This window comes from Gigantopelta aegis, chromosome 14 (genome assembly GCF_016097555.1).
Source record: "Gigantopelta aegis isolate Gae_Host chromosome 14, Gae_host_genome, whole genome shotgun sequence".
Lineage (NCBI taxonomy): Eukaryota > Metazoa > Mollusca > Gastropoda > Neomphalida > Peltospiridae > Gigantopelta > Gigantopelta aegis.
The window spans coordinates 22,104,661-22,176,749 of record NC_054712.1 but is presented as its reverse complement, the minus strand read 5'-3'; the positions used below and the strand labels follow the sequence as shown (position 1 = coordinate 22,176,749).

Below are 72,089 nucleotides of genomic sequence, written 5' to 3'. Positions count from 1 at the left end.
GTGCATGTTGAGAAAGCAAGGGACAGTGATTCGGATAATGACAAGTATTGCGGAAAAGAAGGCGACGTTATTGTAAGAATAGGGGAAGCTCAATCGGGAGTAACGGAAAAAGGAGGGGGTGCTGCTTCGTTCAAAAAAGCACGAATGGTAGCCGATGAGTTTGCGAAAGGCAAGAACATTTTGGATATATCACGTGATGATGATATGTGGGCTGCCTTTTGTCGCCATTCACGTGCGATAAAAGAATTGGCTGATGTTAAAATCCAGAACAATCTCAAGGAGAAGGCAAGGAAGAAATTAAATGACATTCGATTCAAACGTTGGCAAGCAGATCTTGTGAAATATCTAAAGGAAGAACCGGACGAACGTGAAGTGAAATGGTTTTGCGACCCGTTGGGAAGTACAGGAAAAAAATTCCTCAGTAAATATCTAACATTGCATATGGGAGCCATACGCTTCGAAAATGGGAAGAGTAGCGATATCAAATTCGCCTACAATGGAGAGAAAGTGGTTATCTTTGACTTGTGCAGATCCCAAAGTGATCATTTCAATTATGAAGCTTTGGAAAGCTTAAAGAACGGGATGATCTTCAGTCCAAAGTATGAAAGCAAGACGAAGATGTTTGACATTCCTCATGTAGTTGTATTTAGCAATTGGGAACCCGATAAAGGCAAGCTTTCTTTTGACAGGTGGAATATCTACACAATAAACCAGGTGGAAGACATGGAATGGGTCGATTATGTCCCAGGGGGGGGATCCAGTCCCCAGACTCAGCAAATGTAGTTAATGACTCAGGCCATGTAGAGGGTAATCCAAGGGCAAATAACCAGCTCCCAGGGGAGGATAACCCAGACTCAGTCTTTGTAGTTAATGAGGACTCAGGCTGTCGGGAGGGTAATCCAAGGGCAGATAATATTAATTCAGGGGGAGTTAATTTATACCCATCCTGTGTAGTCTTAGACTCAGTCTTAGGTGAGCATTACCCCATGGGACGTAACCCACTCCCAGGGGAGGATAACCCGCTCCCAGGGGAGGATAACTTAGTAGCTAACCCTAACCCTAATCTAAGTCAGGAAAGCATACATTTCACTGCAGATTATGATCATTTCCAGAGCTCAGCGGAAATGTGGGCAGCGATCGGAGATCTATTGGATTTAGACGAAGACTTTTAAATTTTAATAAACTTTATTCAATTAAAAACATTGGGGGCAAAGCACCCCAAACCCCCGCTCATGTGCGGTGTTTGATTGTTTAATAAATGTTCAATTGTTCATTGGTTCGTCCTTTGTACTTGTAACTTCTGGTTTAAATTCAGGGAAGACAGTATCCCATTTGCCTGAATGTGTCGCTGTGGGGGTCTCATCGTTGTTCGGGGTTTTATTCCAACATCTCCATGTAGTAGATATCTTCACATTACAAACAACATATATGTTGTAAGCACGCTTCTCATGTGTTTTATTCTCAAGGTAGGCAGTAGGAAGTTGGGGTTCCACATAATAGATTATTTTAGGGGACCAGTATACCTCCAAAGGAAGAAGCTGACCAGTCTTCCTATTACGTACCCAATCAACTTTATATGGACGTGCTCCTTGTAGACGTAGGATTTCATGGAGTTTAAATTCATGCATGTTCTTACTGATGAATAATTCAGTCAAGGGCTGGGGTTGGGTGGTTCTAAAAGCCGGATCACTAGCTGTATGATAGACACGACCTTTCAACTGTGGTTGAACCTCTTCTCCAATCCAGCCTTGATTTCCGGTATATTTAGGGCGATAAGATAGGTTCAATCCTCTTCGGGAGCCTACATTAGCTGTGTAAAAGGTTTTCTCCATAAAAACTTTAGGGGTACCATCAGTGAATACAGCCGGCAGGGCGGGTTCGTCACTATATATAGAAGACTTGGTTATATCATATTTATGTATGAAATCCCAGCGAATTCTTAAAGAATTCATTTTCATAATATCGGAATCAAATTCATCATATTCGACTCGTTTCTCATCATCATTTTCGGGTTTCCTCTAAAAAAACAGTGTCAGAATGACCATATGTTTGACGTCCAATAGCCGATGATAAGATAAAAAAATCAATGTGCTCTAGTGGCGTCGTTAAATAAAACAAACAAACTTTACTGTTAGTTGATAACATCTTAAAAATTGAAGCAAACTCAGGAATGTCCCTTTAAGAAAACTGCTATTTAAAATGTGTCAAAGTGCTTGAAATGCAGCGTCTAATTTCAAACTCATAACCACCTAATAGGCGTTATTACATGTCCTCAACATGTATAAGTCTGTGGTATGCGCTGTTGTCCTGTATTGTAAAGTACATATAAAAGTCCCTTACTGCTAATGAAACAAAAATGTAGCAGGATGCCTCAAAAATAGATGTTCTCCTGTCCCATTGAGTGTCCCACGACTGGTATATTAACGGCCGCGAAATATCCCGTTCTGTCTGTAGAAAAGTGCATATGAAAGGTTTCCTACTGCTAATGGGGGGAGTGTAGCAGGTTTCCTCTAGATTAGCTGTGGAATTACGTTGTAGAATGCGTCGCAAATTGTACCACTGCCCATGATCGTTTTGGGGGAGGGATGCGTGTGCAGCCTTGTGGTTTAGGCTGGACTTCAGGATAGATAATATCTGATCGTGCCGTCATTAGAACGGGCGTCGTTGACTGGTGTGAAATAAAGGAATGAACTAATTATACCGATAGTTGACCCTCTAGCCCAACAACATGGAGCAGAATTCATTTTCATGGACAATAACGAGTAATTTTCAGCAAACAGATAAAAAAGTATGTACAAGATCAAAATATTTTTTGTGTCTATGCTTCTACAGAAAAATTGATACATAATGAAAACAACGTTTGCATTTTTTACATTTTGGATGTATTTTCTCAGAATGAATTTCTCTTCTTCAGATCTTCATGTGTGGGATCTGCAAAGAAAAAAACGGACAAAAAACACTAAACAAAACAAACAATAATAATGGTTGAGGCAAACGTTATTATAAGTTTTATGATATACATTGGATACGATTGATTCCAATCTAAAGACTAATATGACGTTAGACCTCGCCGTGAAAAAAATGAGGGGAGTGATTAATTGCTCCCCTAACTTAGATTATGTGGAGCCATTTACAATATTGCCATGCGATACCATGTAAAATTCACATGCTAATGGGAGCAATTAAGTACACTCCTTAAATTTGTCTCAGCGAAATGATGAGGAGCATGAATGATGACTACCCTTAAAACGTGAACTCTCGTTCAGTGCGAGATCTGTCACGGTAAAATAGTAGTGCTCTTACAATACCACATACCAGAGGTTTCACCCTCATTGGTGGATGCATTGGGTCATTTACCATTAGTTATTACCATTAGTAATATAACGATTTGCGATACACTGTGGCAATTTGCTTAAACACATCAGTTTGTTGCTAACAGGAATACTAGTAGTCTTATAAGGGTAAGATATATCTAATTTGTTATGTTCTGGCTAGTGTCACAAGCGCCTTATGTTTGACACAATGATTAAACAATATGTTACGTTTTAACTAAAACCAACAATAACTCTAGCTGATGTGTATTTTTGTGCTGGGGGTGTTGTTAAACATTCATTCGTTATATTATTAGGGGTGCAACGATACGGTCAAAACCGTATTGCGATATATTGCGATATAAGAAACCGTATTGCGATATGTATTGCAATATAGTTGATATTATTTAAATTTAATGTTTATGGGTGGGGTTTTTTAAATGAAAGCAGAATGCATAAACTTATTAATGATCTTTATTAGTTTCAGCTGTCAGGCTAAACCCATCATTACAAACATCAAACACGTCGACGTATCTTTGATGGTCAGTTGCTTAATAATTGTTGCACGCGTTTTTTGTGAATAAAACTTGACATAGCTAGTTCGAGTTAAATAAGTAATACTAAGTATATAAATCGAAATATTTGTAATATTCATTCCATCACAGACCTAAATGATTATATAAACCACGACATTTATTAGTAGCATAATGTTCTTCTTGGTCATTTTTATTTTTTAACAAAATACTAGTCTACTAGAACACCGGTGTGACGGTGTCAAACTGTTTTTAAATTGTCACATTTGGAAATCCTTGCTATCGGGTTTTCCCGTTGCTGCTCGCTTGACACGGGAATGTGCGTATTGAATCGCAATATTTCGGCAGATCGACCGAACCAGAGGTTATTGGCCGAGGTGTTTTGAACGATCGGCCGAAGTATTCCGAGTTCAGGGAAAAACAGCTAAGTGCGATTCTCACTTATTGGTTTATTTCTTTGAATATGATAGCCGTAGCCGTATTTAATTGTGAATGAACAATGAATAATAATGTGTATTTAACAAAACATTTATTTGTAATTATCGTTAACTGGTTATTTTTATTGGACCTTTAACACGTCTTGTTTAGAAGTTAGGAACAAGTATAACCGACCTATCACTTCGTATGCTAACAAGTAAGCCGACGACGCTTGACGTGCTTGTTATATTTCCTGTCATCACTAATTAATAAAATCATGTGGTTTTTGTTTGTTTGTTTGCCTATTTCAAGTCAAATAAGATACGAGGAAAAAAATAGCGTATAAAAATCGCGATACGCAAAACTGTACCGCGGTTCGTATCGAGCTGATCAATTATCGCGGTATACCGGTATACCGGTTTATCGTTGCAGCACTATATATTATATCCCCAGCCCCCCCCCCCCCCCCCCCCCCCCCCCCCCCCCCCCCCCCCCCCCCCCCCAGCTCCTTACTGTGGTTTCACATAATTTTACAAATAATATATTCATATACTTACCCTTTGTTACACCCAATAGCCTATGTGTAGTTTTGAATGAATAAATGAACGTTTAACGACACCCCAGCACGAAAAATACATCGGCTATTACTATGGTAATGGAAAAACAAAGTGATGATCAACATCAATATAAAAATTCAACAGGTAAATAAAAACACAGTGTAAAGGACTGTGTAAAAAATACAAATATCACAGATAGATATAATTAAAATTTAGAATAAAATTCAGTATCACGTAAAAATTGTAAAATAATTTGTGGATGGAATCGAAATGATTCCATCACATTTCTTTGTTCAAATAAATCTTTTCGAATTGCTAACAACTGCTTACACTCGACCAAAATGTGTCGCACAGTCAGAAGACACTGACAGTGCTCACAAAGATAAATGAATGGGTCAAGTAAGTATGACCGATGCGGGCACGACACAAGAGTATTTCATCCTTCCTGCACTGTCTATAGGAGGATTGCCACTCTCCCAAGACTGGCTTGATAGCATGAAGCTTGTTCGCAACCTCACCGTCCCAATCACGTTGCCAAGTCGAAAAGATAACTTAGTTGATATTAAGTTTAAAATCAGTATACGATATACCAACCCTGGCATGAGGCAAATCCAAAGCAGACTTGGCAGCAGAATCTGCCTCTTTATTACCCCTGATGCCAACATGGCTGGGCACCCAACAAAATACAACATCTTTATTGGCAATAGATAAAAAGACACACTTTCGTATCACCATCCCAATTAAGGGATGGTCCAGCTTCATATTGCGCAAAGCTTGGAGACACAAAAGTGAGTCGGTAAAAACAATAAATTTGGATGCACTAGAATCCTTGATTTCTTCTAAGGCTTTAATGACTGCCCAAACTTCAGCACTAAAGATCGATGCCGAGTCAGGCAGTCGCATGGAAATGATACTGTCTGATGGAAAGACTAGCACAAGCCACAGAATTCCCATCCCGTGATCCATCTGTATACACAGGAATGTAATCACGGTACTTGTCTTGAATTTCCATGAAAAACTGTTTATACACAACAGCATCTGTGCGATCTTTCTTCAGATGCGCCAGATTAAACACAATTTTAGATGGTGTAATACACCAGGGTGGTAAAACAAACTATGAAAGAGTTTCCAAAGTGTCAGTTAAATCAATGTTGGAAAGCGACAAAAAGCGCTTAATGCAAAGACCAAATGTACGAACAGCATTTAGCCTTGCATCAAACAACTTCATATATTTATCAAACACCGCATGATGTGTTGGATGTTTTGGTAAAGATTTAATCTTGGCAGCATACAGCAGAGAAAGCTTGGCACGTCTAGCACCCAAACAAGGTTCGTGTGCATCAACGTACAAGCTCTCTACAGGAGATGTTCTAAATGCACCAACCCAAAGCCTAAGTCCCTGATTGTGTATAGGATCTAGCATCTGCAAGTACGACTTGCGTGCCGATCCATACACAATGCATCCATAATCAAGTTTTGACCTCACAAGAGATCGATATGTGTACTTTGTTGATAGGGTTTCGTTAAACATTCATTCAATTCAACAATATAACATAGGAGGCGCAGCATTATGCGGTTTCAAGGCAGCACGATACCAGATACTATTAATTTACCCACCTATTTCCGACCAGCAGCACCATAAAAACTTTGTTGATTATTGTTCTGCATGGAATGCATGGTGGAGATCACCGAGTTGATCATCATCTGGTAAAACATCTGCATCTCGCCCTTTCGTTGCTCACAGGTACAGTTCTGAGACTGCACGACGACGGCCACCAAGCCTAGGACGACTGCGAATAGAAACACCTTGGACAACATCTCTAGCGTCAAGTGATCGGAGTTCTCTCTAGCTTCTAAAACGTGTCCAAGCTGTCTTCAGTTTTTATCAATAGGATGGACATCTGTTCATTTATTATATTATTGACTCGTGGCCACAGCACAGGTGACTGACCATCTGTTAAACGTGATTTCGCGGTAAAAGCACAACATTGTGTGGACATAGCCTCTGTAGGTGGAGCCATGAAAACGTCCATCAATATTCGACGGCAGTATAATGACTTTATGACGAAAATATATCGACTTATTTACTTATTCATGTTTTGGACAACATGTGATCATAGGCAGTTAAATCATTGGTATAGTCTTTATCCTTGTTTACACAGACGGATCACGGAATGGGAATTGTGTGGCTTCTGCTACATTGTTTTTCTATCAGACAATAATTTCTATTGCCCGATTCAGCATCGTTTTTTCACTGCTGAAATTTGGGTAACCATTAAAGCCCTGGAACTGTTTACGGATTCATGTGCATGTACATACATTATTTTTACACTCATTTTCATGCCTTGGAAGAAATTAAGGTTTCACATGCATCCAAATACATAATTTTTAACATTTTCGTGTCTCTAGGCATAACACACTTTGATATATAACCGGTTGCTGTTTTAAGATATCGTCTGTATCCTGCGAAGGTTAGAATGGTTAATGCAGCTTGGCAGAGCATCGCTGCATTCGCCATTTGTCCTGAGCAGGATAAAGCCGATATCTTAGACAGTAACCAGGTTTTTTTTTTTATCCTGCAATCCTACAGGAATATTCGGAAAATCTTTATTTATTCCAGTTTTATGTACGCAAAAATCGCGGACCGCTCTATAGTCCGAAGGTTCATTGATCCGAAACACTATACTTCGTTTATTGAAATCCAACAGTTAAACCTGCTATATACGGTTACCAGGTTATATCATCGATTACTAAATCAAAATGCAGGAATATCTGTAGTTTTACGTCTTGCTAATTGAATAGTAGGTATTCGACGATATCCCTTGATAGCGAAGACCGACAAGTGTATTAACATTTTCATTCTGGCTGATGAATTTTTCAATTTCGTTACATTGTTTGATTTGTTTTCATCACAGAAGTCATCTTTCATTAATTCACGGTAAACATTATCTGGAATGTTCAAGTCTGTTTCATTTGTATTTGACACAGTCTCTTGTATTACCTGACATCTAGATCTGGCCACCTGCATCATTCCACGGGCAGCTGTGTGCATATTAAACATATTATAGGTCTCAAGAGGTTTGACAATCAACATGACTCGTCCTGTTACGATTCCATCGATTTTGACCAAATCATTACTATAATATTTGCGGTAGTGTCGACGTCGCCATATTCAGTTTTGTAGCAGACGTTAATGTGTGTAGGACTGTATCCTAAAATATTGTGACAAAATCCCCTAGTCGTTGTTACGCGACTGTAGTGATACACCTGGTGTTGTGTCGAGCGGTGGCCACTGTAACTTGTACCCCGTACCAACCCCTTATTTGGGCAAAAAGGACCAATAAAAATAGGAATATCCCATATAAGGTAATACAGGTCACAATAAAAATAACGATCCCTCCAATATGGCAAATAATGTCAAGTTAAAAATAGCACTAAGTCGTAAATGCTGGAAATTAAGAATTAATAAATACAATAAACTAGTATTTAAAGTGCTGTTCTAGATGTATGATGTATTGAGCTATATCAATCAAGATATTATTTAATATGATTAGAAAATTATTTTTAAAAATTTTAAAAAATTATATACCGGTATATTTTCCATTTAAAAATATTCCCCTGAAAAACAGAACCAGCTGAATTTGTTTCGGTAATTTCCGTAAGATTTGATCCGTGACGTCATGAAGGGAACTCCTTTCGATAGTTAGCGCCATTGTTCATTGCTTCTTTTGTGTTTATTATGGTTAAACGGCGTGTTGGTGGCGGCTGTAGCAATACAAAAGCCGATAAATTTAGTCTTCACGCATTTCCTAGTAATGTTGCTGTGAGAAAGCTGTGTGTGAATTTGATTAAAACAACGTGGAAATACTGGACAGGAAGAAAATGCCGGAGACCGTTGCAACAGCAGACACTTTAGTTTCGATTCATCCGAACTGGCTTGTCGGCTTAAGCGAGATATGGGAATACCATGTGTTATGGCTTTTAAAAAAAGATGCCGTACCAACAATTTTTCTGCGACACAAAACAAATGACAACAAGCCGACGCCATCCACGCCGAAACGACCTTGGGGTGCATATCGTCAATGTCCCAAATTGCGTTATGCTTTCAACTCCGGTCAGTTTGTTTTCTCATGCACGGTTCGTGCAATCATCGAGATCCGATTTCTTGTCGTTTGTATCTCGTTCGTTTGTGAGATTTTTCTTTACAGTTCGAGAACATTAAAACAATAAAGTACAGACAAGTAAGTATCTATAGCCTAGTCCGTCCCATCCTACAAAAATGTAGGGTTTTTTTTGTAAAAAAGAAAAGAAAATACATTAAATTAATTTTACTATACCTTCCCACAGAGAAAACCTTTTTTCATACTGTGGAATGTGCTATAAGTTATTTATTTCTGAGCAGACTGTTTTCACAACTGCACACAAAAAATAGTATTGTTTTGTTATTTCCAAAACACTTACTTTTTTTTTTACGTCAAACTAAACTGAAATTATTCACACAAAAAAACATCTTCATAGACATCTTCATAGATGGATGGGACGGACTAAAAGTCGTTTTTGTTTATTTTTTTAAATTAAAATAAGTTATTTATTTCTGAGCAGACTGTTTTCACAACTGCACACAAAAAATAGTATTGTTTTGTTATTTCCAAAACACTTTTACTTTTTTTTTTTACGTCAAACTAAACATAAATTATTCACAAAAAACCTCATCTTCATAGATGCATATCGTCAATGTCCCAAATTGCGTTATGCTTTCAACTCCGGTCAGTTTGTTTTCTCATGCACGGTTCGTGCAATCATCGAGATCCGATTTGTTGTCGTTTGCATCTCGTTAATTTGTGAGATTTTTCTTTACAGTTCGAGAACATTAAAACAATAAAGTACAGTCAAGTAAGTATCTATAACCTAGTCCGTCCCATCCTACAAAAATGTAGTTTTTTTTGGTAAAACAAGGCGGAAAAAAAGAAGCTAATTTTGTATGCATCTTAGAAAATAATCGGCTCAGAAATAAATGACTTGTAAATTCCATAGTATGAAAAAAGGCGTTCCCTGTAAAACAGACTATAAATACATTAAATTAATTTTACTATACCTCCCATAGAGAAAACCTTTTTTCATACTATGGAATGTGCTGTAAGTTATTTATTTCTGAGCAGACTCTTTTCACAACTGCACACAAAAAAAATAGTATTGTTTTGTTATTTCCAAAACACTTTTACTTCTTTTTTTTACGTCAAACTAAACTGAAATTATTCACAAAAAACCCATCTTCATAGAGGGATAGGACGGACTAAAAGTCGTTTTTGTTTATTTCTTAAAATTACCGATATCGGGTCCACTTGACTCGTAGAATTCAAGAGTTATTTATAGTCTTTTCTACTACATCAGAAGTATTAGAATATACAGTGTAGCAAAATAATTCGCACGAAAATCTAAAGAACAAAACAAGAATAAAAGTTGTAAATTAGTGGTAAGCTAACGGCTATTTACAGGCAAATGTTTTTACCGAGAATTTTACTCGGTCGTTTCCGGCAGTGTTCTACGGGAGTGATGTTTTAATACTTTTATGGGGCATTTTCGTAATTATTGATTTACATATCGGTGTAAAATATTATTGCAATGAATTAAGAAAGCATTTAATTATGGAATTTGAAATTTTAGTGTATGGTCTGGCACAGCACTTTAAGGAAACCACTATTTTTCTAAAAACTACTATACACTAGCATATTTAAATAATATCCTAAATTATCTAAACAATAGTCTATTTACAACCTAATTAATATAGCAACAGGCTGAAAATCGTTCATATGTAAAATTCAAACATGGCGGCTTCCATGCAAATAAAATTGTGCTATTTTCACAGCTTCAACTGGCTAGAAATGGTAAAAACGCTAACGACAGATAGTGACTGATACATCATTCGATTACTTAACAATGCTGTACTATTTCTTAAATAGTAAGAGTAATAATGACAGAGAATATTTTAATATATATTTTCCTTGAAAAACGATCTCTGAGCCACAAGTCTGCGGTCCGTCAAATAACCGTGAAGGCCGGTAATGGAGACTTCGTCATCAAACAACAACATTAATAATTACTAAACGTCCATATTTTGTTACATTGCCACCTCCCTTGAAAAATTATTCGTCCCAAACAACAAATATACTGAACCGCAGAACAAATGTCATTTTCTCCAATGCTAATAAAAATAAAGAAATAATTACTCTTTCATTAGGTTTATTTAAGAAACGCATCGTTTAGGTCTACCATATTTCCGTCTTTTAGTACGACTACCTCCTGCATTACTAGATTTCCGCTTCCTATTATAACGCGCCATCCGGTTTAAACGACGTCACAGTAGATATGACGTCGCGCTCTATATGTTCCAGCACTTATAGCACTAAATAGGGGTTATGACGTCACATGTGCCAGAGGTCGAGGTAATACTAGGCTCGACCTCCTCCGGCACACTTGTTTTACGTTGTATTTACAAGATGGCTAAGAATAACGCGGCAAAAAGATGGGTATTTACGTTGAACAATTACACGGAGAAGGATGTTGATAACATAAAGGAAAGAGTTACTGAGAGTAGTTGTACATTCGCCATTGTGGGAAAGGAGAAAGGAAAGGAAGGAACGATGCACCTACAGGGATACATTAATCTGAAAAGAAAAATTCGCATGAACCAGATTAAGCAGATGATATCGAATAGAGCGCACGTTGAACCTGCAAGAGGCAGTGATTGTGACAATGATAAGTACTGCGGCAAGGAAGGGGATGTAATTGTTCGGATTGGAAAGGCACAAGAAGGAGTGACAGAAAAAGGAGGGGGTGCGGCGAGCTGCAAAAAGGCGCGAATGGTAGCGGAAGAGTTTGCTAATGGCAAAAACATTTTAGACATATCCCGTGACGATGAAATGTGGGCAGCTTTCTGTTATAAAGGAATTAGCCGATGTACAGGTACAGTCCAATTTGAAAGACAGAGCAAGAGAGAAGTTGAATGATATAAGATTCAAGAGATGGCAGGCGGAATTAGTGAAGTATCTACAAGAGGAACCCCACGAAAGGGAGGTAAAATGGTACTGTGATCCCCTCGGTTCTACGGGGAAGACTTTCCTTAGCAAGTTTCTAACGCTGAAGATGGGAGCAATTCGCTTCGAAAACGGAAAGAGTTCAGACATAAAATTCGCATATAACGGCGAAAAGGTGGTTATATTTGACTTGTGTCGGTCACAAAGCGACCATTTCAACTACGAAGCGCTAGAAAGTCTCAAAAACGGGATGATTTTCTCGCCTAAGTACGAAAGTAAAACCAAAATGTTTGACATTCCACACGTGGTAGTTTTTAGCAATTGGGAACCGGACAAAGGCAAGTTGGCATTTGATCGTTGGAACATATATACAATTAACCAGGTTGAGGACATGGAATGGGTTGATTATGCCCCAGGGGAAGACAATCAGCTCCCAGGGAAGGATAATTTGGGCTCAGGCGCTATAGCGCAGGACTCAGTCTGTACAGAGCATGAGTCAAGGGAAGATAATGTTGAAGTAAGGGCAGATAATTTATACCCAGTCTGTGTAGTCGTGGACTCAGTCTGTGGGGAGCATTATCCAAGGGGAAAGAATTCTCTGCAAGGGGAAGACAATCAGCTCCCAGGGGAGGATAATTTAGAAGGGGTAGCTAACCCTAGCCCTAACCTTAGTCAGGTTAGTGGAGAGAGTGTAAAATGTACAGCAGACTACGATCATTTCCAGAGTTCTGCAGAAATGTGGGCGGCCATAGGGGACCTGCTAGATTTAGACGATGAAGAGTTTTAATGTTTCAAATAATTTTAATTCAGTTCAAAATTTTTACATTTATTTAGATCTGGGGGCGGCTGCCCCCAAACCCCCGCTCATGTGCGGTGTTTGTTTGTTCAATAAATATTTCAATTTGTCATTGGTTCGTCTTTTGTACTTGTTACTTTGGCATTCGGTAGTTTAAATTCAGGGAAGAATTTCCTCTGACACGTATTAAATCATGGTTGAAACGTCAAGAGACCTATACCATGACACATCAAGTGAGGCAAAAGTTTCCACGTAATACCTATGTTGTGGAAGGGTTAGACAGTCACTGGCAATCCGATCTAATGGCTAAATACAATGACGGGGTGAGATACCTCATGATGATCATTGATCTGTTCTCCAGGTACTTGTGGGTGTTACCACTCAAGTCGAAAACGGGGAACGACGTGGTAGATGGATGCTTTGACAGAATTCTGGAAATTAGAGTCCAGAAAACCCAAACTGTTTCAGTCCGATTCAGGGTCAGAATACAAGAACCATAAGGTCAAAGCATTGTTGAAGTCGCATGACATAACGCAGCTGTTTGCTCTAAATGAAACCAAAGCAAGTTGTGCCGAACCGGTCATTGAAACCATCAAAATGCGTCTCTATCGCTACATGTTAAAAAACTTTACTTACAAGTACATGGATGTTCTAGAGAAAGTCGTCTATAGCTATAACCACACCAAGCATCAAATGTTAGGTCAAACACCAGCCAGTGTCAACCAAACGAACGAAGGAGAGGTCCGTCTGTCTCAGTACCTGATCAAACCTAAAAAGGCAATCCACAAAAAGAAGTTTACATTTAACATAGGTGATAAAGTACGAGACAGTCATCTTCGGGGCACCTTTGATCGGGAATACCAAGAGAAATGGTCTGGCGAAATATTTACCGTTGAGAAGAGGTACTTGTCTCAAGGTAAAGACTTGTACAAATTAAAGGACTGGGGCGGTGATGCCATTGAAGGGACATTCTATGCAGCTGAACTTCAAAAGGTGACTGAGAATCCTGATCAACTGTACCGTATCCAAGACATTGTGAAAAGGAGAACTCGTAACAAACAGAAAGACGTGTTGGTCAAATGGCTTCACTGGCCTAAGAAGTACAATTCGTGGATTCAAGAAGCAGACGTTGTTCGATATCAGACAGTATAAAAGACCTCAGCACATGTTTGACTTTTCATTATCATGGAAGAAATTGTAGAGACACAACCTCTGTCAAGAAGTCATTCAGGTGATACCTGGACATTTTTTGGAAAACATGTGGCCAAATCGGAAACGGTATTTTTCTCTCAAATCATCATCATATAGGTGGTGGTGATTACGTGTATCATCAACTTATCTCTTCATCAAGGTAATTCTAACTTGTGGACAGCACTACTCAGCAGTAGCTTGGGTTATTTGCTGCCAAATCCCAAGATCAAAACGAATAAGCACCATGGATAAGTACATTACCATTCGAAGTACAGACAACACGTCTTACTTTCCCGACAACACACACTGGTCTTTTAGAGTCAATCTATATGACAGACTACATCTCGGAAAAAAGTGGGTGGTAGCAGCCACCGAAATCACCATTCAGAACTGGGAAGTTTCGAGAAAATCAGACAGCCATGACATTTACGTGTGTTTCAACATCTGCTACAGCTCACACGTTGGAGAAAGAAAGGAGCCCTTGCTGAGACGCATCTGTTTGATGGGGAATAAAAAGGAAAGATCTTTTGTGTTTCCAAACTATCATTACGTACCCATGAGACTGGAAGATGTGCAGATCGTGGACATCTATATACAGGACGCAGATGGCAATCCAGCCTCATTTATCACGGGACCAGTGACGGTGACACTAGACGTAAGGCCGCAGCCCTTTTGGTTTTGAAACATGTCTGAATACGTCCTAAAACATTACAATTATTTAAAACTGATGACGAATATTCACGATTACCATATGACTTTGAGTTTACTGAATGATATGAATGAAGAACAAATGTTGGCCTTGGTGGAGATCGTTCAAGGGTTGCTGGACGGACGTATTCACGTCGGAGCAGGACAGAAACGTAGATTTTTACAGTCTAACAATGAATATCTGAACATGATCGTATCACCTGCCGTGATGAATAGAACTAGAAAACGTATATTGAAACAAAACACCCCTTTGTTAGCCTTCGTTTTGGACGACAGTCACCTGGATCAGATGAAAGCAAAAACCGTATGGTCAGTGGTCACGGATAGCTGGAGATATGCAGGATCTCTATAAATAGGATGTCTGTCAAAAACCATCATCATTTGAGATAGAACCTTCGGGGGGGGGGGGGGGGGGGGGGGGGCAATGGACATTTTCGTTTCACTCGGGAAATAAAAATCAGCCTGACCCCACTCCACCCCACCCCTACTCCCAAAAAGGGAGCCTGAATGCCTTTTGTGACCAAAACTGTCAGGTGTAAAAGTGTCTTGAATAGTTAGTGTGTGCATATTATTCACAGTATGATAATTGTTCAGGGGTTACTGTTTTGTCTTAGTCGGTGTAGTGGCCCATTGAGCTGCTAAAACCCACTATTTCTATTAATTGATAAACCTTAATGATAACCATTTAACATAATTTGTTACCGATGGTATGGTTGGTTGGGACTAAGATATCATAGAGCCCAGAGTCTGATATGTCATATGTTAGACCAAATTAATTTTTGAAAATGAGCAAAGCAGGCACATGGTCAGTAACTTATGCAGGGGGGAGGACTAGACTGTGGCAAGTAGAAATTTGTTTTGAAGAGGGGTGTTTAGACCACGCCACCCCACCCCACACCCTACGTACACGCGCCTGCAACATTATTGACAAAAAAGCACAAACTTAAAAATTATATAAGATAATTTATATAACGCAAATATCACATTTTTATAGTTGAGTTATTATTATTATTATTATTATCAAATACCAGTATATAATGTCTTGTGTTGGTATATCAGATGGGCAAGTTATACTTACCTGCGAGTACTAATACATGCTTCGAATTATGGAAAATCTTTTCGAGTTACTTTTAAATGTTTAAACAATGGGCAACGAATAAAGACCTTGATTTTGCTCATGTAATAAGGTCAACAAAATGTGTACATACTCTTGCAAATGATATAAATGGAAAATATTGGAATAAATAGAAAATATTTAAATAAGGAGAGGCGCCTGTATCCCAAGTTAATTAAATAAACCAGAAAGGAAACTGCTTTTCATTTTGTTTACATTTATAATTGATTTTTTATATGTACCACCGGACTTAAATTTTGATTGTCCAGGAATGCAAGTCCGACCCGGACTTAATATCCTGGCAATCAGACCAGTATTCCTAAGGAACATAAGTCCTAGGACTTGCATTCTTAGGTATAGTAGACCTAGGACCTGCATTCCTAGGAGACTAAGTCCGGCCAGACAACTATTCCTACGGACTTGCATTCCGTTTACACCGGACAGAGTGCGCAGATCGTTGCAAATGCATATAACGTCAACGGCAGGCCTATCTACCGTCTGCAACATCGGTATAACACCACCAACGACCGCCCGCGCAGTGGTCGTCCCCGAGTCACCACACCAATGGCCTTTATGAACCGCCTTATTCACTCCATGTACAGGAGATGTGTGTCTGTGGTCAACGCTCGTGGGGGCCACACCAGGTATTGGCTTGCAACGCCTCAATTGACGCCTGCGATGTTAAATGCCCTTCTGAGAATATGAGGAAACATTCCTCAGCCTCTGTTGCAGAAGTGTGCTGTTTCCACTCATGTATTCGTACATTTGAAAAATAAACATACTGATACTTAAAATCCAACTGACGTTTCTTTTGCGTTTCAGTATATATCTCAAATACACAAAATGTGACCATCACTAAACAAATTTAAAATAAATAAATTAGCCACTTAGACTATTGCCAGTTAATTAATAAATACAATAAAGTACAATTACAATTTTAACATGGACTTAAATATTTCCGATCAGTTATATCAAGGTCACCAGAGAAACATGTCGAAAAACAATGAATAACTGTAATCATGCCTGAAATATGTTTAACTATTATTTCAGTAACCTACAACAACAGAAATCTATCATTATAAATTGCTAGAATACATATAATATGTATGCTTATTGGCGTATAGAGGTACTTTCCCAATTAAGTTATGTTTAATGTAAATATCTCTTATACTTAATGTATTTGCACCTATACCTACCACATAATAATATACTGATCTATCCATACAAACCTATGTTTAATGTAAATATCTCTTATACTTAATGTATTTGCACCTATACCTACCACATAATAATATACTGATCTATCCATACAAACCTATGTTTAATGTAAATATCTCTTATACTAATGTATACCTATACCTACCACATAATAATATACTGATCTATCCATACAAACGTATAATATCTATCACAATAATAACACAGTCCAAGAATATCACTAAAAGATTATATATGCATAATTGCAGCAGCACCACACGAGAAGTCCACAGCCCACAAATGTCCACAGTTCATGCTCGTCACATGTAGAATATCCCGAATGTTTACAAGTCACTAAGCCAAGGAATGTTACAGGCATTTAAATAAACTTTCAGTAAGAATGTTCACAACTGGCACAAATGTCCATTACTATAGTAAGAAATGTCCATCACTGGCAGTGAATATCCAACTGATAAGTGATATCCATAACTGTCAAGGAATGTTAATCACTCGAAAGGAATGTTATTGATTTATCAGACACTTTGGAAACTCCTTCATATTTTGTGTTAACACCCTGGTGTATTAAACCACCTAAAATTGTGTTTGATTTGGCGCATCTGAAGAAAGATCGTACAGATGCTGTAGTTTATAAACAATTGTTCATGGAAATTCAAGACGGGTACCGTGATTACATTCCTGTGTATACAGACGGATCACGGGATGGAAATTCTGTGACTTGTGCTACAATTTTTTCATCAGACACAATACTTTCCATGAGACTGCCTGACTCGGCATCAATCTTTAGTGCTGAAGTCTGGGCAATCATTAAAGCCTTAGAAGAAATCAAAGATTCAATAGCATCCAAATTTATTATTTTTACTGACTCACTTTCGTCTCTCAAAGCTTTACGCAATATGAAGCTGGACCATCCCTTAATTGGGATGGTGATACGAAAGTGTGTCTTTTTATCTATTGCCAATAAAGATATTGTATTTTGTTGGGTGCCCAGCCATGTTGGTATCAGGGGTACTGAAAAGGCAGATTTTGCTGTCAAGTCTGCTTTGGATTTGCCTCATGCTAGGGTTGGTGTACCTTATACTGATTTTAAACTTAATATCAACCAATTTATCTTTTCGACTTGGCAACGTGATTGGGACGGTGAGGTTGCGAGCAAGCTTCATGCTATCAAGCCAGTCTTTGGAGAGTGGCAGTCCTCCTATAGACAGTGCAGGAAGGATGAAATAGTCTTGTGTCGTGCCCGCATTGGTCATACTCACTTGACCCATTCATTTATCTTAAAGAAAGATCCTCCACCTCAGTGTGAGCACTGTCAGTGTACTCTGACTGTGCGTCACATTTTGGTGGAGTGTCAGTTTTTGAAAGAAATTCGAAAAGATATCTTTGGTCAGAGAAATGTGATGGAATCCTTTCGATTCCATCCAGAACTTTTATTACAATTTCTTCGAGATACTGACTTTTATTGTAAATTTTAATTTGATCTATCTGTGATATTTGTATTTTTGCACAGTTCTTTATACTGTGTTTTAATTATCAAATTTGTTTTGCTTTTACCATAGTTTGACACCCAATAGCCGATGTATTTTTCGTGCTGGGGTGTCGTTAAACATTCATTCATTCATTCATTCTGTATCTACCGTTCTTCTTTTAGACTGTTCGGAAATGTTGTAAACTGGTCCTCTTTCATCATCGTATCTAAAGGTAGGGCTCAGTAATAGTTTCGAGAAATCAGTTTTATCTGTTTGATCTTTTTTGTGTGTTTTAATATGCTGCTCTAAAATGTTTACATCCCTGTGTCTGTAGTCACAGTGGGGCCCCCACAACATATTCTGTTATGTGTCGTCTTTTTATGTATAGGGCAACGACCCCCAGTATTCGACCACTTAAGAAAGAAATAGTCGTAACATTTTCGTTTTACTGACATTTGCCAATTTTTTTTTTTTTTAATTTTGGTACATACTCACTGTTAATGTTATTCCGGAAATGATCCAAACCCGTATTTATGGATGCCACACCTACTGGATGCATGTTAAGTGCCGCAATGAACAGGACCCAGTATTCGACCAGAGGACCCAGTATTCGACCACTTCGTATTAAAAAAAAAAAAATGTCTCTGATACAACAGATAATTGAAAATTTACATATGCATTTTAATTATTAAATAAATAGTCAGCATTTTCTGCCATTTGAACATTATTGGATACATGAAATAAAAGTTCTAGTCAATTATTCTAAAGTGACAATGTAACTGCATGGCAACTTATTGGACTGTAAGTGTAATGAATGAATTAACAATTTAGTTATTTAAGTCTTTAATTATTGCTATTATTAAGTTAAGTACAATTCAGTGAAGGTTTACATATGCATTATACACCAATGAACAATATCCAATTGCATGGGCAGATCCAGCATCTTGGGGGAACACTGGGGGTCGGGATCTAACGGTAAAAAAAGCACTAATCAAGTGGGCATAACAATGTAAAAAGTAATAATAAAAAATATGGTGGAAAAGGCACTTGAATATATTTTCCCCCCAATTCTTATGTAAATATTAATAAATAATTTTATTATTATTAAAAAAAATGTATTACTATTTTGTGTTGGGGTGGGGTGGGGTGGGGGTATAATCTACACAGGTTCCGCATTTGCATTTGGATAAATGGGGAAAAAAGTAGTTCATTAAAGGTGCAATCTCGTAGCTTCACAATGGTGGTTTTCCGTCAAAGGATTTTCACTTCTGCTTTGAAATGTAAACATTATAAACCTTCAAGTATGTAACCATAATCATTACGACCCACTCCCATCCCCTTTACAAAAATGGGAGCCCGTACGCCTATGGCCCTCGCAATTTAATAATAATATTGTGGTAGTTGTACTACAATTAACATCAGCTTATTTTACGCCAAAAGCCGAATCCATTTGACACTTTTTGACAAAGTAAAACAATAGATGCATTTGGTATTTCAAACAAATGCGTTGCCATGACATTTGTAAAAGCAGCATTTACAAATGCAGACAGGTAATGGTTTTTTTGTGTATTGTTTTCTTCACCCACATAAAATGATTTTCATATTATAAATGTTATTGTTATTATTATTTTCATAATTGCTAAAAAAAACAATTTTCAATTTAGAATAAGATATAAATGCAACTTATTTATAACGGGATATGCCATCCCTGTATTGTGCTATAAGTAGGCTAACAAGGAAAATGTAATTAAACATATTATAAACGTTTGGAAACATGAAACATTTCAAATTTTAGCACATGACGCAAGAAATAAACCAGTGCCTGACATGACATTTTCACATTTTTCCACATCTGCTTTATTAGCAGTGAATTCTACTGAACAAAATTGTTCTGGACCCTTTCTGGTATATTTAGATTCTCTTTCGGGTCTTGCAGATATGCCATTTATGGATGGCAACTGCTTGCTTATTAAGGACATGTATAAGGCTGAATCTCGTCGTAAGTATGCAACAAAAGCATTTTTGTCGAACGGATTAGTGCGCTCATGATGGCATGAATACAATTCATTAATTTCAAGTTGCTGCCTCCTGCACTGTTGGTGCTTGCCGACAATGAAGACTGGTCTCAAGGATAATTTGAAAGTTTCCATTTTCTATCGAAAGAAGGGAAATATCAGACATGTTCATATTACATGTATATAATATATTTTACAATCATGGTTATACGAAATGGAACATGCTAACAATGCACCTTTCTGAACTAAATAGCCGTTTTCAGTTAATGACTGATAGGAAGGGGAGAGAGAAGAGATTGGGGGGGGGGGGGGGTGTAGGATGGAGAAGATAACCAACCCAACCAACCAAAATAAAACAAAGGAAAAAGAAAACCCCATCAAAAAATTATATAATGACGGTTTTTTTTTGTTATCACTGTTCATATGACCTGTTTAGCTGAAATTTACCAAGAACAAAGTCGTGTCACATGACCAGAATTATTTCCTGTCGGCATGTTCAAAGGTGAAAGCAAAGCCAAAGGAGAAGATTGTTGATTTTTATTTCTAATTAACATTGAAAATACGTGTTAAAGAGCATGTGGCCTATGCTTAAGCTATAGTCCCACTGGGATCCCGGATAACCCCGGACCATAATCCGGGGTGGTCCGGGGCTTGAACCGTAGCGATGCCGGGGTGGTCCTGGATATTTCGGGACAGTCCGGGGGTCGTCCCGGCAGTTTTAAACATGCTTAAAACTGCCGGGGTGGTCCGTAAGGGTCCTGGACGTTCGCCTCATCCTGGGTGATCCGTAGTGATACCGTATTGTCGCCGGGGCAGTCCGTGATGTCATCGGGGACGTCCTGGCTGATCCTGGGTAATTTATTGACCCCGGATAAACACGGTGACACTACGGTTCATCACGGTGCTACTACGGCGTCATCCGTAGTGACACCGAAATGACACCGGGATGGTCCGGGGTCATCCGTAATGACACCGGGGTTGTCCGGGATGGTCCGGGGGGACACCGTGGCGCTATAGGGGTGACGGTCCTCGGTCGCGATTTTTTGCCAAAAATCCCCAGGATCATCAAGGACCGTGGTGGTGGTGTTAAACACTTTTCTTTCTCTGTATTCTTTTCTTTGTCTTTACTTGCATACAGTTTTAATTTTTGTTAATTTTCATTTATTAGTGAGTGTTAAGAAACCGTTCAAAATTTACTGCGTTTGGCCAAGTAAATGGGTTTTTTCCTGTTTCGCATTGGGTAGCCACAATATTTTGCTATGAACAATTATATCATAGGATAAATTAATCACATCAAAATCTAAGTGATGAGGGGGTTTTTCTTTAGTAATTGTTAATCAATATTTTACTGTAAGAGTTACTTAAAGAGCTCTGCTCATGGCATATTTGAAAGAAAAAAAAATTATGCAAGAAAAAGACAAACATTGTATTACTAAATATCAAAGACAATAAAGTTAATTTTTATAAACCGCTATGGCTAAAAATCCATTGTTCAAGTTGATCTTTAACATAGGCAACCAGTGACCTGGCATGAGGCATTATGCTGCATTTATGTGTGTGCAAATTGACACTTAAATGTTATATTGGGCGAATCTACATTTTTGTCTATCCTATTTTTCGGGGCAAGACATAGTCCAGTGGTAAAGCGTTCGCTTAATGCACGGTCTGTTTGGGATCGATCCCTGTCAGTGGGGCCCATTGGGCTATTTCTTGCTCCAGGCAGTGCACCACAACTGGTACATCAAATGCTGTGTTATGTGGTATCCTGTCTATGGGATGGTGCATATAAAAATTCCCTTGCTGCTAATCGAAAAGAGTAGGCTATGAAGTGGCGACAGCAGGTTTCCTCCCTCAATATCTGTTGTCCTTAACCATATAACCGTTAATAAAATTTGTTGAGTGCATTGTTAAATAAAACATTTCTTTCTTTGTCTAACTTCTCCTACATTTTTTTCAAAATATCAATTTTTTCCTACTTTTTTGTTCTACTTTACCGTACAGTTTCAAAATGCTGCTAGTTAATGTCACTGTGCATATTGTTTGTGTTATTAACATAACAGTTATTAGATCTTTTTCTTTTTCAACAAGATATATCTTAAAATTTAAGCCTACCATATAATCTCAATTTAAATTTACACCCTTAAAGTCAATGTGACATAATAGCACTCAAATGTTACTTTTGTCATGACGTGCTTGTATAAACAAATTGTGCTCCTTTAACACTTAATACATTACTTTATGTATTTTATATTAATATGCTACCATCTCTGTTTGAGCAGAACTTGACAAGTAGTCAATCCTTGCTAACATATTTAGAGTTATGTTAACAAATTGTATTTTTTATACATATATTAAGTTTTTGCAACTAATATGTAGTGTCTGAAAAATAAGTTAGTAACAATTATCAAATTCCGTGTAATTTGTAAATGAATCTGTTACCTGTTTATGATTGCTTCAAATGCTTGAAAACAGCTAACAATTATTACCATAATTAACATTACAATGTGCATCAATTTAGGAAGGAAAACTTAAATTAATCATTAGTGACCTTCAAGGTGACCAACATTACTGTACATATTTAATAAATATGTATACTGATTCACTAGTCGTTACAACTCGCTCTGGGTATGACCTTGAATACTGTTTTAGTCTAATCCTACTTTTTGCTTGTATTTTCCTACTTTTGTGCTACTTTTTCTATATTTTCATTCCGACTTTTGTCCTACGTTTTCATAAGGATGTGCTGGACAGCCTGGATTTTAAACAGATATACAGATGACTATTGAAGTTGTTGCTGTTTACACTTACAACAAAAGGAGAAACAGGTAAGACCATATGTGGTAATAAAGGCCATCCACTGATGTCGGATTTCTTTCTGTAGTATGTGTATTAGTGATTAATATGTGTATTTTTTTGTATCAGTTAACTCGAAAATGATCGATGTAAAGGTATTTGACGTCAAACATAGGATTGTTGTGGTATTAGAGCGGGAATCTTTGCCAACCGTTTGGTAGTCAGGAATTGCCAAAAAAATACATAGGTTGGTCTTCGACTGTAATGAGAGCGTATTTATGTCCAAATGTCCGTCTAGCTCTCTTACAGTCAGAGTACTCGGGCTAACCTATATCGTGACGTAGCGTCACATGATCGCTAGCTCAGTGGTTCCGTCTTCCAGGGGCCGTCTCATACGATAATAATACAAGTGCCCGACAATCACCTAAAAAAGTTTGTTTTGTTTAACAACACCTCTACAGCACATTGATTTATTAATCATCGGCTATAGGATGTCAAACATTTGGTAATTTTGTCATAATCTTAGAGAGGACACCCGCTACATTTTTCCATTAGTAGCAAGGGATCTTTTATATGCACCATCCCATGTGTGTGTGTGCCACTCTGTCGCTTTGGTGATTTTTCCGTAACCCAGTGGTAAAGCGCTCGCTTGATGCGCGGTCGGTATGGGATCGATCCCCGTCGGTGGGTCCATTGTGCTATTTTTCTTTCCATCAAGTGCACCACGACTGGTATATCAAAGGCTGTGATATGTGCTATCCTTTCTGTGGGATGGTACATATAAAAGATCTGTTTTCAATAGGAGTCAAAATTATTTTTACCTGGTAGGGATAAATATTAAAATGTTTGAATGTCTGTTCGTTGTTATTTATATGTATACATTTTTTTTGCGCTAATTTGGGATGGATTGTACTTGTCAGAACAATTTAATTATTATTATTTGTTTTTGCTTTTGTACCTAATATGGTCAAACTTACTCAGACTAAAACGTCGAACTGAACCGAAAGTACGTGATCGTTGCTTAACATAGTTACAGCTTCCGGAAAATTGTAAAAAAACCACCTATACAGTTCCGTTTATACACTGTTCTTGGGGATACAATCTTATTTTCATATTATAAGTATTTTTGTTATGCAATAAATGATTAAAACAACTATGCATTTTCTCGCTTTATTTGAAGTAGTCTTCAAAATACTTGTTCCAAACGTTTATTTCCATGTCTACCGGTTCTGCATTCGTGGAATCTGCAAAGAAAATGTGATTGGTCATTGTAAACATATAGAAAGTTTGAAACATATGTTCATGTAATATTAAAATTAATTCAGGCCCGTAGGAAGCCCAAAATAATTCTGCCCTGGTTTAAAACTTTTAAAACTTTAAATGCTTTTCACCATAAAGAAACTTAAAAATGCTTTTGCGGAAATCAAACGAAGTTTTAATATCAGAATAATAAGAAGAATTAAATGTTTTTGGCTTTGTAAACTGTCATAAAGCTACATCAGTCATCTGACGAAGGTTTCACTGAAATATTTCAACAAGGTCATTGCTCACGTCATTCACAGGCATATCTAGCCTGAACTTCCTTTTTGGTCCAGGAAATGATTGAATGAGCTGTAGGATGTTCTGCCTTTTGGTTGTGGAAATTCCACGAGGTCCGTGCAAATTGTCTGGACGAATTTCAATGTTAAATTTTCGTCTCAAAAAGTCAACTTCAGTTGGATCATCATCAAAGGAGTGTTTGCACCACATTGATCTTGAACCTTTAACAAAGTGAACCTCACACAGGTCAGCCAAATATGGTAATATTACCTTCTTTGATTGTCGTTACCTGTGGTCATCTTCCATTGCATAAAAATCACTATGATGCATCACCGCAGTTTTATTTTTTTGGCTCGCTTTTTGGCACAATTCAACAAAATCGTCGAAAATGCAGATTCCGTTACACTTTTTCATTTTTGATCCAGTGTTAACATAAAGGTGTGTCCCCTTTTAAGGTACCCCACAGTAATTTTCTTTGGACCCCATTCCTGATTTGTACACCAGACAAGAGCAGAAAACAGAGAACAATTTTTGTTTTGCCCAGAAGAATTATTTGCCCAAAAAACCACTGTGTCTTTCTCTGATAAGTTAATACACTTTATGTAGGCAAATATAACATTTGACGCAAGCACACCAAAATCTACATCTTCATTCAAAGAGGCAAATGTTTGATTAAAAACAACTAAACGTGAAACCAAAAAAAAAATCTTTAGTGGTCATCTTAGGCAATACCATTACTTTTTGCATGTGAGCGGTGAGGAAACTTTGCTTGTTATTGTTAGACTTCACATGCTCCTGATATGTTATCCTGGCATGGTGTATCTGGCTCTGTGTTTTCGGGAATCCTCACACACCACACACGTTGCTTCATCATGGCCATCTTATGGGGATGCCAAGTGCGCTTTGTGGCAAGCACACACATCACAATCATCCTAAGATGGACGCCGAAAGCCAATGTTCATCGTTTTGAACACTCGACGATAAACAGGATAGCTTACATCACTAACGTTTTCTTTGTAATCTTTCCACATGGCAGTGATGGTGAGATCGTGGTCTAAATACCTACGATTAGGGAAGTGCTGAAGATTGTAGTGACTTATTTGAGGGTCAAAACTTTCAATATGCTCCTGAATGCTAAGTTTGTCCTTGGTTTTGGGGCAGCCTTCCTCCGTTTATCGGTGGGTTTCAGAAGGATGTTGTTGGGAATTTTCAGTTTTTCCCTGACAAACTCTGTCACTCTACCATTAGTCTTTAGACCCAGAGTACGAAGACACGCCCACAGGTAACAGTGTATGGGTGCGAGAATACTGGTCTTGTGCTATTTTGCGTCTTTTGACCGAGTGAATCAGAATATGTGCATCGAACCAGAGTCTACGTTCACCGAAGTCAAGAGACCAAAATACATCATTGGTAGTATGGCGTTGTTCCTCTGTTATTTTCGTTGCACATGATTTTCGGCAGGTATCCTTGCAAGGCTCCAGGAGAACATACTTTTCCTTGTGGTATTGGTGTCTGTCCTGCTCATTCTGACGCTGTTTTCTGTAAAATAAAACATTACAGTTCATGCGGTTCTAACCTACCTAAAGGGAATGTCTTATCCATGTTTCATATTCTTTTATGGGATGAGTTTAAAAGAGCCATATCTACTCTCAGTAAAGCATAAGCGCAACACTTTTATTAAATTTTGCAATTTTAACTCATGAACTTGTCTGAAAAAATAACTGCTACGTTTTTGTTGTTGCAAGGTAGAATGCAGATCAGATTTGATCTGGTAAAACCTAGCAACTGCAAATGTAAACAAATAAACAATTAAAATTTTGTTTTAACATGTCACACAAAGTATGCCCCATACAGTTAATAATTTAGGCATAATTTTTAGCAATTTATTGTTATGGGGTGAAATCAATTTTCACACATTTTTCTGTAAAAATTATTGACAATAAACTTACCAATTTTATCCAGACCATTTACGTAATCGGATTGTAATTTATTTTATCAAATTATTACACTAACCTTGGTTTTCCAACTACATCATCAGTAACAGATTCTGCTTGGCGATCGCAATCAGTAACTGTTGATGCAGCAGGGTTGATCGACTGGTCCTGGTTGGTTATAGAAACAGAAATAGCAGGCGATCTTTGTGTCGATCATTTGAGGCTCGTCAATACTGGTGTTATGGTCATCATAAACATTACTAATGGCATTTCTTGTCTTTTTATTTTTATCCAGTGCCAACTGGACTATCAGCTTTCCACATTAGCAGCTCATACTTCATTTAGAATATTGAAAACAACAAAACAAAAGAGCCCAACAAATTTTTCTGATTCTCTCATGGTTGCTGCCATAACTTAAGTCATGTGACCCGACACCTAAACCTATTGGCTCAAGCAAGTTGCTGGGGTTTTCCAGACAACAAATACAAATGTGTGACTTACTAGGTTTGCCCAAGCAAAAACTTCGGAAACTTGTTTGTCATTTTTCTTCAATATTGCACCTAATGATAGGAATAAACCTAGTATTTCATAAAAATTGGTCAAACTTACTTTTGACCAAAATGTGACTTACTAGGTTTTTCCAGACCAGGGCAGAATTGGGAAGGCCTATTTTGACTCGACATGCGTGGAGGATGTAAGTTAAATTCTCCACTGTTGTTTTTGTTTTTTTAAATAACTATTCTTCAGGCATTTTGAAACACAACTTTATTAAGTTTCGATGAATGTTTGGCGATATTATATTTCTTGTAGGATTAACAACACCATGCAGTATTGTATGTTTTGACGAGATATTGGTCACGCCTGACCAGCTTTGCAAATTAGCGTAGTTAAAGGGGCATTGTTTGACAACTGTAATTACATATCAACTATATTTTTCGTACGTACGAAATTATTTGAAGACAAAATCCATTTTGGGCATCTTACAAATATTAAGACGACCAGAAACACAGTCCAGTGGTAAAGCGCTCGCTTGATACGCAGGTCGGTTTGGCCGTGGTATGTGCTATCCTGTCTGGGGGATGGTGTATATAAAATATCTCTTGCTACTGATGGAAACAATGTAGTGGGTTTCTTCTCTAAGACTATGTCAAAATTACCAAATGTTTGACATCCAATAGCTGATGATTAATAAATTAATGTGCTCTAGTGGTCTCGTTAAACAAAACAAACTAACTTTTTTTTACCTTTTCTGACATGCGATAGCCGATGTGTAGTTTTGTTCTGAAGTATTTTTAAACGTTCATTCATTCCCAGAAAACACAATACATACAACGGCCTTTATTGAACCAGTTGCATACATTTTTGACACAAATGAAACTAATTAGAATAGATGTTTAACGACACCCGAGCACGAAAAATACATAGGGTATTGGGTGTCAAACTATGATGAAGCTAATTGTTTTTATAACAAACACATTCACATGTATCACCTTCTATACAAAGTTTTAGCATATACTTACCTTGATTTATGTATTGTATTGTATTGTATTGTATTATACTTTTCTTACACTGTGGTTAAACATTCATTCATTTATTCATTCATTCACATTTATCATCAGTGACTTGTGGTATTAACTGCTCTATCAAATGCTCGAAACCGTAGTGGTATAGGAGCATGTTAAAATATATCGCTTTATCAAAAGATGGGTGAACCTCGAACTTTGACCCAGTCGGAAGTTAACTGTTAGTTGAGTTAGTACTACCAATATGGTTTGCGTCAATTTGTAATTCTCGTATTCTTGTCATTCAATTGACACAGGCGGAAATTAACTGTTATTTGGCTTAGTACTACCAATATGGTTTGCGCCAATTTTTAATTCTCGAATTCTTGCTTGTCGTTCAATAAATTAAAAAGAAGAATGGAAAATGTTTTAAAAACTGTAGAAGAGTGATGACAATATAGTCTTACTTACCTATACCGGAGTGTCTCCATACATCGGTGATCCCATTTGGTTATTGTTCTGCATGGAATGCATGGTGGAGATCACTGAGCTTAACATCATCTGGTAGAACATCTGCATCTCACTCAGCTGTTGATCACAGGTACACGATGAACTCTGTCCGTGAACACCGACGGCAATGATGCCCAAGATGACTGCGAATAGCAACAGCTTCGACAACATTTTCAACGTCGATTGATGTGGATTCAGATATCTAGTATCTAAGAAATCACAGTGATGTTTTTCTTTTTATTCAGAGGATATGTACATATTTAGTGAACACTGTCAACCAGCTGTCTTCGTGTGAAACGCTCAGTTCTGTGTTGACAGAGGGGGAAAAACGTGAATATAACAGATGAATATGTGCGTGCGTACGTATATATCACATACACATATTACGGGAAGTATACACATAAAGAAAAATGTGGCATATACCGAAACAATGCTATACAACACATTTCTAGTTTCCACTAATCGTTGAAGCTACTTCGCTTTCAAACAGGATGTTTTTATTACAGAGAACAATGATGATAATGTGCAATAATCTACTCACCAGTAACGCTTAGATAATATAAAATTCTAAAAGTTCGTAAGTTACATACATTACGATTACGAATCTGACATTAACATATTCAATACTGTATCTCTGTTCAAGACCGATTCCACACGAAACAAATTATTTATGAAGCCTCGTCGTCCCGGGCATCAGGTATTCGCGAACAATGAGCACAGCATGCCCTCGGTGACACCCGCTTTCAGTACTGCCATCATAGCTTTCAAGTCTGTCACTTCATCTAAACAATGAACAAGTAAGAAATGTGCAAGTTTCATCAAAGAGATAAAAAGGTGTGCCATCATTTTGGTCACTGATACATTGTATTTAGTAGATATAGCCTCCACATAGCTACCATAAAACGTCATGAATGCTCTCAGGAGTCCCTGTACATCATAACCCTGATACAACAACGTCTGTGTCAGAATGATATGGCGTTGTTTGAAATGTGCTTACAATGAACATGTCCTAAGGTATATTAGAAGTTGTGATATGTAGACACCAAAAGCTAGAGCAGAAGGTATATTGCTCGACAGAAAGGGGAAATTGACTATTGGAATGTTGAAGTCGTGTCGTTTGTCAAACAGCTTAGTTTGAGTCCAGTATCACTTTGAATCTCCATACATAAATAGAAGTAGTAAACTGATTGAACACCTTCAGGTGTTTCTTTTATTTCTAACTCTTGTAGGTACACCAATGGGAGGTATTCTGTAATCCTGCTATTGTTGACTGATATAAGATCATCAATATAGCGGAAAGTAATCTTGAACATATTAACCAGATTCCTTTATTCTGATTTAACGAGATTAGTCCAATATTCTGATTCATATGCACAGAGAAACACATCTGCGAGTAGTGGAGCAGTTGGCGCCGACGGGGATTCCTATTTCCTGTCTATATGTTTTATCTCCAAATTTGACATATATGTTGTCAATGAGGATGAACATCATCCCACATATGTTTATGTCAGTATACTTTAGTCTGGATTTCCTCTTTGTCCAGATTATCCAGATCCGTGGAATATTGTTATTTATTATACATATATCTATGAAATATATAGATTTACAGAAACCATAAAAGTGATATTAAGTAAAAAGATATATTTTGACTTTTCGGATGCGTGAAAGAAACATATTTTTACTCATTGCTTCGTTGACACAAAACTCGTATTCGAAACAAACCATGTAATAGGCACTATATATTTATATTTACGTTCAACGTTGTTTGTAACACACGCTCCATTGATTAAGGAACGAAGTTTCTCCTTAAGCTTGTGATCAGGACAATTGTCAATTTTTGAAACTAGAATATTTGTTGTGCATTTGCTCGACCCCTGGATGTACCTAATTTTTATGGATTCTTATGAAGTTTTAGAATCCGATAAAGAAAACTCGTTCTAGACAGTGCACCACGACTGGTATATCAAGGCGTGGTATGGGCGTTTGTGGGATGGTTCGTGTACAAAATCCCTTGCTACTAATGGAAACATGTAGCGGCTTCTCTAAGTACTCAAATTTACTAAATGTTTAACATCCCATAGCCGATGATTCATAAATCAATGTGCTCTAGTTCTGTCGTAGAAACCGTTAAAGGGACATTCCTGAGTTTGCTGCACTTTTTAAGATGTTATCGACTAACAGAGACTTTTTAACGATTGTAATTACATATCAAATATATTTTTCTGCATAAAATATCAGTGGCTATATATTAAACGTGTTTCTGATCATTCTAATATTTGTACTTGGTCAAATTTCATTTTATTTCCTAAAATATACTTTTTCGTACGTACGAAATATTTGAAAATAAAATCGACTTTGGGCTTCTTACAAATATTAAGACGACCAGAAACACGTTGAATATACAGCCACTGATATTCTAAACAAGAAAATATATTTAATATGTAAATTTAATCGTAGAAATATTTTATTAGTTGGAAACATCTTACAATGCAGCAAACTCAGGAATGTCCCTTTAAAGAAGGACCCTCCACGTCCTGCGCCACATTTTGGTGGAGTGTAATCATTTGAAGCCGACGAGAATGATATATTTGGCCACAGAAATATTTTGTTAGGTACCCAGCCATGTTTGTAAAGGGACATTCCTGAGTTTGCTGTAATGTTTAAGATGTTATCGACTAACAGAGACTTTTTAACGATTGTAATTACATATCAAATATATTTTTCTGCATAGAATATTAGTAGCTGTTTATTAAACGTGTTTCTGATCGTTCTAATATTTGTACTAGGTTAAATTTCATTTTATTTCCTAAAATATTGTTTTTTCGTACGTACGAAATTATTTGAAGACAAAATCCAGTTTGGGCTTCTTACAAATATTAAGACGACCAGAAACACATTGAATATACAGATACTGATATTCTAAACAAGAAAATATATTTAATATGTAAATTTAATCGTAGAAATATTTTATTTGTCGGAAACATCTTACAATGGAGCAAACTCGGGAATGTCCCTTTAACCAATATATTTTTTCGACTTGGCAAGATGAATGGGACGGTGCGGTCGCGAACAAGCTTAATTCTGTCAAGCCAGGTTTCGGAGTGGCAGTCATCCTACAGCCGGTGCAGGAAGGATGAAGTAGTTTTGTGCCGTATATATTTGACGCATTCATTTATTTTAAAGGGACATTCCTGAGTTTGTTGCAATTTTAAAGATTTTATCGACTAACAGAAACTTTTTAACGATTGTAATTACATATCAAATATATTTTTCTGCATAAAATATCAATGGCTATATATTAAACGTGTTTCTGATCATTCTAATATTTGTACTTGGTTAAATTTCATTTTATTTCCTAAAATATATTTGTTCGTACGTACGAAATATTTGAAAATAAAATCGACTTTGGGCTTCTTACAAATATTAAGACGACCAGAAACACGTTGAATATACAGCCACTGATATTCTAAACAAGAAAATATATTTAATATGTAAATTTAATCGTAGAAATATTTTATTAGTTGGAAACATCTAACAATGTAGCAAACTCAGGAAGGTCCCTTTAAAGAAGGACCCTCCACGTCCTGCGCTACATTTTAGTGGAGTGTAATCATTTGAAGCCGACGAGAATGATATATTTGGCCACAGAAATATTTTGTTAGGTACCCAGCCATGTTTGTAAAGGGACATTCCTGAGTTTGCTGTAATGTTTAAGATGTTATCGACTAACAAACTTTTTACCGATTGTAATTACATATCAAATATATTTTTCTGCATAAAATATTAGTGACTGTATATTAAACGTGTTTCTGATCGTTCTAATATTTAACTTTAAACTTTACAAACCCCTAAAACCATTAATTTTACAGTCGTTTTTGTTTATTCCTTAAAATTACCGATATCGGGTCCACATGACTCGTAGAAATGGACTTAAAATGGACATGACTTAACATTCGGTGCGTGTCACATGACCTCACACGTGCCAGATCAACAAGGCCAAAGAATTTAGTTTTTACGATCTTTAAGACCCCTGTTGGAATTTGTTTTCAATTATTATATTCGAACTGCAAAAGGTATGCTACATTTTTGTGCCTCTAGTGTAGTGAATAGTATTCATAATCCATTCATAACAGTTGTAAATAATTTTGAGTATATAAATTGTGTTAATTTAGAATCAATTGATTAAAAAAAATTTTTTTACAAACTATTCGCAGGTATGAACGTAATGCCTATCAGTATAATTGACATCAAGTGTGAGCGATGTGTGTTGATAAAACGCGGACCGGAACCAGAACGCTTGATAAATTGAATTTTTCCTTTTAAAAAAATAATAAATTAAGTGTTCGACAACTGTCCATAATTAAGAAACATATATTTTTTCATGTAGTTACCTTAAAAATGGAAAATGACGAGCCGCACATGCGCAGTACGATACTTTTTGCAAACGCATGCGCCTGAAAGGGACATTCCTGAGTTTTCTGCATTGTAAGATGTTTCCGACTAATAAAATATTTCTACGATTAAACTTGCATATTAAATATATTTTCTTGTTTAGAATATCAGTGTCTGTATATTCAATGCGTTTCTGATCGTCTTAATATTTGTAAGAAGCCCAAACTGGATTTTGTCTTCAAATAATTTCGTACGTACGAAAAAACTATATTTTAGGAAATAAGATGAAATTTAACCTAGTACAAATATTACAACGATCAGAAACACGTTTAATATATAGCCACTAATATATTGTGCATAAAAAATATATTAGATATGTAATTACAATCGTAAAAAAGTCTCCATTAGTCGATAACATCTTTACAAATGCAGCAAACTCAGGAATGTCCTTTGAACGCAGTTAGAAACGTCGTACCCTTTGCTGTTTAACGGAGGGTGTTTAACTTATATTTATTTAGAATGGATTTGTTTTACGTCCACATTGTTGATTTTTTACGTTACTTGATTGCAATTTATTTTGTTTCACGTATTGTAGCTGAAAATTGTAGAATAGTATTTCCTTAAATATCGTATTCGTGTTTTTGTCGTTAGGTGAACGCAGTTTGGGACGCCTATGGTATATTTGTCAAACGTGTTTGTAACTGAATGACGTCAATCGATAGGAAGAGTCCATCATGGGAGTAACGAAATTGGAAGTAAATTTTCAAAACCAGTTATATGAAAAATACTACTGTGTTTGAACCAGTTTTTATTTATATAGACACAGAAACAACAACAACATAATGCTTTATACTGAAAGCAATACCAATAAACCACTTTTAAGATGGAAGAACATAACAAAATTTCAAATACCCTGCACTATGAAACGGTCTGAAATATAAACTTATGAAAGTGTCAATTAAACAGTTTTGGATATATTCGTGTTTATTTATTGTGCTATGTTGCTAATTCATATTTGTTGTGTGATAATGGTTGTGAATTTCAACTCTACAGCCTATCATGTCAAAGGTAGGTGTCATTTGAGTAATTTTGTTGATGCTGGGAGCTGTTTGTTGTAATATTCGTGTTTTGTAAGTTCGTTTGAAAACTTTGAGAGGCCATGCTCGGGTAAACGGGGTCAGTTGTCGCGTTTTTAATTTGGGGTTTACACGATGATTAAATGATCAGTATTTTTATCAATTCATGATTTTTTTAATATTTGCGTTTTTGTGGCAAAGCATGGTTTATCGGTGTCGTCTGCTGCCAGTGACTGTACAGTCTCGATCTGCTGATTTCGCTCAACAGGACGATTGTTAGTTGAAATTCTGCTTGAAGAGGCTGATGCAGCAAGCATTGCTATATCGTCTGGAGAGTATTCTTAGGTGTCATTTTCTGGTCCAAATATTTCTTCCAATTCATCCAAATTAAAGTCGTACACCCTAGTTTCAGCTCGCGAAAATTAATTATAATTCTGGTTAATCTACAAATCTGTAACACACTTAGATCACGTTTTTATAAAATGGAGTAAAAAAGAAGGTTTTATATCGATAAATACCATGTGAATCCCCGTGACTCAATTACTTGAAGAAAAAAAAAAGAGTTAGTATTCTGATGTCACCGGTAGATGTCACTCGAAGCACAGAAATGCCTATGTCACGACAAATTTCCCAGAGTGCACACAGACTTGGGGTACGTTCCTTTCACCTCTCCTGGGCATGTTCCAACTGTTCTGTCCTCTCCAGATATCGTAAGACTTGCTGGTTTTAAAGGGACATTCCCGAGTTTGCTGCATTGTAAGATGTTTCCGACTAATAAAATATTTCTACGATTAAACTTACATATTAAATATATGTTCTTGTTTAGAATATCAGTGTCTGTGTATTCAATGTGTTTCTGGTCGTGTTAATATTTGTAAAAAGCCTAAACTGGATTTTGTCTTCAAATAATTTCGTACGTACAAAAACAATATATTTTAGGAAATAAAATGAAATTTAACCTAGTACAAATATTTGAACGATCAGAAACATGTTTAATATATGGCCACTAATATTTTATGCAGAAAAATGTATTTGATATGTAATTAAAATCGTTAAAAAGTCTCTATTAGTGATAACATCTTAAAAATTACAGCAAACTCAGGAATGTCCCTTTAAGGTTTTGTAACGTTTTGTATTGAGATACTTACTTCTCTGAACTTTATTGTTAATGAAAATGCACGAACTGTGAAGAAAAACCTCAAAAATGAACAAGCAAACGACAACAAATCGGAAGTTGATTATACCAACATCTGTGACGTTTAAACGGGAAGATCCCCTCTAAAAATAGATTGGACCTCGTCTGCTCAACGGTTTTTTCTCAGTGGCGCGTGCGTTTTTAAGAAATACAAAAAATGCATTTCGTGGTATTACAAACATCAGGATTACCAAAAAATACTTCAGGAGAATTAAAATGTAAGTAAAGTGTAATTTTATTTGTGAAAAATGGGTTTAATAGCGAAAAACAACGGCGTAATGGTTAACAACTAGGGCGTGTCCCTTTAAACGAATCGGCGTCTTCTATGTGTACGTCATCCATATTTACAAACAGTGACACTTCACCGCGTATGAATACACGTAAACAACGTTACAGTAGGTACATTAAGTTTCGGAGGTGGTATATCGTAGAATGAACAACTGTAATCAGCCAATCAAAATGCTTGATTTTTTACAGTCATTTATAGTCGTTCGAGCCAGTGCACCACGACTGGTATATCAAAGGCGATGGTATGTGCTATCCTGTCTTTGGGAAAGTGTATATAAAATATCCCTTGCTGTATTAGAAAAAACATTTAGCGGGTTTACTCTTTCGACTATCAAAATTACCAAATGTTTGACATCAATAGCCGATGAATAATGAATCAATGTTCTCTAGTGGTGTCGTTAAACAAACCGAACTTTTTTTCATTCGTGTATATTTATTTTGTGTTTGTATCCAATTAAGGTTCAAACACGCTGTCCTGGGAACACCTCGGATAAGGAGGCACGACAAAAGCAAGTAGACATTATGTTTGTCTGTTTTGTTTGTTGTTTGTTTTTATTTTTTTATTTTTGGGGGGTATGGGGTATGCTCCCCTGTTTAATTTTGAAAAACAGATTCTGTAATGCAATTTCCTGAATTCTACAAGTAAAATTAATATCTGCTTTAAGATTTACTACCAATAATATTTTTGATAATTGGGCTGTCTGTACTGTACAGTCGTTAAAACTCGCTCTGGGTGGAATCCGATGCCGAGATGCGAACCAAGTGTCTACCAGTCTTGTCTGATAGCTTAACCACTACACCACCGAGGCCGGTGTTGCACTGTGTTCTTTAATTCGTGAAATGTATTTAGACGTGCCTCACGAATGCAGGGATTTTCTATCAGAGTTCGAAGGGTACAATTAATTTGCTCTAAAATCTTGAAAATTAATGGATATATCTTTTTTAATTTTTAGAAAGATTATATTAAGAAAACTGCTGTTTCAAATGTATCAAAATGCTTGAAATACAGCGCCTAATTTCACTCATAACCACCTAATAGGCGTTATTACGTGTCCTCAACAAAGTCTGGAATGATATATAAAAGTATGTGGTATGCGCTGTTATCCTGTATTGTAAAGTGCATATAAAAATCCCTTACTGCTAATGAAACAAAAATGTAGCAGGATGCCTTTAAAATAAATGTTCTCCAGTCCCATGACTGGTATATCGACGGCCGCGAAATACCCCGTTCTGGCTGTAGAAAAGTGCATATGAAATGTTTCCTACTGCTAATGGGGGGAGTGTAGCAGGTTTCCTCTAGATTAGCTGTGGAATTACGTTGTAGAATGCGTCGCAAATTGTACCACTGCCCATGATCGTTTTGGGGGAGAGATGCGTGTGCAGCCTTTGTGGTTTGGGCTGGAATTCAGGGTGGATAATATCTGATCTTGACGTCATCCGAACAGGCGTCGTTGACTGGTGTGAAATAAAGGAATGAACTAATTATACCGATAGTTGACCCTCTAGCCCAACAACATGGAGCAGAATTCATTTTCATGGACAATAACTAGTAATTTTCAGCAAACAGATAAAAAAGTATGTACAAGATCAATATAATTTTTGTCTCTATGCTTCTACAGAAAAATTGATACATAATGAAAACAACGTTTGCATTTTTTACATTTTGGATGTATTTTCTCAGAATGAATTTCTCTTCTTCAGATCTTCATGTGTGGGATCTGCAAAGAAAAAACCCGACAAAAAACACTAAACAAAACAAACAATAATAATGGTTGAGGCAAACGTTATTATAAGTTTTATGATATAAATTGGATACGATTGATGCCAATCTAAAGACTAATATGACGTTAGACCTCGCCGTGAAAAACATGAGTGGAGTGATTAATTGCTCCCCTAACTTAGATTATGTCGAGCCGTTTACAATATTGCCATGTGATACCATGTAAAATTCACATGCTAATGGGAGTAATTAAGTACAATCCTTAAATTTGTCTCAGCGAAATGATGAGGAGCATGAATGATGGTTACCCTTAAAACGTGAACTCTCGTTCAGTGCGAGATCTGTCACGGTAAATTAGTAGTGCTCTTACAATACCACATACCAGATGTTTCACCCTCATTGGTGGATGCATTGGGTCATTTACCATTAGTTATTACCATTAGTAATATAATGATTTGTGATACACTGTTTGTGGCAGTTTTCTTAAACACATCAGTTTGTTGCTAACAGGAATACTAGTAGTCTATAAGGGTAAGATATATCTAATTTCACAGTTTATGGCTAGTACCACAATCGTTTTGTGTTTGATACATTGAAACGTTTTAACTAAAACCAACAATAACACTAGCCGATGTGTATTTTTGTGCTGGGGGTGGTTATATTATATCCCCAGCCCCCCCCCCCCCCCCCCCCCCCCCCCCAGCTCCTTACTGTGGTTTCACATAATTTTATAAATAATATATTCATATCCTTACCCTTTGTTACACCCAATAGCCTATGTGTAGTTTTGTGCTAGGGTTTCGCTAAACATTCATTCAATCCAACAATATAACATAGGAGGCGCAGCTTTGTGCGGTTTCAAGGCAGCACGATACCAGATACTATTAATTTACTCACCTATTTCCGACCACCAGCAGCACCATAAAAACTTTGTTGATTATTGTTCTGCATGGAATGCATGGTGGAGATCACCGAGTTGATCATCATCTGGTAAAACATCTGCATCTCGCCCTTTCGTTGCTCACAGGTACAGTTCGGATACTGCGCGACGACGGCCACCACGCCTAGGACGACTGCGAATAGAAACAGCTTGGACAACATCTCTAGTGTCGAGTGATCGGAGTTCTCTCTAGCTTCTGAGACGTGTCCAAGTTGTCTTCAGTTTTTATCAATAGGATTGACGTCTGTTCATTTATTATATTATTGACTCGTGGCCACAGCACAGGTGACTGACCATCTGTTAAACATGATTTCGCGGCAAAAGCACAACATTGTGTTGACATAGCCTCTGTAGGTGGTGCCATGAAAACGTTCATCAATATTCGACGGCAGTATAATGACTTTATGACAAAAATATATCTACTTATTTACTTATTCATGTTTTGGACAACATGTGATCAGAGGCAAATCACTGGTATAGTCTTTATCCTTGTTTACACAGACGGATCACGGGATGGGAATTGTGTGGCTTCTGCTACATTGTTTTTCTATCGGACAATAATTTCTATTGCCCGATTCAGCATCGTTTTTTACTGCTGAAATTTGGGTAATCAATAAAGCCCTGGAACAGTTTAAGATTCATGTGCATCTACATACCTTATTTTTACACTCACTTTCATGCACTGGAAGAAATTAAGGATTCACATGCATCCAAATATATAATGTTTAACAGACTCGCTTTCGTGTCTCCAGGCATAACACACTTCGATATATAACCGGTTGCTGTCTTAAGATATCGGCTGTATCCTACGAAGGTTAGAATGGTGAATGCAGCTTGGCAGAGCCTCACTGCACTCGCCATTCGTCCTGAGCAGGATAAGCCGATATCTTAGACAGTAACGAGATATTTCTTTTATCCTGCAATCCTACAGGAATATTCGGAAAATCATTATTTATACCAGTTTTGTGTACGCAAAAATCGTGGACCGCTCTATAGTCCGAAGGTTCATTGATCCGAAACACTATACTTCGTTTATTGAAATCCAACAGTTAAAGCTGCTATATAAGGTTACCAGGTTATAACATCGATTACTAAATCAAAATGCAGGAATATTTTTACTTTTACGTCTTGCTAATTGAATAGTAGGTATTTGACGATATCCGTTGATAGCGAAGATCGACGAGTGTATTAACATTTTCATTCTGGCTGATGAATTTTTCAATTTCGTTACATTGTTTGATTTGTTTTCATCACAGAAGTCATCTTTCATTAATTCACGGTAAACATTATCTGGAATGTTCAAGTCTGTTTCATTTGTATTTGACGCAGTCTCTTGTATTACCTGACATCTAGATCTGGCCACCTGCATCATTCCACGGGCAGCTGTGTGCATATTAAACATATTATAGGTCTCAAGAGGTTTGATAATCAACATGACTCGTCCTGTTACGCCCCTGCGTGTTCTGTAACCTCACCGTGGTGCAGGGGTGTAACATTCTCTTTGAGAATGGCCAATACAGCACAAAATTGAAGTTTTGAGTAAAATTCAGTATCTGTAAAATTCTGTGATATTTGTGTTTTTGCACAGTTCTTTACACTGTTTTTGTTGAATTCTTGAATTTTTATATTGATGTTGATCATCACTTTATTTATTTGTATTACCATAGTTTGACACCCAATAGCCGATGTATTGTTCATGCTGGGGTGTCGTTAAACATTCATTCATTCATTCGTCCTGTTACGATTCCTGTGTCGACGTCGCCATATTCAGTTTTGTAGCAGACGTTAATGTGTGTAGGACTGTATCCTAAAATATTGTGACAAAATCCCCTAGTCGTTGTTACGCGACTGTAGTGATACACCTGGTGTTGTGTCGAGCGGTGGCCACTGTAACTTGTACCCGTACCAACCCCTTATTTGGGCAAAAAGGACGAATAAAAATAGGAATGTCCCATATAAGGTAATAAAGGTCACGATACAAATAACAATCCCTCCAATATGGCAAAGAAGGTCACGTTATAAATAGCGCACACTATATAAAGCAAATAATGTCAAGTTTAAAATAGCACTAAGTCGTAAATGCCGGAAATAGGAATTAATAAATACAATAAACTAATATTTAAGGAAACCACTATTTTTCTAATAACTACTATACACTAGCATATTTAAATAATATCCTAACTTATCTAAACAATAGTCCATTTACAACCTAATTAATATAGCAACAGGCTGAAAATCGTTCATATGTAAAATTCAAACATAGCGGTTTCCATGCAAATAAAATTGTGCTATTTTCACAGCTTCAACTGGCTAGAAATGGTAAAAACGCTAACGACAGATAGCACAGATAGTGACTGATACATATTCGATTACTTAAAAATGCTATACTATTTCTTAAATAGTAAGAGTAATAATGACAGAATATTTTAATATTTTCCTTCAAAAACTATCTCTGAGCCGCTAGTCTGCGGTCCGTCAAATAACCGCGAAGGCCGGTAATGGAGACTTCGTCATCAAACAACATTAATAATTACTAAACGTCCACATTTTGTTACATTGCCACCTCCCTTGAAAAATTATTCGTCCCAAACAATAAATATACTGAACCGCAAAACAAACGTCATTTTCTCCAATGCTAATAAAAATTAAGAAATAATTACTCTTTCATTAGGTTTATTTAAGAAACGCATCTCCCCTCATTTAAGCCCATTCTAATTTTATTTTGATAGTGACCCCTCACCCCCCCCCCCCCAAAAAAAAAATATATATATACATATTTCCTGGGTCCACCCTAGCTATTAATAACGGGTGGTTGATAAAATTTTATCAGCACGTCCCATCCCCAGGACATAAATCGTAGACTAAAATTAATGGGGCTGCATCAATTGAATGATGGAAAGTTAAAAAACTTAACATTTTTGTTAGTGTCCCTTTGCGCCTCTGTTGCGTCCTTGTGCGCTGCGCCTTTACTGCGCTCTTTTTGTATAAGCGATGAATTGTTTATTTCCTATGCATATCTGTATCCCATTTCCTTGTGTACTGGCGACCATTCCATTCCTGCTGGTTCTAAGTTCCGTTCTGTGTGTCTTCGGACTTGGGGAATCCACAAGCCAGCGAAAGCTCATGTCATGTCATGTCATAGGGTTTTACGTGCACATTCAGAACAAGCTGTTGTAGCGCACGCCTGTCGTGGGCACAAGAGCCGGCCTTGGCCGGCTCCTCCGATGACAGGAAAGGTGGGGGGAGGGGAGACCAGGGACCACCTGCACTGGCAGGTGCAAGGGAGCACCAGCAGCCCGATCAAATCGGTAGCAGGGGGGGGGGGGGGGGGGGTGCTATGGAATTTGAATGGAGCAGTTAAATGACAAAGAGAAAAGGGTGCACAATTTTGAACGGTCGGTCGAAAGGTAAATGGCCGAGCTAATATAGCTCTGTGCTCCGCCTCTTTTATACGGGTGGAAGTGTACCACGTGACTGACTGCCTACGTGTCCGCTGGTTCATGACGTCATTCTCTGTGTATCTTCGTCATACCCAGTGCACCATAATGAACCCGGAAATAAGTTGCAAATATTCGCTATTTCATAATTATTATTTGTAGAACAGCCAATTAAGAATACTTTCTTGTTTCTTAATAATTATTTCTTCACTTACAGAATATTATAATTATATAAATTCATTCTGAAACCTGACAATATTTGCAGCCTATTATAATGTCGTGATTTTACCGAGTATTTAGATTAATTAAAGGTTACTTACGATTTATCTGATTATCAGGATTAGTATGCTTCTAGCCTGTTGGCGGTTCAGATGCAAGAGTGTCGCCTCTCCTTTCCAGAATCGTCTGCTCTCGTTTTTTGCCATGTGACGCTCCTCGTCCAATGGGCGGGTCCCTTTTTCCCGCCAATCCCTACATGGTAAGGCACCAGTAGATTATTTGTCTCCAGGGGTGTCAGGCAGCGGACCAGTTCCAATTTTGACATCCGGTCGTCGACTGGTCGCGAGTCACCACACTCTCCCCCGTTTTATAGAAGAGAAGATCACCTCCCGAATTTCCAAGGAACATTAAACACTTCACCAGCGGGTTACTGGCTCGGACTCATCCGGGCCAGGATTCAACGACCATCCATGAATAAACAGGTTCTTTGTAAACATCCAGAGTTTCCTGTTGTTATAGGTTAAGACTACCCCCCAAAAGAAACAGTCATATCCTGTTAGTAAAAAAGATACTGACTTATCTGGCGGTGGCATCCAGAAAAGCCATTAAAGTTATATCCACGAATATTATCCATTGAGCATAGTTAAAGTCAAATCCATGAATATTCAAATTATGCATTAAGCACAGTTAAAGTCACATCCAGAAATATTAAAGTTATGCCTTAAGCACAGTTAAAGTCACATCCAGGAATATTAATAATGAAACACCAAGAACTACTCCTTGAATAACACTTAAAGTTGAACACTTAAAAGTTAAACACTTAAACACTTAAAAGTTAAACACTTAAAAGTTAACAGTTAAATAAATTCCAACTCAGCCTTTTGCAAATGTCAGTCAAGGCAACTATATTACATTATATTACACAAACCTAACAAAAAAACTGGTCCATCACATTTTGCCCTATATGATGTTGGCCTCCTAATTACATCCTTACCAAAAAAGAGTCATAATTCAAATAATTATCCCTCAACTTAGCAATAGTTAATTGAAAATTAACTATTATTCCCCCACAAAATAATTTGGGACCCTCTCCCTAAGGAAAACAAGATAAAACAGGATTTTTCATGGCAGATACCTTCCCTCCCCCTCACAAAAGATGGAAAAGGTCCGCATCATCCAGGAAAAATATAATTTTATGTCCTGTTTTATCTTCTGAGTATTACATACTTACCTGAGAAGAGACCCCTTAAAAATCAGGTCTGTTCCCAATTACCCAAAATCCAACCCCCCTTCCTGGGACATCTTCTATGATTACTTACCCACAGGCCTCCCATACCCAATTAACTGTTCCCCAAGTGGATGCTGAACACCAACCATTCACCTGAAATACATTCAACTGGATAATATTGTTAGACCTGAAATAAAACATTATAATTAGACATATCATACAGTTATTCGAATTTAGCCCTAATTCTCTTGTCTAGCAGACCATAATTAAAATATACCACCAGTGAAAATCCCCCACCATTGTGAAATAATTATGTTCAATATTTTAAATTCAGTACATATCTCTATGATATGGAAGGTTGTTCCCAGCTAATGCCGGGTACCAACCCGTTCCGTACAGACAACCCATATGACCTACTGGTTTAATAATCACCCTTCCGTTTTATTTTCTTTACCGGTTAACCAGCCCGTACAACCGCCGGGCGTTGGAAACAGTGCTTTGCAGCACTGCTTCCAGGGAGGTTTTTCGAACCCGGGCCACCTCGGCTGCCACCTCTCCGAGGTAACTCGGGCCGCTAGGACCTTGGCCCCTCAGTCCGATATGAGGAGCATTTGTCTCTAATAGAAGACGATCGACAGGGATAAGCGCCACTGCCTGGCGTTGTTCCCCGTCGATTGCAAACACCTTCCCGGAGACCCCAAAATAGGCCTCCGGGAACAACCTACAGGCATCCTTAACTGCTTGGCACCCCCCGTCGAAAGAGGTTAAGTGAATTTTTTGGGTTGGGGGGCACCTCTCCTGGAGGAGAAGGATACCAGCCGCGAGAGGGCCACGACTCCAATTTCCCCTCCACCCATCCCCTATCCGCGTCTTGGACCGTGGTTGCGAATCGGGGATGAATCCCTACTACCACTTTCCAGGCCGGGTAGCATTCCACCGTAGGTGGAACGTGACCCGGCTCGATGTACACTGACACACCCCCTATCACATCAATAGCGGGGCAGGGAATACGGTGTGGATAGTTGTACCGCACCACTTTCTCCAAACTGGGATCTGTGCCCAGTTTCATTACCCGGGCACAAGACTTTGGATGAAAATGGGCATCCACCCCTTGAAGCCGACCCCTCCCCTCGACTAATGGCCCAGAAGAAGCCGCCCAGCTCTCACCGGGCTCTGCCCCAACTAAGACCACCCTAGTGTCCCCTTCTACCGACAGAGACTTCCCGCTCCCTGTTATTACCAAACTTCCCGGGGCATCGTCGTGAGAAATCTCTGTTCCCGCCAGGATACACTTATCTCGAGGAATATCTACCCCCTGAGCCGACCATCCCAAAAACCAACGGCGGTCCTCTAGTGACAACAATGCCACCGCATGTAACAACGCTCTCCAGTGTATGAGCGCAGACATGCTCAACACTGGATGTAGAGTAAACTGCTGAGATGGCTCACCCAGAAAACGGGCCATCTGTTCTATTGCGGGCATGTCCACCTCTGACGGGCCCACCATACTCGGGATCAATGGTCCCAGTCTACTAGCCAACTGTCGCGGAGTACCCGACGGTCCGCAGACCCTCCTTGCCAGGTCTCTCACTGCCGCCCACCGAATGGTAGCCAGGTTTGGGGTACGTGGATTTGCTGCCCCCAAGATTCCCGGGATGTGTACTGACAGGGCATGCGCCCGTAATTTACGGGTGCATGTCCCACAGCCTGGGACTGGACATTTGGAGTCCCGAGACTTTTTACCCCCCCCCCCCGTCCTTTACCCGTCTCTGACCCTTTCCTCTTTCCCCCAAGGCTAACCGCTCCGGGCGTAAGCCCAGCATCCTTGGGCGAAACCGACTCGGTCGATTCCGGTGAGGTGGATCGGGGGGGAACATAGACCTGACGGAGATCTGGGCAAGCCCAACCCCCGCGGAGGCCGGGGTAAGGCCACTCCCAGTGGAAACCTGGACTGACCAGGTGTGGACAGTCCCGGACGGGAAATGAGAAACCCAAATACAGGCAATTTTCCCCTTTCCCATGCCCCCAAGATTCCCCGTCCTCTCCCCCGGTGTAAGAATCCTGGAGGAGGAGAGCCCTCCCTTAAGTGTATGGGCGTGGGAAAACAGAAAGGAGGGATATCGGGCAAGGAATCCTCCGATTGGAGTGACGACCCCGCCGCCGCTGGTGGAGACACACTTACCTCCCCCAGGTCCCCTTCCTGAGGCGACACACCCACCTCGACGGACTCCTCATGAGGTGATGGGCCCACCTCGGCTAGCTCCCCTTGAGGTGATGAGCCCACCTCTGCTGGCTCCCCTTGAGGTGATGGGTCCACCTCGGCTGACTCCCCTTGAGGTGATGGGCCCACCTCGGCTGGCTCCCCTTGAGGTGATGGGTCCACCTCGGCTGACTCCCCTTGAGGTGATGGGTCCACCTCGGCTGACTCCCCTTGAGGTGATGGGCCCACCTCGGCTGGCTCCCCTTGAGGTGATGGGCCCACCTCGGCTGACTCCCCTTGAGGTGATGGTTCCACCTCGGCTGACTCCCCTTGAGGTGATGGGCCCACCTCGGCTGGCTCCCCCTGAGGTGATGGGCCCACCTCGGCTGGCTCCCCCTGAGGTGATGGGTCCACCTCGGCTGACTCCTCTTGAGGTGGTGGCTCCACCTCTGCTGGTGCTTCTTCGTCAGGCAGGGGGGGGGGGGGGGGGAGCGTCACTCCCCCACCTACCCACAACTGTTTTGTCCTCGTGATTCATTTTCTATGAGAAAGAAAAGAACAGTTCAAAAGGACCTAAATAATACTAACCCGAACAAGCCAACGTACCGTAATGAATAGTTAAAGTGTCATCTATCGGGAACCTATCTGTGCACCTCATCTCCCCCCACCAGCAAGTACAACACCATGGAACCAATAAACCGAAAATCAGCAAATACCTACTTTAATTAGCAAATCAGCAAATCATGCAATATAACCTAAAAAAACAAAAAAAACAAAAAAACAAACAAACAATTTACATACTCACCACCCAGTCCATTGGGTATATAATGATGATACTTAATTTCAAAAATCAACCATAATTAATAAAAAGTAAGAAATAACAATAGAGATAATTAAGCACCATATCAACGAGCACATCCACCACAACAATCAAGCACAGTAAAGCGCGGTTAAGCAGTGCATAGAGACAACAACCAAGGAGAAAGGAACTACAGAAGAGGGGCGACTATAAGTGAAAGTGCAACTAGTCCTAAGAGGCACAACATGGAACACACCGTACTCACCACCCCTCTGACGGTACTCACTGCGGTGAGTCTGCTCCACACACGGGACAAATGTACAAGTCCATCAATCTACCCTCCTCCGGGGTTACCTCCACACACACACCATGATACCATTCTTTACACCGGTCGCACTGTATCATGAATTCACCTGTGTAAGGCCCCATACAAAAACAATAAGTTTGTTGGCTCTTTGTTTTTCCCCTAGTTTGTCTACCCTGATCTGTTGTTTCCTTCTTCTGGCCCAGTAACTCCCCTTTTGCCCGATCTAACCATGGGGGTACCCTCCGATCATTACACAATTTTAATCGGTCATGGTTGATCACTGACACTCCTTTACGGAGTTGTACTTTGTACAAATAAGGGGATATGCATTCCCTTATCACTCCAGGACCTTTCCATGGTGGGCTAAGTTTTTTGTTTTCCCCTTTAAGAACAGCCGTGTCCAACACATACACATAGTCCCCTTTGGAATACTTGTGTTCTGCTGTTCTCAGGTCATAGTCCCTTTTCATTCTTTTCTGGGACTCACCCAACTTATCCCTAGCCAGTTCATGCGTACTCCTGATGGATTCTTCAAGCTGGGCCACATACTCATCAACATGTGCCGGCTGCTTCCCTACAGGGGGCCTGAACATGAGATCTGCAGGTTGATTGACCTCTCTACCCAGCATCAGGTGATTAGGAGTGTAACCTGTGTGGCGGTTTACCGCAGAGCGTAAGGCCCCTGCCAACTGAGCCAGGTTATCCTCCCACCGGGTTTGAGATTTGTCAATATAGCATCGAACAGCATCCATGAGTGTACGGTTGTACCGTTCGACCTGTCCGTTAGCAGATGGACGATAAGGTGTGGTTCGGGCTTTATGAATATGGAGCAATTTACACACTTCTTGAAATAGCTCCGACTCAAAATTTCTCCCCTGATCAGTGAATATCTCAAAAGGGTAGCCAAATCTCGAGAAAAACTCATTGATAGCTGCCCTTGCTGTCACCTCAGCTGTCTGTGATGGCAATGGTATGCACTCTACCCACTTTGTAAACTGGTCTACCATCATGAGTACATACTCATTACCATTTTCAGTCTTGGGTAATGGTCCCAGGAAATCGAGATGTACCCTCTCCATAGGAACCCCCGCATGAAACTGTTTCATTGGGCACCTCGCCTTCCTATTACCCTTCTTACAACGGTTACACTGTACACAGGTAAACACAAAGTTTTTTTACAGCCCTAGACATACCGTACCAATAATACCTGGCACGCATTCTACATTTGGTACGTTCCACACCCTGGTGACCCGATGCAGGAATATCGTGATTTACCCTGAGCCACTCCCGTCGCAAGGAATGGGGTACAACTAGCAGTTCTCTGCTCCCCGAATCATCCTCAATTCGTTTGTACAGGACCCCACGTTCATCTAAATGAAACGTGTCCCAGTTAACCCAATAGCACTTGGATTCACGGTCGCCCAGAAACAATTCTGCCTCACTGGGTACTACCTGCGTCTCCAACCATTGGATAACCTGTCTCAAATCCCTATCCTCACGCTGCTTTTCCTTCATCTGATCAGCCGAGTATCCCACAAAGGAGTTATCACCCGAACTGTCCTCAGTAGTAGTTACTGACAGCACTTTGGTAGGGACCACCCCTACATCTATATGTGTACACAATGGCCCCGTACTCTGGGGCTGGGGGTCGGACTCAATACCCCCAGTGAGCAACTGCTGGAACTCAGTACTCTGCACCACTGATGCACTCTCAGTCACAGCGGAAACCACCTGCCGTACCAGTGTGGGTTGATCCACCCTGGTGGCTAAAGGTACTGCATCATCTACGTTGTCAAAAAACGAGCCCCATTTATCATTGGCTCGTACACAATACTTGCAGCCCCCACAAGGCAAGTCTTGTAGTTTGACACCTGCCTTAAATTCTGGGCATGGTTGTGATAAAGGCAGTCGTGATAAGGCATCAGCGTCCATGTGCTGCTTACCGGGTCGGTGTTGAATCTGCATGTTATATTGACCCAGTTCCTCTAACCATCTGGCTAATTGACCTTGTGGTTGCTTAAAGTTTAACAACCAGGTTAAACTGTTGTGATCAGTTCTCACTAAGAACCTCCTACCCAGCAGATAGTGGCGGAACTGGCGGGTAAACTTTACCACCGCCAACAATTCTTTCCGGGTAGTACAGTACTTTTTCTGTTCTGAGGTGAGGCTACAGCTGGCATAAGCAACCGTTCTTTCGATGCCGTTCTGCAGCTGAGACAACTCTGCCCCTATTGCCTTGTCCGACGCATCCGTATCAAGTATGAATGGGTCATCTTTGTTGGGCAAAGTTAGCACCGGAGTGGATACCAGTGCATCTTTTATCTTAACCCAAGCTGCCTCCTGAGCAGGTCCCCACATAAATGTTTTTTTACCCGTGATCTCGTACAAGGGGACTGCAATTTCCGCAAAGTTAGCTATGAAATTTCGATGGTAGTTGGCAAAGCCCAAAAAACTTTCTACCTCCCTTGTGCACCGGGGAATAGGCCACTCCCGAACACTGTCGGCATATCCAGTGCCCATCTCTACCCCGTTGGGACCTATCACTCTACCCAGAAATTCCACCTTTGTTTGAAATAGTTCACATTTCTTCGGTTTGAACTTCAGACCATATTCGCGAAATCTGTTAAAGACTGACCGCAAATTAGTCAAATGATCACCCTGGTCCTTACCCATGACCAAAATATCATCCAAGAATGCTAATGCCACATTCCACGTTAACCCTCTCAAAACCAAGTTCATGGCTCGAGCAAACGTTGCCGGAGCGTTGCACAACCCAAAACCCATGCGTACGAACTCAAAAAGGCCATACTTTGTCACAAAAGCAGTCTTTTTCCGGTCCTCTGCTTTAACACCAATCTGGTAATATGCTGAATTAGCATCCAGTTTGGAAAACCAGATATTTCCAGACAGGGTGTCTAAACACTCATCTATCAGTGGTAACGGGTACACGTCTTTGACAGTGACCTCGTTCAACTTCCTGTAGTCAATACACCACCGTACCCCTCCATCCCGTTTACGAATCAGTACGGGAGCAGAGGCCCACTCAGACGCAGATGGCTGAATTATTTCTGCATCTAGCATTTTCTGTAAATGAGCTTCTTCCTCATTGACAAAACACATGGGGTGTTCGCCTCATTCTTGCCTTGACCGGCCGGGCATTACCCGTATCTATCTCGTGCTCTATCGTGGTAAATGAGCCAAAGTCAAAGTCACTCTGGGCAAACACATCCTGGTACTCAACCAGTAAAGCGGCCAGGTTTTCCGCTTGCTCAGAGTTCAACTCTTTACAGGAGTTGTCGTACATGTTTTTCAAAAATTCAGGTACCACCTGTTTTTCACCCTGAGATTCTTTCAGCCTTTTTACTGTAACAGATGGCGGCAATTTGCGATTTACCACCAGGGCTGCTTCCATAGCATGCCCCACAACCTGCTGTGCCTGGAGTGTTACTGGTCTATCACCCAAATTCACCAGACACACACTAGCCTTGTTGCCTGCTGCCTGGAACGTATATGGCATCATTGCTAATGTTGATACACACTCCGTGCTCGGTTCAACCACAAATGTGGGCATACTTCGGCTCACACTACAGGGAAAATGTTTCGCTGAATTTGGTGGTACCACCACCTTTTCTAGCACCTTAACCTTCGCCACCACTGGCGACTGACCAATCAATCCAAAAACCATAGAGATGGATTTACCCCCAACCGTCAGTGTGCCTGCCTGTAAATCCAACTTTGCATTACAAGCCCTCAAAAAAGTCTAAACCCAACAACATATCATCCTCGATTGGGGCCACATACATTTTGGATTGAAAATGGGTATCTCCCAGTGTCAAGGTCACAGGACCGACAACAATCCCTTCCATTTTCATTTCTCGGCCTGCGGTATTCAGAGATACAGCCCGAATAACCTTAGGCTTAGTCACCATGCTATCATAGATTCGGTCAGCAATGATATTCACCTCAGCCCCAGTGTCTACTGTGGCATTTACAGAACACCCATTTACAATGACAGGTACAGAGAACATAGGCCCAGCGCTTACAGGTTTAAGTCTGATGACTGGTGTTGCCTCCCCTTTCTCTGTCCCTACCGCCTCCACTGTTATCTGCCCTTCCATTGGACAACTCTCTGGAGGGACGATTACCTTCCTTTCTTCTACTACCCCTTTCTTATCTGGAACATCACCCACCCCTGAGCTGTCCCTAACCTCGTCATCTACACCCCCAGAATGTGCCGTCACCCCCTCGACCACCACTGTCGAAACTGACCCCTCTTTTTGAGCCGCCATTCCCTTCGCCCCAACTGCCACATCCGTGGTTCCTGCAGCCACCCCCTTTTCAGGTGCTACCGCCACTACGTCCACAGTCTCTACGACTACATCCTTCCCCTGGTTACCCCCTATCGTAACGCTATCTTGGCTACTCTCCAAGGTCACCCCATTTTCGACAGTCCGATCTACATGTGACTCTTTCGATGCTAGCCCTTCCTGTTCAGCCACCCCACCCGTTGCCCCTACTGTCGCGCCCGCATTTTCTGCAGCCATCCCATTTTCAGGTGCTCCCCCTGCGACGTCGACAGTCTTTGCAACCACCTCCTCCGAGGTCATACTCGTCTCCTGGTCACACCATGTAACTTTATCCTGGCTACTTTCTCCCAAGGCTACATCGATTTTCATGTTTTGACACATATCCCCTCCCCCAGGGGTCTGGTCTTCGGGCATGATAATGATACAATGATCCCTCTGTAAATTTAGCTTCTGGATGGACGCCGAATTTTGACGTGTACATATCTCTACACCCCCCCCCCCCCCCAACTTACACATTTCTTCCCTACAGAACTGCCAGCCACCCCCTTGGTGCCGACAGCCCTGCTCCCGGTACCCAATGGTACCATACCTGCTAGAGGCCGTCTCCCACTACTATCTTGGACTGGGTTAAGGCCTACTGACCCAGCCCTTTCCCGTTTAACGACTTAGTTCCTTTCCACTGTGGACACTCTCTTCGAAAGTGTCCCACCTCATTGCAAAGATAACATCTAGGAGGCACCCTTTCCCTTCCCTGTGGTGAAGGAGACCCCTCCCTTCTACCCACTGAAGGTGACTTATCCCTAGGTTGGAACTGCCCCCTGTTGTTGTTACCAAAATGCGACCGGTCCCCCCCTGGGCTACTCACTCTCCGCCCCTTTAACTCTACCACTTCCGTCATCAGATGTTCCACCATTTTCTCTAGTCTCTCCATAGCAGAGTGGGAGGCGTTAGGCGTTTCCCGCCCAAGGCTACCAGTGTTTCTACTAACACTCATTTGAGCGACCCGCTGTCCACCGATTGACAGTTCATCCACCCGACTAGACAAAAAATCCAATCTATCTCTTAAACTGTCTCCCACTGGATTAAGCTCCCTATTTATTGTACTCCTATCACTGTGTCCCCATCCGTCTATGCGGGACACACGAGCCTGTAACGGTGTACTACCCGGTATTCTACCAGTAGATCTAGCATTCAGCGCTGCATTGGTGCACTGCCACCGTAACAACGTATCCATAGCATCGTCAAGAGTCCGGGGATTTGCATTGCACAAATGATGTGCCGCCGCTACATCTTCACAACCCTGACAAAATCTGGTCGTTACCTGAGAAGACATAAAGTCGTCGGGCAGACCCTGAAACGCTCTATTTGCTCTATTCGACATATCATACGACCCAAATCGTTTCGCCAGCTTGTGCATAATCTCTGTATATCGGAGGTTTTGGGGGGCCAATATAAGGGCATAATATTCACTAGCCTTACCCTGTAATGAAAAACAAAGTTCCTCTTTACACCGCTGTGGGGGCCAATTCGCACACTCGGCCATGTATTGAAATTTGGTTTCAAAAGCCTTCCAACTACTTTTGCCATTATATTCCACTTTCTTGTTGAAATGAAATAACCTTTCCTCCGGCGCACCCCCTCTTACTGGTAACCTCCCCTCCGGATGAAAATTAAATCCATCCCTGTCTACATCACCCCCTCCTTGGCGATATGGGACACGACCCTGATACATCGACCTCCCCTGTGGGCAAACGGTAGAACCACCCCTTTGGGGGTTAAATCCATCCTCATAAGAAATGGGACTACGCCTATACTGAGTACCCCCCTCTGGGTATGACAGTGGACCACTCCTGTGTGGGTAACCACCCTCCGATGACGGACCGAAATCGCCCCCGTTTGGGTTAACCCCCTCTGGGCGTGAAATGGTACCAACCCTGTTCGGGTAACTACCCTCTGGGTAAGACTCATGACTACCCCTGGCCGGTTTACCCCCCCCCCCCCCCCCTCTGGGCATGGGTAAGTACCACCCCCTTTCGGGTAACTCCCCTCTGGATAGGAAGCAACGTCACCCCTGGGTGGATTACCCCCCCCTCTGGGATGAAAACCAAACTGCCCCTATTGGCATTTGTCCTCTCCCCCGAATGAATACAAAGACCACCCGTCAACGGTGTCCCCCCTTCTACGGTACCGGACCCCGTACTGACTGAACTGTGATACCTAGAATTTCTGTCTACGTACCCAGAACTAGGAGGTGTCAGAATAGAAATGTGGCCTACTTCGTGTGGGCTAACCTGCAAATCCGGGGATTGACTTTCCCCCATAGCCCCATCATTGTCACGAAATGACATACCGGGAATTGTTCCCAGAAAAACACAATAAATAAACGCAAAGTATTTCGAACTTTCAAAAAATACTTTATTCCTCTGCACTGAAGCCGAACCGTAAATTTGAAATCCTCCCCCACAAAAACAAAATTATTACGTCATTTAATCAGAAAAACTTCAAGAATGCAATATTCTATAAAAATATCAATAAAAACACTGTGAAAAACTTCCTATTACTTTGAGAAAATTAATTCGCGAAAAAATTCAATATGGCGGCCAATTAAAAATTTTCCTTTTTCCTGAAAATAATTAAACCCAAAGACAAAAGACAATTAATTTTAAAAAATTTTGTAATTAATAGATTAACAGATGCGTTCAAATGCTCGCAGCGCCATTGTCGTGATTTTACCGAGTATTTAGATTAATTAAAGGTTACTTACGATTTATCTGATTATCAGGATTAGTATGCTTCTAGCCTGTTGGCGGTTCAGATGCAAGAGTGTCGCCTCTCCTTTCCAGAATCGTCTGCTCTCGTTTTTTGCCATGTGACGCTCCTCGTCCAATGGGCGGGTCCCTTTTCCCCGCCAATCCCTACATGGTAAGGCACCAGTAGATTATTTGTCTCCAGGGGTGTCAGGCGGCGGACCAGTTCCAACTTTGACATCCGGTCGTCGACTGGTCGCAAGTCACCACAATAAATTAGCGAAGTAACTATTTCCGCTGTGTTAATTTGTAAATAAAACATTTACAATTCAACTGCGTTTTGTATTTGATCAAGTACGGGCATAGTCCGTTTCAATACAAACTGGTCGAATACTGGGTACTGGTCGAATACTGGGGTCGTTTCCCTATTCACTTTCATTTGGCTGTTATATCCTCGGTTACAAAATTGACACAACTGGATACATACATACATACACATACAATACAGTATTCTTCCTGGTGTGACTGGTATAGTGCTCTACCTCTTGGGAAGCCAGTATAAAAATATATACCGTTACACCTTTTGTTACTACTTAAAATTTCACGCTATGAGCGATCATCAGGTATCGTGTAACTGCCCTGTCGTTACGTCAAGAGAAGCACGGGACAGTGCAGTCTATGCATTGAGGAAAAGCTGGAAGTACTGAAAGCTATAGGGATCAAATCGCTGAACAAGAGAAATGAACTTATATCCAAATGCCGACACCCTCCCACATGGATTAACACAGCCACCTAAGCTAAGCCGAAAAAGAATAGCCCGTACTCACTGCACCTGTTTTGACGTCACTGCTTCATGACGTAACGACTGGGCAGTTATACGTTACCTGATGATCGCTCATAGCGTGAAACTTTAAGCAGTAAAAACAGATCATGAATTCCATCGTGACGGAATCACCATTTGCACGCCAATGTTTGACTTTCAAATGTAATTTTAAAATTAATACGTAAAATACTGATGGTAATGCTTATGCATCAGAAAGTATGTGACTTGTATAACGAATTACCATCCACATTATCTTTTACCAATTGTTAATACTTTGTTGTTAACAGCTGACATTAGCGTGACAGAATCACTGCAAACAGGACATTGGGCTTGAAACTATATTTTCTTTTTACAAACTGCTAATTGTTCTACATTGAGCAGCTAAGTTATACATAATCATACACCTTAATAGTACCGAGTTTAAATACTTGCTATACTTCTTCAAAATATCGTATCATTTACCTTACCATATGTTTTAAAAACTGTTACGGAATCACATATTTTTTGTGACGGAATCACGAGTCCACATTTCCTTAAAAAAAACTGTGATACCAGTGAACAAAACCAGCTTTATTGAAAGCACAAAACTTGACAACAATATATATATCGAGATCAGTGGTAGATAACCGATTGTTCGACTGGTATATTTAAATGCATTCATCACATATGAAATGCCCTATCCCCTCATAGGCCGAACACTTCATGCGCCCACTGTTTACATTCATTGCACTGGATCCAGTCCTCGACTAGGGGCTCTAAGTACTGCTCATTACAAAATAGGCAAAATGAATTCACCGTGAACGGCAGTGGATTCTTTTTTTGTTTCTTAACTTTAGGCTGTTTGCCTTTAGCTTTATGTCGTTTTACTCTAGTTGTTTCCTTAGTCTTCTCTGAAGATGTTTGAATGCTACTGGGATCAACTAGTGGAGAATCATTTACACACAGAGGCCCAGATGCTTCCACTGCATAATCATCCACACCGAAGAGCCCACTCACAGCCTCAGAATCCGGCAGAGTTGACGATGTCACACCACTAGTGCATGGGGAGTGGTCGACGGCCATCCCAATAATGTGCGACAGGCTGTCAAATCTGCGTGTGACGGTATCTGCCTTGTACCAACGCCGTTCAATGCCCGTACTGTGGACCTTGACATAATGCGTGTTATGTGTTCCAGGCATAGAAGGCAGCTGGTTCCACAATGCATTAACGTTCATTTTGTTACATTCAGTCTCTATGTCATCGGGCGACATTAGTATCACCTGAATGTTTGTGCCAGAAGACTTCAGTGACTTCTCAAACGTGTTAGCATCTGTGACAATATCTTGGCGTGTCATTATTCGACGATGGACGATCCGTTTGACATTACCTCCAAGGGCATCATTGGGTCCCTTTCCATGACTGGTTGCCGTGAAATTCCAATGAAGCTGGGGAATCGAATATATGTTGTGAAGTTTTGCTAGTAATGAGAATATGTACTTATTTTTGAACTGACTGCTGGGTCCATCGGTCCATATGTCGAAGACATTAAAGGGACATTCCCGAGTTTGCTGCATTGTAAGATGTTTCCGACTAATAAAATATTTCTACGATTAAACTTACATGCTAAATATATTTTCTTGTTTAGAATGTCAGTGTCTGTATATTCAATGTGTTTCTGGTCGTCTTAATATTTGTAAGAAGCCCAAACTGGATTTCGTCTTCAAATAATTTCGTACGTACGAAATAATATATTTTAGGAAATAAAACGAAATTTAACCCAGTACAAATATTAGAACGATCAGAAACACGTTTAATATACAGCCACTAATATTTTATGCAGGAAAATATATTTAATATTTAATTACAATCGTTAAAAAGTCTCTGTTAGTCGATAACATCTTAAACAATGCAGCAAACTCAGGAATGTCCCTTTAATATACAGCCACTAATATTTTATGCAGGAAAATATATTTAATATTTAATTACAATCGTTAAAAAGTCTCTGTTAGTCGATAACATCTTAAACAATGCAGCAAAACTCAGGAATGTCCCTTTAATATACAGCCACTAATATTTTATGTAGAAAAATATATTTGATATGTAATTACAATCGTTAAAAAGTCTCTGTTAGTCGATAACATCTTAAAAAGTGCAGCAAACTCAGGAATGTCCCTTTAACTGTTGGTAGCTCAGTTCGTATTTTGTCCAGAAGTCTGACAAGGAATGTCGTTACTGCTCGCTTGTCACGATCACGGTGGTCACTCACGATGACGATGGGAAGGGACGTTTCACGATGGTATATCATTACAGTAAAAACTGTAACTTGCCTCTGTTTCCAGTGTGCAGATTGCACCTCGTCCTGAAAGACGCACGTGAAGTTTTCAGCAAAATCCATTTGCATTAAGCAAGACGCACTAATGGAACTAGTAGCACGCAATTTGTCATCGTCGTAGGCTTTCTCTTGTGCATGCTTAAAAAAAGCATGCCATAGAAATTTAGGCAGTTGAGCTCTAAGTTCACCAAGGCAATCTTGTACACTTCCACTGCAGAGTTCTTTAATAAGGTAGTCATCCTTCTTTGACCAGCGGTACCACTGCATAGGTTTGTCATCGATATCTTGTGACATGATGTCTTCAAATAATGGTCGATCTTGGCACAATGAACATTCATGCAACATGCAGGTTTCATTATCTGGGTCACAAACAACCATTGGGAGAAATTCGCTTCTTGAGTATAGAGGAATGGCCGGAATCTTCCTGTGAAGGCTTTCGAGTATGAGTGTCATATTAGCATGATACTGACAGACACATACATTGCTGGGCATCTGAGAAGAAAGAAGTACATGAGCAGCGAACTTCGATTTTCCAACCGAAATATTTGGATGGTCAATACGAAAAAGTTGATATGCCTCTGTGACGGTACAGGCTCTTAAATTTGTTTCGCCTGTGGCGATTTTAATTGTGTTAAAGGGCCGTGTGCAGTTTCATTGCCCGTAGCCCAGGTGGGCAACTTGTTACGTAATAATTCGCGCGATCGGACATTCCAATATGCACTTAGTCCAGCTGTGGAGGCCATGTGGCGAGTAGTTACGTAATACCTCTGCGAGTGCGGTTTCGACGACCGTGATTTGGCGACGATGGCGTCAGTAAGTCTGACGATCAGAGAGAAATATACCGACTCTAGTAGAGGTGAAATATCAGATGATAGGGGGAGGTACCGCCTTGTACACCCAGGCGAATTCTGATTTATAATAAATAGCTAGTTTTTAGAGATATCGAGAACGAAAAAGGACGGTTCCCAGGGAACGTAGTCCGTTTGGACTTTGGTAAATATCATTTCTGCTCTGTGTATAAACTTGATGTGCTTGATGTGACTTTAAATATTTTGATACTGTATTATACCAATATTCTTTAGACAGAGTCTTCGGTCATCTGACGAAGTAAATCGTAGACTTTTTGTTCTAACATTATACGAGTATTTGGTAATATAAAGCTTAGCCAGTCATCCTAGACGACCTAGGTAAACTGTAGGTTATTGTCTTTATTGTGATAGGTACCAGTATTAATTCTGTGTTACAAGGTTACTGAATGAGTAGTTAGGGTTAATTAAAAATTAACCCGTTAGGAATAGAGCTGTAATTCCTTTATTAATTAAGTTCCCCTCGAAGCGTTCCTAAATTATCACACGTTACTGAACGAGTAGTAAGGGTTAATTAAAAATTAACCAGTTAGGAATGGTGTTGTAATTCCTTTATTAATTAACTTCTCCTGGAAGCGTTTCTCAATTATCACATGCGTGGGTGTTGTGTAACGGTGAAGTGATTCGCATATTGTGTAACTAGACACCTAGAGATTAATTAATTAAGTGATCAGTTCTGGGTTGTTATTATTGCTGTTATTAATTAACTACTACGGCTGTACATTTGTCAGCGTAGGATAATACAGATTCCAAAGTGTATTGTGTTTTGTTGTGTTTCTAAGTGAGCTAAACGTGCTATAATAATATATACTTTATATAAGATCATATCTCTGATCATACCTAGAGACGAGCCATACTAGGGTTTAACCACCTGTTACAGAGAGATCTAATAGATATACAGTTAGGAGAGATATTTTCATAATCGTGTTTAATTCAGTTACGGGAATTATAGAATCCCCGTGACAGCCTCAGAAATAGTGAGTCAGATGACGTTTGGTCTCTTTTTTTCTTTGGTTGGCCAAAGATCTAACAACACTAGTATCGGCTTTACCAGGCATTATACGGGAGATAGAGTCATTCAAATAAAAGTTTATGATAGCATAAACATGTTCCTGAGGTAGTCCAGCTGATCGAGAAGATCGACGGGTAATCGATATGTTGTAGTCCTCAGCTAGGGCTTGAACAATAAACTTCCTTTTGTGGGGACTCTTTGGAAGTGTCCGGGTTACTCAGTGTTTTGCTTTGCTGGCAATTGCCATAGATTTGTATGGGAAAGTTGCATCAATGTCTTCTTTTTCAGCTTGACGTTTTAATCGCAGTTTTCGCATTGCTATACGTGTGCCTTTTCGGAGGTCTTTAAGTTGCTGTTCAGACATATTCGCCCTTGCTTCAGATTTTCTCAAACGTTCATTAGCCTTGTATCTTTCATATTCCTCTTTGTTCTGTTGGATTCGAGATCTCCGATCTCTTTGGCTCTCACGTGCTGTTTTCGCCATAGGCCGTTTGCAAGCTGAAAAAGCAATGGTTCAGATAAAGATAATTAATAATTTGACAACACCCTACCCACTACAAACCCCCTCAACCCCAAAACATTCCAGTTATAACAAAGAATAAAATAAATACATGGTAACTATTACAAAGATATTGAGAGAGAAAGACGCTGCCTCATAAAAAAAACTTACACATTTGCCTCTGTGCCCATGGTATGTCCTCGGAATTGCTGTAGTCTCCTAGCGATGCGCGGCACCCCCTCGCTCCCGGGGCACTAATTGCAGTGCCCCTCAAGTAACGAAATTTAAAGCAGCATAACCTAGCTTTTAAACACTACGAAGTGTTTTCCCCTGTTAGTTCCATTTTTATTGTGTTGTATACGTGTACAATAGCCATTTCCGTGTATCCGAACACTGTTTCTGATTATCCTGGTATTTGTAATACCACGGGATGTATTTTTCATAATTCTAAAAACGCACATACCTCTAATAAGTATAACCGTCATTTCTTGGGGGTACCTGCATTTTTAAACCTTAGGATAACTCGAAACACTTCGGATATACGCAAATGGATATTCTAAGCAATAACATGTAAGTAACGTTTAATTTTAATAATAAAAATGGCTCCATCAAGGAAAAATATGCCATAATGTTTAAAAACTAGGTTATGCGCCTTTAAGCCCTGAAGTTGGTTTATAAAAAAAACAGCAAATCTTTCTCTTTGCCTATTTTATCAGTCAGTCGTACATGTATGTATGTATTAACTGCATTTTGTGTAGTACAAATATGGCAAAAAAGTTATTTACAATCTTAGAGCGAATTTACGATTTTCTTTGTTTTGTGACGGATTCACAAGAATGTTATTACGTCACGAAATTTTTTTTATTCGGCTACGGTCATGCAAGCCGATTACGGTAATATTATCGCTCAAATATTTGTGTATAGATCACAAAATAGATTTTGTAGTAGGCCATGAAATTAAATACTTTAAATAAGTTCATTTGGAGGCAGTGCACAAACTTTTAACATTAAAATGTGACGGAATCACAAAATGTTCAATCGAATGTACTACATTTTTGTCTAATCTTTGCCGATGCATAAAAATATTCAAACCAATTGATATCATGCTAACTATAAAGTAAAGTGTGTTTTATTTAACGACGCCACTAGAGCACGTTGATTTTTTTTATCTTATCATCGGCTATTGGACGTCATACATATGGTCATTCTGACACTGTTTTTTAGAGGAAACCCGCTGTCGCCACATAGGCTACTCTTTTACGACAGGCAGCAAGGGATCTTTTATTTGCGCTTCCCACAGGCAGGATAGCACAAACTATAGAATTTGTTGAACCAGTTATGGATCACTGGTCGGTGCAAGTGGTTTACACCTACCCATTGAGCCTTGGGTTTGGAGTCGGTATCTGGATTAAAAACCCATGCCTCGACTGGGATCCGAACCCAGTACCTACCAGCCTGTAGACCGATGGCCTAACCACGACGCCACCGAGGCCGGTGTCACGGGGATTCTATAATTCCCGTAACCGAATAAAACACGATTATCAAAATGTCTCTCCTACTTGTATATCTATTAGATCTCTCTGTAACAGGCTGTTAAACCCTAGTATGGCTCGTCTCTAGGTATGATCAGAGATACGATCTTATATAAAGTATATATATTTATAGCACGTTAGTTCTCTAGAAAACACAACAAAAACACAATACACTTTGGAATCTGTATTAATCTACGCTGACAAATGTACAGCCGTAGTAGTAATTAATAACAGCAATATATAACAACCCAGAACTGATCACTTAATTAGTTAATCGCTAGGTGTCTAGTTACACAATATGCGAATCACTTCACCGTTACACCACACCCACACGTGTGATAATTGAGAAACGCTTCCCGGAGAAGTTAATTAATAAAGGAATTACAACACCATTCCTAACTGGTTAATTTTTAGTTAACCCTTACTACTCGTTCAGTAACGTGTGATAATTTAGAAACGCTTGCAGGGGAACTTAATTAATAAAGGAATTACAGCTCTATTCCTAACGGGTTAATTTTTAATTAACCCTTAACTACTCTTTCAGTAATCTTGTAACACAGAATTAATACTTATCACAATAAAGACAATAACCTACAGTGTACCTAGGTCCGCTAGGATGACTGGCTAAGCTTTATATTACCGTATAATGTTAGAACAAAAAGTCTACGATTTACTTCGTCAGATGACCGAAGACACTGTCTAAAGAATATTGGTATAATACAGTATTAAAATATTTAAAGTCACATCAATCACATCAAGGTTATACACAGAGCAGAAAATATATTTACCAAAGTCCAAACGGACTAACGTTCCCTCGGAGCCTTCCTATTCGTTCTCCTCGATATCTCTAAAACACTAGCTATTTATTATAAATCAGGATTTTGCCTGGGGGTACAAGGCGGTACCTCACGTATCATCTCATATTCTACATCTACTAGAGTCGGTATATTTCTCTCTGATCGTCAGTCTGGCTGTCGCCAACCGCGAGCAATCTCCTGGCCATAAACAGCACTACCGGAGATATTACGTAACTACTAGCCACATGGCCTCCGCATCTGGCTGAGGGTGTGTATTAGGCGTACCGATCGAGGACGGTCGCGCAGAAGTCTTACATAACAAGTTGCCCATCTGGGCTACGGGCAATAAACTGCACACGGCCCTCTAACACAATTAAAATCGCCACAGGCGAAACAAATTTAAAAGCATGTTCCGTGACAGCCGGTCTCATGCTAACTATAATGCTTGTTGTACTATAATACTACCTCTTACCAACGGTACAATGGATGAGTACTTACCTCAAACATGAAGTAACAAATCTCAAGTTTGGGTTTGTCGCTGCCACTTGTAAAACGCACGCCGTAAAACGTTCTGATCACCAACACGTGCGCTGTCGTTATCATCCCGCGGGAAATTTAAAATTACGAAGAGTCGGACATAAAAGGCAAATTTAATTATAAGTGGGATATTTTGCTAACTGAAAAAATAATTTTGGTATCTTTAAAACATATTAAATTTTTTTCACCCCATGTCCTCTTTTGCGTTGAATTCATGAGATGTAACGCCCTCCCCCAAATTTTGAAAAATTTACCCCTTCTAAGGCTATTCTGAGGTGTTTTCTGCTGGCTAGCCGAGCTGCTTTCTGACAACATTTTTTGGAAAGAAATTACATTAAAAATCGGGATATGAATGATATATTTGGCAACAGAAATGTTTTGGAATCGTTTAAATTACACCCAGAATTAATTGTAAAGTTTTAAAAACACTGACTTCTATACAAAGTTTTAATATATACTTAGCTTGATTTTATGTATTATATTATACTCTCCCCCCCCCCCCCCAGCTCCTTACATCGTGGTTTTACATGTGTATATATAAATAATATTTCCATATACTTACCATTTGTGACACCCAATAGCCGATATGTATTTTTGTGCTGAAGGTGTGGTTAAACATTCATTAATTCATTCGAGGTATTCTATTTTTCAGTTGAATGCGGAACATTGTCGACTGGTTTTTTGGTTCAAATCTGGATGCTAATGCCATTTTAAGATATGCAAAGTTCATTCTTTGTTCTCTTGTTAAATCTGTGAGTACAGTCTGTGCTTGACCTCTTAAACTGGTAGCAAGTCCATTGCTTTTGTCTCTTCATCCCACTGATTCAACTTGGCAACCATTTCAAAATGAACTAGATAGTGACATCAGTTACTTTCACCATCAAAAATGGCAGACTTTTTATTACTGTCTTATACTTGTTGAACTGTTATTGTTATTTGTAACAAAATTTGAAACTGGTATCTGTGGCATTCCATTTGTATCTGCTTAGTATAATGTGTGAACACTTTGTCTTGATATTGGATATAAAATGATTTGTTCATGCTGAGAATATTTTTCTCTTTCAGATCTGTACTGTGTATTAGTTCATCTTGATTCCTTGTTTATCCCATGAACATTGAGACATGAACTTGACTGTGAAGACTTGGAAAATAATATCTTTGGCATTGTTGTATATGTAATAAATGTCTTTCAGTTTCCGTCTCAGGACTAAGATCATGTGTGTGTATATAACTTGGATTTCTTACTGGTGTGAATGTGTGTAGAGCTCCTTGATGGGAGGATCCCTCCGGTATTCCAGAATATGTAATTTCTTGTCTGTGTTTTTCATGAAAAATTACTTCGGACATCAGGTCCAGCCTCTCGGTCTTCTATATCCAACGGTGACTCTCTACCACTGTTAGACATGCTCTTGAACTTCAGTTATCTTGTGTGTTTGATCCCACCGCTTGGTCAAAAACATGTCAAATGTCAACCACCAAAATGATACTCAGGTCAAAATGTCAACTTTCAGATTATACATAATGTTTTAAAAAAAAAAAGAGAAAGAAAACTTACTATTATATAAACTTTCATTTCACCAATCAAAACACTGTTTGCATAGATTTGACAGCACTAAACGTGTATATGATTTTCTCAACAACAGAACATGGGTGATGGAATTTTGTTTTTAAATTACCAGTAACTCGATTATTTTGTGAAAATGGCTAATCAGCCATACAACCAACAATGAAACATCCTCTAATTATTCTCTCTCTCTCTCTCTCTCTCTCTCTCTCTCTCTCTCTCTCTCTCTCTCTCTCTCTCTCTCTAACCCCGTCAGTGAGGCCATTAGGCTATTTCTCGCTCCAGCCAGTGCACCATGACTGGTACATCAAAGGCTGTGGTACGTGTTATCCTGTCTATAGGATGGTGCATATGAAAGACCCCTTGCTGCTAATCGAAAATAGTCCATGAAGTGGTGACAGCGGGTTTCCTCCCTCAATATAAGTGTGTTCCTTAACCATATAACCGTAAATAAAATGTGTTGAGTGCGTTGTTAAACCATTTCCATTTGTGTCCGTTGACATTCTGTCTGCACACCATTGCGGATGGTGTTGTACAAACAAGGTTTTCCCTGCCAAAGTCCAGCTAATACTTAATGTTCTCTCTGTTCCACATAATATTCTTACCAGACATCGCTATTTTGACCAATATCATGTGACCAGTCGTGCAATATGATTTATTTTGCTTACACACCCGTTAGTGAGAACACCATGCATTATTTTTCATAACACATGGGTTGTTAACACACGTACGTGTGTTAACAATTTCAAGACATATCACGGGCTGCTCCTAGGTGATGACCAGGTCACCAGTGCCATGCAGCCAGTAAAAAACAACAAGGTGGAAATAGATTACACTGTGACGTATAGTTAACCTGACAATCATGTGTTTGTGACCGTAAGTTGGCTACAAGTGGAACTGCTGTAAACAACGTTTAGTCGAAAAAGATGTTAAAATTTGCTTAAAACCTGGTTTTTGAGGATATGTAAGAAATAGAATACATTCGTGTCCGTTAGATACCATTTATCTCTCACAACTCGTTGTTTAAAAACGTATCAAACTCGCTTTCGCTCGTTAGATACATTTTGAAACAACTCGTGAGATAAATGGTATCTATTAGTATCTATGTATTCTGATTGGTAGTTGATATTTTGTTTCGGAGACTTCTCTGCAAATAGAACACTGCCCAGAGACTGGTATCGGAAACAAAGTCTCGGAAAATTTTGACGATATACTTCGTCGATGTATCGTGGGCTTAAGGGATGCTCCAATTTCGTGTGTTGTAAGGGTTGGACTTTAAAACGCCATTATTGATAGCAATATGCCGGATAACGCTGCTAAACGTTGGTGCTTTACGCTAAATAATTATACAGAAGAGGATATTGACACAATTAAAAGGAAATGGATCAGTTCATTTACAAGGGTATGTAAATTTAAAACGCAAGATTAGAATGAATCAGGTTAAAAATTTAACATCACCACGTGTACATTTAGAACCGGCTAAAGGAACAGACGGTGACAATGACAAATATTGTAGTAAAGAAGGAGATGTCGTATTAAGAGTCGGCATACCAGTTGGGGGTTAGGACCGAAAAAGGAGGTGGCATTTCTTACAAGAAAGCGAAATTGTGTGCAGATGAATTTGCAAATGGAAAGACATTAAATGACATTGCAAATGACGAAGACATGTGGGCGGCATATTGCAGGCATTCAAAGGCGATTAAAGAATTAGCCGAAGCGAAAAAACAAGAGAAATTAAAAGAAGATGCGAATATTTTTTTACAAGACATTAGATTAAAAAAGATGGCAACATGAAATCGTTCAATACTTGAATGAAGATCCACACCCAAGAGAAGTGAAATGGTACCATGATGCATTAGGAGCAACGGGAAAAACATTCATGAGCAAGTACCTAACATTGGAAATGAATGCCGTACGTTTTGAAAATGGCAAATTGGCGGACATAAAATACGCATACGACGGACAGAAGAAGATAGTGATATTTGACCTATGCAGGAGTCAAAGTGATCACTTCAATTACGAAGCATTAGAATCGCTCAAAAATGGCATGATATTCAGCCCAAAATACGAATCGAAAATGAAAGATTTCAACATACCACATATTGTGGTATTCGCAAATTGGGAACCGGACAAATCGAAACTTTGATTCGATAGATGGAATATACAATTGATAAATCAAGTCGAAGACATGGAGTGGATAGAAAAGGATGCTAACCCTAACCCTAACCTTACGTTTCAAGTGGACGCGGATGCTAACCCTAACCCTAACCTTACCTCTCAAGTGGATACTCAATCGGGCGAAAGTATTCACTTCACATTGGAGAATGAAGATGAGATGTGGGATCTAATTCAAGACTTGTTAACAAAAGACGACGAAGAAGTTGAAAATTAACTGTTAATTTTATTCAATTTACAACAAGTTAAAACATTAACCATTTTTTTTTTTTCGATTTCTCGTGAAAAACTCTTATTGGATGTGGGGGCTGCCGCCCCCAAACCCCCGCTATTTGCGAATTGTTTTCATTTTGAGTTAATAAAGTTTATTCATTCGGTGGGATTATTTCGAATGTTGTCGATGATGTTTCAGGGAAGAGTGTATCCCATTTCCCAGAGTGAGTTGCGGTTGGTTTCTCGTTCGAATTCGGTGACACATGGCACAAATGACGTCATAACGTGTTTTAGACCGTGTTTGTGCTGTAAATGTGCCGGCACATTGACACATGACGTCATTTATATTATGACGTCGCCTGACTTACCCTGACTTTCCATTCTTCAAACTCTCGAGCGCTTCATAATTGAAGTGGTCGCTTTGGCTGCGACAAAGATCGAAAATCACAATCTTTTCCCCCTCATATGCGAATTTAATGTCCACAGACTTTCCATTCTCAAATGTAATTGCTCCCATCTCCAAGGTGAGGTATTTACTTAGGAATGTCTTCCCAGTCGATCCCATGGTGTCATAATACCATTTTACTTCTCTGTCGTCAGGTTCATTCTTCAGATAATCAACCAAATCCTTCTGCCATCTCTTGAAACGTATATCCTCCAATTTTTCTTTTGCTACTTCTTTTAAGGTGTTTTGTTTCTTTGCCTCTGCCAATTCTTTAATTTGTTTAGAATGTCGGCAGTAGGCTAACCACAAGTCGTCGTCTTTTGCAATATCTAATACGGTACGGCCATTTGCAAATTCTTCCGCCACTATCTTTGCTTTTTTATATGATATCCCGCCACCTTTCTCTGATGTTCCGCTCATATAGATACGGTCTATATGGATACTGTCTTCGCTAAGATTAGGGCTAGGGTTAGCTACCAGTTGATTATCCTCCCCTGGGACTGGATTATCCTCCCCTGGGAGTTGCTTACGTCCCATGGGGTAATGCTCCCCAAAGACTGAGTCATTAACTACACAGCATGGGTACAAATTAACTCCCCCTGCTTGAATATTATCTTCCCTTTGATTACCCTCCCGACAGCCTGAGTCCTTATCACCTACAATGACTGAGTCAGGGTTATCCTCCCCTGGGAGTGGATTATCTTCCCTTTGATTACCCTCCCGACAGCCTGAGTCCTTATCACCTACAATGACTGAGTCAGGGTTATCCTCCCCTGGGAGTGGGTTATCCTCCCCTGGGACTGGATTATCCTCCCCTGGGGCATAATCCACCCATTCCATATCCTCTACTTGATTAATCGTTATGATATTCCACCTATCAAACGAAAGCTTCCCTTTATCTGGTTCCCAGTTGGAAAAGACAACAACATGTGGAATTTCAAACATTTTTGTCCGACTTTCGTACTTCGGGCTGAAAATCATACCATTTTTTATGCTTTCCAGGGCTTCATAGTTGAAGTGGTCGCTTTGTGACCGACACAAGTCAAATATAACAATTCGCTCTCCATTGTAGGCGAACTTTATGTCCGAACTCTTGCCATTCTCGAATCTCACGGCTCCCATTTGCAAACTCAAATATTTACTCAAGAATGTCTTTCCCGTGCTTCCCAATGGGTCGCAATACCATTTCACCTCCCTTTCATCTGGTGCTTCTTTGAGGTACTTGATTAAATCAGCTTGCCATCTTTTGAATTGAATGTTATTCAACTTATTTCTTGCTTTCTCTTTCAAATTTGTTTGTATTTTTACGTCCGCCAATTCCTTTATCGCCCGTGAATGGCGACAAAAGGCCGCCCACATCTCATCATCCCTTGATATGTCCAGAATGTTTTTTCCTTCTGCAAACTCATCTGCCACCATTCTTGCCTTTTTAAATGATGCACAACCTCCTCCTTTCCATATAGACCGTAAGTTGGCTACAAGTGGAACTGCTGTAAACAACGTTTAGTCGAAAAAGATGTTAAAATTTGCTTAAAACCTGGTTTTTGAGGATATGTAAGAAATAGAATACATTCGTGTCCGTTAGATAACATCCCCTTCTTTTGTATAGTACTTGTCGTTGTCTACATCTGTACCTTTGGCTGGTTCCAAATGAACTCTCTGCGAAATTAATTCCTTCACTTGATTCATCCTTATGCGTCTCTTTAAATTAATGTAACCTTGCAAGTGCATGGTACCATTAGGACCTTTTTCTTTTCCTACGATGGCAAAATCGCAATTTTCCTCTGTTAACTTTCTCTTGATAATCTTCACATTATCATCCGTGTAATTGTTCAAAGTAAAACACCAACGTTTTGCCGCGTTATTTTTTTTACCATCCTCTATAATGTCTATTTTTGGATTGTGTGTCACAGGTAGATCTGGCTAGTATGTCCCTTTAACCAATATATTTTTTCGACTTGGCAAGATGAATGGGACGGCGCGGTCGCGAACAAGCTTGATTCTGTCAAGACAGGCTTCGGAGTGGCACTCATCCTACAGCCGGTGCAGAAAGGATGAAGTAGTTTTGTGCCGTACATATTTGACGCATTCATTTATTTTAAAGGGACATTCCTGAGTTTGCTGCAATTTTAAAGATTTTATCGACTAACAGAAACTTTTTAACGATTGTAATTACATATCAAATATATTTTTCTGCATAAAATATCAGTGGCTATATATTAAACGTGTTTCTGATCATTCTAATATTTGTACTTGGTTAAATTTCATTTTATTTCCTAAAATATATTTTTTCGTACGTACGAAATATTTGAAAATAAAATCGACTTTGGGCTTCTTACAAATATTAAGACGACCAGAAACACGTTGAATATACAGCCACTGATATTCTAAAGAAAAAAATATATTTAATATGTAAATTTAATCGTAGAAATATTTTATTAGTTGGAAACATCTTACAATGCAGTAAACTCGGGAAGGTCCCTTTAAAGAAGGACCCTCCACGTCCTGCGCCACATTTTGGTGGAGTGTAATCATTTGAAGCCGACGAGAATGATATATTTGGCCACAGAAATATTTTGTTAGGTACCCAGCCATGTTTGTAAAGGGACATTCCTGAGTTTGCTGTAATGTTTAAGATGTTATCGACTAACAAACTTTTTACCGATTGTAATTACATATCAAATATATTTTTCTGCATAAAATATTAGTGACTGTATATTAAACGTGTTTCTGATCGTTCTAATATTTAACTTTAAACTTTACAAACCCCTAAAACCATTAATTTTACAGTCGTTTTTGTTTATTCCTTAAAATTACCGATATCGGGTCCACATGACTCGTAGAAATTGACTTAAAATGGACATGACTTAATATTCGGTGCGTGTCACATGACCTCACACGTGCCAGATCAACAAGGCCAAAGAATTTAGTTTTTACGATCTTTAAGACCCCTGTTGGAATTTGTTTTCAATTATTATATTCGATCTGCAAAAGGTATGCTACATTTTTGTGCCTCTAGTGTAGTGAATAGTATTCATAATCCATTCATAACAGTTGTAAATAATTTTGAGTATATAAATTGTGTTAATTTAGAATCAATTGATTAAAAAAAAATATTTTACAAACTATTCGCAGGTATGAACGTAATGCCCTATCAGTATAATTGACATCAAGTGTGAGCGATGTGTGTTGATAAAACGCGGACCGGAACCAGAACGCTTGATAAATTGAATTTTTCCTTTTAAAAAAATAATAAATTAAGTGTTCGACAACTGTGCATAATTAAGAAACATATATTTTTTCATGTAGTTACCTTAAAAATGGAAAATGACGAGCCGCACATGCGCAGTACGATACTTTTTGCAAACGCATGCGCCTGAAAGGGACATTCCTGAGTTTTCTGCATTGTAAGATGTTTCCGACTAATAAAATATTTCTACGATTAAACTTGCATATTTAATATATTTTCTTGTTTAGAATATCAGTGTCTGTATATTCAATGCGTTTCTGATCGTCTTAATATTTGTAAGAAGCCCAAACTGGATTTTGTCTTCAAATAATTTCGTACGTACGAAAAAACGATATTTTTGGAAATAAGATGAAATTTAACCTAGTACAAATATTACAACGATCAGAAACACGTTTAATATATAGCCACTAATATATTGTGCATAAAAATATATTTGATATGTAATTACAATCGTAAAAAAGTCTCCATTAGTCGGTAACATCTTTACAAATGCAGCAAACTCAGGAATGTCCTTTGAACGCAGTTAGAAACGTACCCTTTGCTGTTTAACGGAGGGTGTTTCACTTATATTTATTAGAATGGATTTGTTTTACGTCCACATTGTTGATTTTTTACGTTACTTGATTGCAATTTATTTTGTTTCACGTATTGTAGCTGAAAATTGTAGAATAGTATTTCCTTAAATATCGTATTCGTGTTTTTGTCGTTAGGTGAACGCAGTTTGGGACGCCGATGGTATATTTGTCAAACGTGTCTGTAACTGAATGACGTCAATCGATAGGAAGAGTCCATCATGGGAGTAATGAAATTGGAAGTAAATTTTCAAAACCAGTTATATGAAAAATACTATTGTGTATTTGAACCAGTTTTTATTTATATAGACGCAGAAACAACAACAACAACAACATAATGCTTTATACTGAAAGCAATACCAATAAACCACTTTTAAGATGGAAGAACATAACAAAATTTCAAATACCCTGCACTATGGAACGGTCTAGGTCTACCGTACTTTCGTCTTTTAGCACGACCACCTCCTGCATTAGTAGCTTTCCGCTTCCTGTTATAACGCGCCATCCGGTTTAACGGATGAGTCTAAAGTGAGGTAATTTAAACGACGTCACAGTATATATGACGTCATGTGCCACATGTGCCAGCACTTATAGCACTATAAGAAAAGTGGATATGACGTCACTTGTGCCAAGTGCCAGAGGTCGAGGTAATACTAGGCTCGACCTCCTCCGGCACACTTGTTTTACGTTGTATTTACAAGATGGCTAAAAATCACGCGGCAAAACGATGGGTGTTTACACTGAACAATTACACAGACAAAGACGTTGATAATATAAAGGACAGAATTACGGACAGTAATTGTACATTCGCAATTGTTGGGAAAGAGACAGGAAAGAGTGGTACGATGCATCTGCAGGGATACATAAATCTCAAAAGAAAAGTACGTATGAATCAGATAAAGCAAATGATATCAAACAGAGTACACGTAGAGCCTGCCGGAGGAGGTCGAGCCTAGTATTACCTCGACCTCTGGCACTTGGCACAAGTGACGTCATATCCACTTTTCTGATAGTGCTATAAGTGCTGGCACATGTGGCACATGACGTCATATATACTGTGACGTCGTTTAAATTACCTCACTTTAGACTCATCCGTTAAACCGGATGGCGCGTTATAACAGGAAGCGGAAAGCTACTAATGCAGGAGGTGGTCGTGCTAAAAGACGAAAGTACGGTAGACCTAAACGACGGACCCGTCGTTATAGGAAAACTAGAAGGAATTTCACCTGGAAAAAAAGCAAGAGATCGTGTAAAAGGTCTTGTATTCGTCGCCGAAGGCGTACGCGCGCTAATGTCCGTTATATCACGCGTACCAAGGTATATCAAAACAATGATACTTTTGTTTTTGATGCTGCTCATCTTGCCTCAAATGCAAAAGTTATTAACCTTGGCCTCGCTGGGAAATGGTGGCCAGGTGATGAAGATGTACTCAATGCTGTACTCTGGGACCAGTATCAAGCCCGACAACTAGTTAAAATTAACTTCTCTCTTACCGATTGGCGTGTATTTATGGAACGTGAAGTTAAGAAGACAGGAACTATGGCTACAACTACCACAGATGATCATACCGTAGAGTATGATGAATTTGATTCCGATATTATGAGAATGAATTCTTTAAGAATCCGTTGGGACTTTGTACATGATATTGCCAAGTCGTCTATATATAGTGACGAACCTCCTCTGCCTGCAGTTTTTAAAGATGGTACTCCGAAGGTTTTTATGGAGAAAACCTTTTATGTAGCTAATGTCAATACACGAAGAGGATTGAATCTATCTTACCGCCCTATATATTCCGGAAATCAAGGCTGGATTGGAGAAGAGGTTCAACCACAGTTGAAAGGTGTCTATCATACAGCTAGTGATCCGGCTTTTAGAACCACCCAACCCCAGCCCTTAAGTGAATTATTTAACAGTAAGACCATGCATGAATATAAACTGCATGAAATTCTACGTCTGCAGGGAGCACGTCCTCATAAAATAGATTGGGTACGTAATAGGA

General features: G+C 39.3%; 3 protein-coding genes and 1 long non-coding RNA gene across 6 annotated transcripts; 2 read left to right on the top strand and 2 right to left on the bottom strand.

Annotated features, from left to right (window-relative positions):
* The first annotated feature begins 11,315 nt into the window (after nucleotides 1–11,315).
* Nucleotides 11,316–11,825, top strand: LOC121389138. Its single transcript, XM_041520749.1, has one exon. It carries the CDS (start codon nucleotides 11,316–11,318, stop codon nucleotides 11,823–11,825), a length of 510 nt encoding a protein of 169 aa, XP_041376683.1.
* Nucleotides 11,826–18,533: 6,708 nt separating this feature from the next.
* On the top strand, nucleotides 18,534–36,098 carry LOC121388847. The gene is made up of 3 exons (XR_005960014.1): nucleotides 18,534–18,577; nucleotides 23,098–23,185; nucleotides 36,049–36,098. It is a non-coding gene; the product is annotated as an uncharacterized LOC121388847 (long non-coding RNA).
* Nucleotides 36,099–37,180: 1,082 nt separating this feature from the next.
* Nucleotides 37,181–44,861, bottom strand: LOC121388846. 3 transcript variants are annotated; one of them, XR_005960013.1, is made up of 2 exons: nucleotides 38,207–39,826; nucleotides 37,181–37,307 (listed from the first exon to the last, which is right to left on the bottom strand). XR_005960013.1 is itself a non-coding variant. In XM_041520362.1 (2 exons), exon 1 carries the CDS (start codon nucleotides 44,638–44,640, stop codon nucleotides 43,867–43,869), a length of 774 nt encoding a protein of 257 aa, XP_041376296.1. In that variant the 5' UTR covers nucleotides 44,641–44,861; the 3' UTR covers nucleotides 37,189–38,382; nucleotides 42,007–43,866. The 3 variants fall into 3 exon arrangements, 2 of the variants coding, with proteins under 2 accessions (XP_041376296.1, XP_041376297.1); XM_041520362.1 differs by adding an exon at nucleotides 42,007–44,861 and having other exon boundaries at nucleotides 37,189–38,382; XM_041520363.1 differs by lacking the exon at nucleotides 38,207–39,826 and adding an exon at nucleotides 42,007–44,861 and having other exon boundaries at nucleotides 37,203–37,307.
* A 67-nt stretch (nucleotides 44,862–44,928) lies between these two features.
* Nucleotides 44,929–49,520, bottom strand: LOC121389136. Its single transcript, XM_041520748.1, has 3 exons — nucleotides 47,715–49,520; nucleotides 46,612–47,587; nucleotides 44,929–45,761 (listed from the first exon to the last, which is right to left on the bottom strand). The coding sequence occupies exons 1-3, from the start codon at nucleotides 49,518–49,520 to the stop codon at nucleotides 44,929–44,931; spliced, it is 3,615 nt and encodes a 1,204-aa protein (XP_041376682.1).
* Nucleotides 49,521–72,089: the final 22,569 nt, after the last annotated feature.

Coding starts and splice junctions, on each gene's coding strand:
- LOC121388846 (XM_041520362.1), bottom strand. CDS start 44,640: ATGGTGGGCCCGTCAGAGGTGGACATGCCCGCAATAGAACAGATGGCC.
- LOC121389136 (XM_041520748.1), bottom strand. CDS start 49,520: ATGCTAGATGCAGAAATAATTCAGCCATCTGCGTCTGAGTGGGCCTCT. Junction 47,588..47,714: donor TGCGACGGGAGTGGCTCAGG/GTAAATCACGAT, acceptor ACCTGTGTACAG/TGTAACCGTTGTAAGAAGGG. Junction 45,762..46,611: donor GAAGGAAACAACAGATCAGG/GTAGACAAACTA, acceptor CACCACCTCAAG/AGGAGTCAGCCGAGGTGGAC.
- LOC121389138 (XM_041520749.1), top strand. CDS start 11,316: ATGGCTAAGAATAACGCGGCAAAAAGATGGGTATTTACGTTGAACAAT.